Genomic DNA, 58,435 nt, shown 5'->3' with positions numbered 1-58,435 from the left:
AGTGTAATATTTATCATATGCATATGATACAGTGTTGATTGATACATGTATTACCAATAAATGTGGCGCTTGCCTTATTCCCCCTGAAAAGATCCTGTTTGGTACTTTAAGTAGAACATCCTGACAAACTGATGTATTTTTTGATGAGTTTACAAGTTTGGCTAATAACAGTAATAGTGTTGATATAATAGTCAGACTTCTGTAAGGCATTTGACTTGAGACTGGGTGGTATTTGGATTAAAAACTAATGATATAAAATTAACACAAGGAAGAACTCTGTGTGGCTCAAAACCTTGTTTCTCTCACCAGCAGAAGTTGGTCCAATAAAAGTTATTACCTTCCCCACCTTGTCTGTATAAAATGAACATTGCCCACATTAAGTGGATTAAAAACTAACTGCTAGCTCTCAACATGTGACTGTGAATGAGGAAGCACTGAGCAGGTGAGTTTCCAGTGGGGTTGCACCAGATCAGTTCTTGGCCCTATGCTGTTCAACATTTTTATCAATCAGCTGGATGAAAACATCAAATTATTACAGAGAATGTTTGCAGATGACACAATGGGAAATAATGGAGAGGACAGGTCACTGATTCGGAGTAATCTAGATCTCTTGGTAAACTGGGCACAAGCAAACAATGTGTTTTAATACGGCTAAATGTAAATGTATACATGTAGGAACAAAGAATGCAGGCCATGCTTACAAGATGGGGAACTCTATCCTGGGAAGCAGCGACTCTGGCAAAGATATGTGGGTCATGGTTGATCATCAGCTGAACATGAGCTCCCAGTGTGACACTGTGGCCAAAAGAATTAATGTAATCCCGGGATCGTAAACAGAGGAATCTCTCAAATAGGAGCACAAGGTTGTTTGATCGCTATATTTGGCACTGGTGCAATCACTGCCAGAATCCTGTGTCCAGTTCTGATGCCCACAATTCAAAAAGGATGATGATAAACTGGAGAGGGTTCAGAGAAGAGCCACAAGAACGATTAAAGGAGTAGAAAATGTGTCTTGTAGTGATAGCTTCAAGGAGCTCAATATATTTAGCTTAAAGTGAAGAATAAGGGGTGACTTGATTACAGTCTAGAACAGGGGTAGGCAACCTACGGCACGGGTGCCAAAGGCGGCACGCGAGCTGATTTTCAGTGGCACTGACACTGCCCAGGACCTGGCCACCAGTCCGGGGGGCTCTGCATTTTAATTTAATTTTAAATGAAGCTTCTTAAACATTTTAAAAACCTTATTTACTTTACATACAACAATTGTTTGGTTATATATTATAGACTTGTAGAAAGACTGCCTAAAAATGTTAAAATGTATTATTGGCACGTGAAACCTTAAGTTAGAATGAACAAATGAAGACTTGGCACAGCACTGCTGAAAAGCTGCTGACCCTTAGTCTATAACAGATATTTAATCATGGGCTCTTCAGTCTAGCAGAGAAAGGGCTAACATGATCCAGTGGCTGGAAATTGAAGCTAGACAAATTCAGACTGGAAATAAAGTGTAATTCTTAATAGTAAGAGTAAATAACACTGGAACACTTTACCAAGGGTCATGGTGGGTTCTCCATCACTGACAATTTTTAAATCAAGATGGGATTATCTGCTCTAGGAATTACTGTGGGGCAGAGGTCTCTGGCCTGTGCTGTGCAGGAGGTCGGACTAGATGACCACACAGTCCATTCTGTCCTTGGAGTCTATGAATCTATCACTGCCAGGAGGCCTCTTTTGTGATACATACACTGCACTATGTGCACATGACCACAGAAAGAGAGAGAGCTGTCTGCCACCCCCTGCCCGAATGGAACCTGTCCAAGGCCTGTCATCTCCTGGTGACCTGCCTTTACCTTCAAGGCTTTAAGAACATCCTTTCCAGAGAAAGAACAGGAGTACTTGTGGCACCTTAGAGACTAACAAATTTATTTCAGCATAAGCTTTCGTGGGCTACAGCCCATTTCATCGGATGCGTAGAATGGAACACACAGACAGAATATATTTATACATACAGAGAACATTAAAAGGTGGAAGTACACATACCAACCCGCATAGCCCCACAATATGCCAACATTTTTATGGCTGACCTGGAACAACGCTTCCTCAGCTCTCGTCCACTCATGCCCCTTCTCTATCTACGCTATATTGATGACATCTTCATCATCTGGACCCATGGGAAGGAGACTCTGGAAAAATTCCACCACAATTTCAACAGCTTCCACCCCACCATCAACCTCAGCCTGGACCAATCTACACAGGAGGTCCTAGACGCCACGGTACAAATAAGTGATTGTCACATTAACACCACTCTATACCGAAAACCTACCTACCGCTATGCCTACCTTCATGCCTCCAGCTTCCATCCCGGGCACACCACACGATCCATTGTCTACAGCCAAGCACTGAGGTACAACCACATCTGCTCTAACCCCTCAGACAGAGACCAACACCTACAAAATCTCCACCAAGCATTCTCAAAACTACAATACCTGCATGAGGAAATAAGGAAACAGATCAACAGAGCCAGACATGTACCCAGAAGCCTCCTACTGCAAGACAAACCCAAGAAAGAAACCAACAGGACTCCACTGGCCATCACATACAGTCCTCAGCTAAAACCCCTCCAACGCATCATCAGGGATCTACAACCCATCCTGGACAATGATCCCACACTTTCACAGGCCTTGGGTGGCAGGCCAGTCCTCGCCCACAGGCAACCTGCCAACCTGAAACATATTCTCACCAGTAACTGCACACCGCACCATAGTAACTCTAGCTCAGGAACCAATCCATGCAACAAACCTCGATGCCAACTCTGCCCACATATCTACACCAGCGACACCATCACAGGACCTAACCAGATCAGCCACACCATCACCGGTTCATTCACCTGCACCTCCACCAATGTAATATACGCCATCATATGCCAGCAATGCCCCTCTGCTTTGTACATTGGCCAAACTGGACAGTCTCTACGGAAAAGGATAAATGGACACAAATCAGATATTAGGAACGGCAGTATACAAAAACCTGTAGGAGAACACTTCAACCTCCCTGGCCACACTATAGCAGATCTTAAGGTGGCCATCCTGCAGCAAAAAAAAACTTCAGGACCAGACTCCAAAGAAAAATTGCTGAGCTTCAGTTCATCTGCAAATTTGACACCACCACCTCAGGATTGAACAAAGACTGTGAATGGCTTGCCAACTACAAAACCAGTTTCTCCTCCCTTGGTTTTCACACCTCAACTGCTAGAACAGGGCCTCATCCTCCCTGATTGAACTAACCTCGTTATCTCTAGCTTGCTTGTGTGTGTGTATATATATATATATATATATATATACATACATACACACACACCTGCCCCTGGAAATTTCCACTACATGCATCTGACAAAGTGGGTATTCACCCACGAAAGCTCATGCTCCAAAATGTCTGTTAGTCTATAAGGTGCCACAGGATTCTTTGCTGCTTTTACAGATCCAGACTAACACGGCTACCCCTCTGATACTGGTTTCAAGAAGTAATTTTTTCACCCAAAATGCTGTTTTAGGCAAGTTGAAGAGTATCTGTAGCTTAGAGTTCCAGATATTTCTCTGTACAGACTAGACCCCTGTCTTAGCCCTTGCCTTTCCCTCAGCTCAGTTCCTCTGTCTCATCAGGTACTTTCAGCAGCCTTTCTTCTTGGGCAGGAAGGTAATGGAGAAGAGTCCTGTTTGCCTTTCTCCCCAGCCTTAAATAGAATTTACATAGAGCGGGAAGCCTTTGTTTCCAGTGGAAAAGTACCAGCAGTGTCCAAGGTGGTGTTTAGTACTAGGTGACAGGACCACCTGACCTAGTAGTGTCACAGCTACCGCCCAGGACCCATCTCAGGAACGAGAGAGATTAGGATCTTCACAGTCATAACTGTTTCTACCTAATGGCCCATCAAGGCTGATGGCCTGTTATCTTGTGGGTGTCTCCCAAATACACACCCAGTGAAATTGTTACATTGTCAATATTCCTAACTATAGATACAAAAATGATACATGCATACAAATAGGATAATCACATTCAGTAAATCATAACCTTTCCAATGAAACCTCACATGACCCATCTTGCATAACAGGTATATTTTATGCCATATTCATATCGTAGACCTGTTTCTATAAATAAAATGAGGTGTAACATCACTTTGGGTTGGGCACTTCTCCACCACGAGTTACAGTCTGTGACGCTGCCCATACTCCCAGCACGGGGAGGAAACCAGGCCAAGCTATCCATGGTTGCAGCAATTCTGGCTGAGCCAGAGAGTAGCCTGCTGAGCTTGGTCCAGCCTCTACCATCAAGTGGACAAGGAGGCAGGTGCAGTGATGGACTCCTGAATTGACACTGGGCTTCCACTTTGTAGGGACTTGATTTTCAGCTCATTCATGGCACTGATCATCCAGGCATTGGAAAGGGCTGAGAGTGTGTGAGAAGCTGTACCAAAGGAGTGTCAAAAGATCAGCTTTGGCATCCCGTCCTGGACCACAAGAGTGGATGCCTCTCCTGAATACGAGCAGCCCTTTGAGCTGGCACAGTGTGTTGTTCCCTGTCTGAGAATGGGGTGGGGGTAGCCATAGAATTTGTAGCACAATGGAGATGTAATCGTGTGCTTGGAGAGCAGTGACAGATGAAAAGAGACTTAACAGCTGGCAGAACCGTGTGCCAGCACCTACAGACTGGAATTGGTGTATAGTTCTGTGGCAGGGCAGGGGTAAAACCCCTTTAAAGCCCTGCCAAAATGCTGGCTGCAGCCTGCTCTCTGGCTGGTAGACCAGGGGTAGGGATGCAGGTACTCAGCAGGGAGCCCAGCTGAGGGCTGGCTCAGACAAACCTGCTGGGCTAAGTAGTGACAGCTGGGCTGGGGCAGGAGAAGGCTGTAAAAGCCTTGGGCAAACCTGAGTGGAGAGGCTAGCCTGGGAGGAGACAGGAGGGCAGTATCTCTGTCTCCATGCCAAGAAGGAAGCCTCAAGGGCCAGGAGACCCTGGGGAGGGTCTGTGGGGCACTAACTGTTGCGGGATCTGGGCACTGCACGAGCACTGTGAATAAAGACACCTGGGTGATTCAACAAAAGAGGGAGTGAACACTCTGTATTAAACCAGCCTAAACACAGGGTGCAGGCACACAAGTGGGAGAGCCTGCGCCAACCCTGTGTCAAGTTCAAACAGCCACTAGCAATGCAAGGCACTAAATTCATCTCCTCTGTCTTGAATCAGATAAAATACCTGATCTTGGATGCATCATCTCCTTCTGACTCCAGCTGGATCAGCCATCTCATGAATCTGCATCAGGATTAGTCCTTCCCTCAATTTATGGGTAAACAGACAGCAGATAAATCAGTCGGTAGCTCATTGGGTCTGTCAATGGTTTCCCTGGCTTGGGAACAGTTATGACCTTTGCTCTATGCCAGGCTTTTGGGATGGTGCAGTCCTGGGTATAACCAGCTTTTGGTGACGGGCCCCAAATGAGAGACAAACTCACTGTGGAGGTTAACTAGCCCAGGAGCCTTGTCCAGCTGCAGTTGATGTATAACTAGGTCAAACTCTTGGTCAGTGAAAGAAGCCAAGAGGTTTGTGTCTACACTCGAAGCCCGCCATCTCTCATCAACCACCATGTTAACCACATCGCTGAAAGCTTTGTCTTGATTAGGAGCTCTGCCATTGGCTAGTTCAGACTGGGTATTCCCTCTTGTCCAGACTAGAATCTCTGCACAGTCTCTTAATCGTTTCCCAGGTGGTGCAGCTGGAATGTGTGAAATTAAATTTGGACATAGTTTCTATCCTGCACTCTTGCCTGGTTTGATCTAGAAGGTGAAAAAGGTCTCTACTTTTGTCAAAAACCTCCTGTTGCATCTTGATGGATTTAAACGGTTGATATTGTTTGGTTGCAGCAACTGGTTGGGTGTTGGTAGATCAGCTGTCAGGGCTGTTGTCATGGAGGTTTGTGATGCTATGAGAAAGGTACTATTGTGCTGGGTCAAAGCTTGACAATTCACAGGAATCTATTGCTGGTTCTGCAAGGATAGGGTTCTCAAACTGTCTGGGGCTACTGAGGGGACATCCCCACACATTCTTTGTCCCTCACACCAGGCCAAAGACAATTAACAGAAAGGGGTGTTTCTTCTTGGTGTTGTAATGTTGATCACTATGGAAGATTCACCTGTGTTAATGTGGGGTGTCTGGAAAGATCCATGATGCCAGGATTTATAGAAACTCAGGCTTGCTTGCTGCCTAGACCATTATGGACATTAGTGTAGTTATGATTCCTCCTGTCATTCTGGAAGACACAACTTACCCTTTGCTTCCTTGGCTCCTGAAGCCTTTTAATGGCTGCTTTGCCAAGAGAAAGTGGCTTAATTTTCCCTAGAGTAGCTGCAGAAAGAGAGTGGAGTGTGAAGGGAAGGTGCTGCTGCCTCATGACAAGGCTGGATGTTTCCCATGATGGGTCTCATGTGATAATCGCCTTCTGTATTTTCATAACATCTATGAGATTCATAGATTCTAAGGCCAGAAGGGACCATTGTGATCATCTAGTTAGAGTCCCTGCACAGCACAGGCCACAGAACCTCCCCCAATAATTGCAGATCTTTTAGAAAAACATCCCATCTCCATTTGAAAATTGCCAGTTGTGGAGAATCCACCACACCCCTTGCTAAGTTGTTCCAAAGGTTCATTCCTCTCACTGTTAAACATTTATATCTTATTTCCAATCTGAATTATCTAGCTTCCACTTCCCGCCATTGTGTTCTCCCTTCTCTGCTAGGCTGAAGAGACCATGAAGTATTTGTTCCCCCCATTGTTACTTATAGGCTGCAATCAAGTCACCCTTTAACTTTCTCTTTGTTAGGCTAAACCATCAGAACCCCCTTTATCCAGTTCTCTGGAGCAACTGAGCAACCAGCGCACGCAGCTCCAAAAGCAGGAGATCTCGTCTATGGCCACTAGATGGCGCTGCACACTCAAATTTTTCCTATTTTCTGGATTGTCCAATTTTTTGATGATCCGATCTGGCCCAATTAGATCAGATAAATGGGGCTTTGCTACAGACTGAGCTCCTTGAATCTATCATTACAAGACAGATTTTCTAATCCTTGACCATTCCTGCAGCTCTTCGCTAAATCTCTCCAATTTAGCCACATCCTTCTCCAACTGTAGACACCAGAACTGGACACAGGGTTCCAGCTGTGGTCACACCAAGGCCAAATACAGAAGTAAAAACACCTCTGCTCCTGCTCAAGATTCCCCAGGGTCACATTAGCCCTTTTGACCACAGCATGACACTGTGAGCTTCTGTTCAGCTGATTAGCCACCACTACCCCCAAATCTTTTCCACAGTCGCTGCTTCCCCGGCTAGAGTCCCCCCCACACCCAGTAAGTATGGCCGATGTTCTTTGCTCCTAGGAGTACACATTTACAAGTAGTCACATTAAAATGCCTATTGTTTGATTGCACTCAGCTTACCCCGTGGTCCACACCTCTCTGAATCAGTGACCGTCCTCTTCATCATTTATCACTCCCCCAATGTTTGGGTCACCTGCAAACTTTATGTAACCCAGCTTTGCTGTATGGCTGCAGCCTGCTCCCTTTTCTCCTCTGGGGTTTGGGCTCACCTCTAAGCATGCCTGGTGCCTCCACCTAGGGAAACCCACCCCAGTGCAGAGAACACAGAGGGCTTGTCCCTTGGAAAAATATCCAGCATGCAATCGCATCCAGAGGTGTGTCAGCAAGAGCACAACAAACTGAAATAGCTATCCCAAGGCCCAGAGTAAGAGAGCAGTAACTGGGGCTTTATTTGGTGTGGGGAACTCAGGGCAGAGGACAATGGGCAAAGGGATCAGGACAAGGAGAGACAAACTGAACAATACATAAACTCTGCCAAGGGCCAGCTCTAGCCATTTTGCCACCCCAAGCATGGCAGCACGCCGCGGGGGGCGCTCTGCCGCTCGCCGGTCCCGTGGCTCCAGTGGGCCTCCCGCAAGCGTGCCTGCGGATGCTCCACCAGAGCCACGGGACCAGCGGACCCTCTGCAGGCATGCCTGCGGGAGGTCCACCGGAGCCGCCTGCCGCCCTCCCAGCAACTGGCAGAGCACCCCCCGTGGCGTGCTGCCCCAAGCACGTGCTTGGCACCCTGGGGCCTGGAGCCGGCCCTGACTCTGTCCCTCCCAACATTTACAGCCAGTGCCCTCTCCCAGGCCCTGGCTGGGGAAGCAGTGAGCTCGGGCTCGGAGGGATGGTGCAGTGCTGCAATCGGGCTGCTTAAAACAAAAACTAAACAAAACAATGAGGGGTGTTCTTCCAGAGTGTCCGCCCCGACGGTCAGACTGTCCTTGCGGCTCTGGGTTCCAATGGGCAGCTAGGCCATGGCCATAACTTGCTCCACAGCCTCCGGGTGTCTGCTCTCGGCTGTGATGAGAGTGACCAGATGTCCCTATTTTATAGGGATAGTCCTGATTTGGGGGGTTTTTCTTCTATATGCGCCTATTACCCCCAACCTCCATCCCGATTTTTCACACTTGCTGTCTGGTCATCCTAGACAACACTGTTCAAACCCCCATAGGGCTCAAAGTCTTCCCTTGGGATGGGCAGAAGGACTGTCCTGGCTGAGGCACTTGTCTCCTGTTCCACTCCAAACACAGCCCACCCAGAGCGTAAAACCAAACCCTTGTCTCTAAGGTCTGGCATATCATTGGTTCTGGTGGTGTTGCCTTCCAGTTCTAGCACCGCTCTAGGCCTGAAGTACTCTGGGAAATGGAGTCCTGAGCCTCTGCCACCATTACCGCTCCAGTCCCAGGGCTCAGAGCACCCCTGCCAAAGTCATTACAGTTACAGTGCTGATTTTATGGTTTCTTTCAGGTCATTAATGAACATGTTCAGTAGTGCAGGGCCAAGTACTGATCCTGGGGGACCCCACATCTGCTTCATGCTGATTCCCCATTCACAATTCCATTTTGAGACCTCACAGCTAGCCAGCTTTTAGTCCATTGAATGTGGGCCCTGTTAATATAATCTCTTTCGAGTTTTTAAATCAAGTGTCATGTGGTACCAAGTGAAATGCCTTGCAGATGTCCAAGTCTATTACATCAACTATTACCTTTATTAACCAACCTAGTAATCTCACCTAAAAGAGATACCAAATTAGCTTGACAGCATCTATTTTCCATAAACCCACATTGATTGGGATTAATTATTCACCCTCCTTCAATTCTTTATTCATCCAGTCCTGGCTCAGCTGCTCCATTATTGCCCAGGATCAATGTCAGTCTGACAGGCCTATAATTACTGAGGTGATACCATTGACCCTTTTTAAATATTGGCACAACATTAGCTTTCTTCCAGTCCTCTGGAACTTCCATAGTGCTCCAAGACTTCTCAAAAATCAACGTTAACAGTCCAGCGAGCTCCTCAGCCAGCTCTTTTAAAAACCCTTGGATGCAAGTTATCTGGACCTGCCGACTGAAAAATGTCAGGGATGCTGTTTAACATCCTCCTGAGATAATAATGGAATGGAAAGAATGGTATCATATGATGTGACTACACCATCTGTTTGTTCCTCCTAAATACTGAACTGAAATATTTATTGAACACTTCTGCCTTATTGCTAATTCTACCATTTCCATCTAGTAATGGCCTAATATCAGTGTTTGGATTCTTTTTGTTCCTAGTTTATTTAAAAAAAAATTCCTTCTTATTGTCCTTAACTCTGACGGCCATACATTTCTCCGTGTCCCTTTGCTTCCCTTATCAATTTGCTACAATTCCTGTCTTCCGAGTTATATTACTTCCCCTTTCTTCCATTTGTTTTATATACATGTTTTTGCTTTTTATAGCTGCCTGTCCTTCCCCCCCTAAACCAGATTGGTTTTTAACCAATATGGCCTTCTTCCTCAATTGTGGGATTGTGGCTTTTAGGGCACCTAATGAAGTGTTCTTAAACAACTGCCAATTGCTATTCACGTTTTTCTGGTTAAATTCTTCCTCCGGCTGATTTGGCTCAGAAGCTTTGCGAAACTGTTTTTTTTAAAGCACAAAGTATAACTGATCTGAACTTTATTCTGTTTGCACATTATAAATGTGATCAAGTCATAATGTGTAGCTAAGTTACCATTAATTTTTAGTTCTTTGATCAGTCCCTCTTTATCTGTCACAAAGAGATCTAATTAGCATTCTCTCCCCAACCCCACCCCCCAGTTGGATGCAACACTTTTTCAATCAGGAAATTGTCATCATGTTTTGAAATTCCAAGGACATTTTAGTCCTGGCAGCATGAAACCTCCAGCATGTGTCGCTCAGACTGAAGTACTGATCAGGCAGCCTTTCCCCCCTACATATCACAGTTAGCCACTCATCCTGTTCCTAGTGTGATTTTGGGGTCTGTAGCAGACACCCCCCAATGCCCCATTCTGTGCTTTATCTGCTAGACATTGAGCCACAAGCACTTCCTGTTCTTCGCAGTTACCAGTGACTCAGCAAGCAGCAATGCCCCTGCTGACACACAGTTCCCCTTCCCCCTGCAGGAAATCACAACTCACCGGTGCTGCCGCCTCCTGCTGGTTGCCTCAGGAATTAGCTCAATTCCAGCTCTCAGAGCGCCCTCTGCTGGCTGGTGTCTCACCTGCCTCAGGGCCCCATGTCCATCCCAAACCCAGGTGCCCTTTACCTCAGGGTTCTGCCTCCCAGCAGTATCCCCACACTCTGGGTCTCCGCTCCCAGGGGAACCCCCAACCCTCTAAACCCACCTTGCCTCAGTGGCTACTGTCAGGCATCATCTAGGTCCCATTCACTGGGGCAGATGGCAGTCTGTCATAGCCACTCATCACTGGCAAGGGGGTTGGACCTGCTGCCTCTGCCTGTCCCTGAGCTGCCCCTCTGCAGCCCCAGTGCCTGCAATGGCCTTTAACAAGGCCTCATCCTGGGGAGTTGCCCAGCTGGAGCTCCTCATATCCCTAGCCCTTCTCAGCTCCCAGACAGCCAGGTCCTTCTCCCTCTAAGGCTGGAGAGAGACTCTGACCCAGCCCCTCCCTTAGCCCTTCTTATCAGGGCCTGCTGTGGCCTGATTAGGTGTGACCCCAGCTGTGGCCACTTCCCCCATCAGGCTCCCTTTTCTCCCGCTACACTCCCCTTTTGCCCATTCAGTCCTTCCTGAAAAGGAAATAACCACTGACTTTAACAGTCCAGTTGTGTGACTAAACCCACCAGGTGTCAGCAGTACCAACTAGAGTGGACTTATCCCATCAATTAGCAATTCCAACCCCTCTGCTTTGTTTCCCAGGCTCCTAGCACTGGGGACAAGGCAATTCAAGAATATCTTCTCTCCACGTCCTCGGTACCTGGATTCATTTTGTTCTCGGCACCTCGATTTTGTGCTAGCTGAAGGTTCAGATCTTCCCTCTTTTTACCCTCCCCTTTTGCTATCAGTTGAATGCCCTCCTGCCTCCTCTGGCCAGCCTGTCCTCAGAGATACCGGTCCCCTTCTACTGACGTGGAGGCCAGCTACTCTATACAGGCCCATAGAATGGGGACCGATGTTCCCCCAAATCACACCCCTGCATGCTTTCCTAGCCAGTGGCTCATTTCCAGCCTCTTCTGCCTTCTGTCACCCTTTGCTCATGGGACAGGGAGTCTCAGATGGGGAGGGATAGCTCAATGGTTTGAGCATTGGCCTGCAAAACTCAGAGTTGTAAGTTCAATCCTTGAGGGGGCCATTTGGGGAACTGGGGTAAAAATCTGGGGATTGGTCCTGCCTTGAGTAGGGGGTTGACCTAGATGACCTCCTGAGGTCCCTTCCAACCCTGATATTCTCTGACTTCTTGGATATTCCTCTTCAGCACACTTCTGAGTTCCCTGACATCATCTGCCATCTGTGAGATATCCTGGGACACAGGGTCATTAGTGTAGATATGAACTGTCACCAATGGATCCCATCAATTTTGAAAGCCTGTCCAATCTCAGAGCGATGTCTCATATCTTGGCTCCAGGCAGGCAGTGCACCATCCTGTTTTCAGCCTGTCTCTTGCAAGGTTCTTTCAATTCTGAGGACTGAATCCCCAAGAAGGACATTTGCCCATATCAGTCCAAAGGCACCCAGACCCTTACAATTTGGCTGCCCTAGGTAATTGCCTGTGTCTATTAGCCTAGAACAGCAATCTCAGATGGAATGGAAGCTGAGAAGTTTGCAACTGGTGGAGTGATACAACCAGGTGGCTTTGACAACAGGTAAAGGGGTTGGCTCAGGACACTTGTCTCTGAGGCAGTGCAGGAATGTGGGGTCTCGCACATTCATCAAGGTTTAAAGCCAGATTTTAAGGTTTAACTGTATGCTATGCAGGTTACATCCTCTGGAATGGAAGCTGAGCATCAGTTCATCTGCAAATTTGACACCATCAGCTCAGGATTAAACAAAGACTGTGAATGGCTTGCCAACTACAAAATCAGTTTCTCCTCCCTTGGTTTTCACACCTCAACTGATAGAACAGGGCCTCATCCTTCCTGATTGAACTACCTCATTATCTCTAGCTTGCTTCGTGCTTGCATATATATACCTGCCCCTGGAAATTTCCACTACATGCATCCGACGAAGTGGGTGTTCATGGGTATTCATGCTCAGGCTCCAAAACATCTGTTAGTCTATAAGGTGCCACAGGATTCCTTGCTGCCTAAAAAGAAAAGGTGCAATAGAAGAAAGATCAAAGCCAGGTCCCAGGCTGAAAGTCCTGCCTGCAATTGACGGGTGATCAATCACCAAACCCAGAGGCAGCCTGGCCCTGACACAACAAGACCTGTAGACTCTGGATTCAAACTAAAGCCTACAAAAAGGATGGGTGAGATGGGAGACTTTGGAGGGTAACATTCTGCTGCCAACATGAAAGGGCATCAGTGCATGCCCAACAGAGACCCAGCTTCTCCTTGTGCCCGGCTTTCCTGGCCAGTTACCACCACAAGCTACGAACCCAAGCTGCAAACTCAAGCCTTGAACTGAAGCTATTTCAGGACTGGTAACTATGCAGCAGCTGCAGAACATCTGATGGATGTGTGTGAGTGTGTGTGTGTGTGTATAGATATTAGGTATAATGTGTCTGTATAAGAATTAAGATATTAGTTATTGGTCATAAATCAAATTGTTATCATAATAAATGTGGCTTCTTTGTCTTGTCCCCTGAAAAGATCCTGTGTAGTTTTGTCTGTACAACACCATCAAGCAGGCTAGGCAGAGCTAACACTAACTTGTCTGGGATATCACCCAGAAGCAGAGCACAAATTTGAAATACAGATAGTATAGAGCCAATATTAATAACTTCAACTACAAAATGACACATGCATTCAGACAGCATAATCATAACCAGCAACCTATAACCTGGTCTTAGACACCTTATATGACCCCCTTTACATAAGATTTGGTGCCACTACAGGACCTTGGTTGCAACCATGTTCTATACGGTCCCAGATTATATCAATAACGTCACACCATCTCTGGAGATATTTAAGAGTAGGTTAGATAAATGTCTATCAGTGATGGTCTAGACAATATTTGGTCCTGCCATGAGGGCAGGGGATGACTCGATGACCTCTCGAGGTCCCTTCCAGTCCTAGAATCTATGAATCTATAATACCTGCCCCCCGCAGCAGCCCTGGTTAAATCCCACCCCGAAGACCTTTGCTTTGGGAGGGATCGATTGGGGACTGTTTGTTCTGCCTGGGAGCAGGCGCAGCCCCTGCCCTGCACAGCGCCATGATGTCCCTGCTGCTGCTGCTGATTCTGCTGCTCAGCCCGGGGGCAACCGTCCCGGTAAGGTTCCCCAGCTCCCGAGTATCACAACAATTCACTCTGGCTTGAACCCTCGCTCACGCCCAGCCACCCAAGCTGCTGACCCCCAGCCCCCTCCGACTGTGAACCCCAGTTCCTCCCTGCCCCATGCACTCTTAATCCCCAAAGTGTCCCACCAGACCCTGGCTAGTCCTGGCTCACAGTGCCTGGGTCAGGCCTGTGCCCTGGAGAGCTGAGTATAGGGCTAGGAGCCAGGCACTGCTTCTAGACCCAGCGTCACCCCAGGCTCGCTGGGGCCTGGGGCAATTCACGTCAACTCTGTATAGCACACTGAGTGTGTGAGCCCATGGGACCCTCCCCTGCTAAGTGTAAGCCCACGAGACCGGCCCCTCCCCCGCTAAGTGTGAGCCCACATGACCCTCCCCTGCTAAGTGTGAGCCTACGTGACCTGCCCCTCCCCTGCTAAGCATGAGCCCACATGACCCACCCCTCCCCCACTGAATGTGAGCCTATGGTACTTCCCCTCCCCCGTTCATGTGAGCCCATGGGACCCGACCCTCCCCCACTTAAGTGTGAGCCCATGGGACCCTCCCCTCCCTCGCTAAGTGTGAGCCCACGGGACCCTCCCCTCCCCCGCTAAGTGTGAGCCCATGGGACCCTCCCCTCCCCCGCTAAGTGTGAGCCTATGGAACCTCCCCTCCCCCACTAAGTGTGAGCCTATGGAACCTCCCCTTCCCCACTGAGTGTGAGCCCACGGGACCCTCCCCTCCCCCAGTGAGTGTGAGCCTATGGACCCTCCCCTCCCCCACTAAGTGTGAGCCCATGGGACCCTCCCCTCCCCCACTAAGTGTGAGCCCATGGGACCCTCCCCTCCCCCGCTAAGTGTGAGCCTATGGAACCTCCCCTCCCCCACTAAGTGTGAGCCTATGGAACCTCCCCTTCCCCACTGAGTGTGAGCCCACGGGACCCTCCCCTCCCCCAGTGAGTGTGAGCCTATGGACCCTCCCCTCCCCCACTAAGTGTGAGCCCATGGGACCCTCCCCTCCCCCACTAAGTGTGAGCCCATGGGACCCTCCCCTCCCCCGCTAAGTGTGAGCCCACGGGACCCGACCCTCCCCCACTAAGTGTGAGCCCACGGGACCCTCCCCTCCCTCGCTAAGTGTGAGCCTATGGACCCTCCCCTTCCCCACTGAGTGTGAGCCTATGGACCCTCCCCTCCCCCACTAAGTGTGAGCCTATGGAACCTCCCCTCCCCCGCTAAGTGTGAGCCCACGGGACCCTCCCCTCCCCCGCTAAGTGTGAGCCTATGGACCCTCCCCTCCCCCACTGAGTGTGAGCCTATGGACCCTCCCCTCCCCCGCTAAGTGTGAGCCTATGGAACCTCCCCTTCCCCGCTGAGCATGCACATAGGAACCTCCCACAACCCCCTAAACCAAGCCACTCCCCTACACAATGCACCCCCAGCCATGGCAGGAGGCTATTCTCCTGGGTCTGCCCTTCCCAGCACAGATGCACCCCAGAGCCTGCTCCTCGCTCAAGCTGTCCCTGCTGGGCCCCCCCAGGGCTGGCCCTGCATACCGACCCAAGCTTCCTTCCTCATCGGCACCCACACCTGTGAGACTGGGGCCTGGGGCGACCCCTGCGCTATGCAGGGGCCCAACCCAGAGGGACTCTCTGACCTGGCTCCAGCTGGAGAGGGACAGTCCTGGCAGCCGCTGGCCCTGGCTCCTGCTCTCAACTCCTCTCTGGCCAGGGACGGCCCCTGCTTGGCCCCCAGGGGCGAGGGGCTGAACGGCCACAGAGAGCAGCAGTGCCTCATAGCCAGGCATGTGCTAGGTCCTGTCCCCAGGGGCGGCCGTCCCGCAGGGGCCAGCGTGGGGCTCGCTGCACATGCTCACTGGGTTCTGTCCCGCAGGACCGGCATGCCAAGGCCCCGCCGAGGATGAAGGGCGAAGGTGAGTGTCTGTCATGGGCGGCGAGAGCAGCTCCAGCCTAGCGCCAGGGGTCCTGGATGGCAAAGCACGTGCCCGCTGCTGCCTGGGCCTGCCAACACTGGAGGCACTTTGCTTGGGCTAGACGAGCTGTCCTGGGGGGATGGTCACTGGCACTAGCCCAGCTCTCAGCCCTGCTGAGCAGCACATGGCCGCAGAGGCAGCCCCTGGGAGCTCAGGGCAGGGGCTGGGAACTGGTGTCCGCCAGGTGAGATGGGGGCAGGGGGAGACTGTCCATCCCTCCCTCCTGCCAGGGGTGGGGGAGAGAAGGGGCCTGAAGCTCTCCCAAGGACGGACTGTTTCAGGGCAGCTCCCCTTCTGCTTTTGCCTTGCAGTAACAGCAGCCAGTGGGGAGCCCTGCCACTTCCCCTTCCGCTACCAGCGCAAGATGCACCATTCCTGCCTCCGGGACGGCCTGCGTGGCCACCGGGCCTGGTAAGAGCCTTCTGCCCCCTCCTTGTGCCCCAGATGCCACAAAAGGGCCCTCCTTCGGCCCCCGAATGCGGGGAGGGTGGCAGCCCGACAGAGCACCCTTTGGCAGAGGTGAGGGGGCAGGCAGGATGGCTGCCCTCTCCATGCCCATGACCAGCCCCATGCAGGGAGAGCAGAGCCCTCTGGGGACCTGGGATTCACTCCCTTGGGGTAGGGCTTTGTCCCCAGGGCGAGGGCACAGCGCCTGGCGCCACCACAGGCCCCTTGGGCAGCACGTTCCACACAATGCCCAGAGAGCTCCGGTCTAGCCAGGGACCCGAGACTGCCCCCTTGCCTCCCTGGTCTCCGGGGCCTCACCATCGCTCCCCCCTCATTGTCACCTCCCGCGGCAGGTGCGCCACCACCGAGAACTATGACCGGGACCACAAGTGGACTCTCTGTGGGGAGGACAAGAGAGTGACAGGTACAGCGGCCAATGGGAACCCAAGTGACCCCTGCCGGAGGGGGATAAGATTTCCCTGCTCCAGCCCCACATGGGTGGGGGGTCTGCACCCCATGTCCCACTGCCCTTTGCTAACCCATCCAGGGCCGGCCTTAGGGAAAATGGCATCCTGGGTGAACTTGTATTTTGGCACCCTGCCCCCTGTGGGCATGACGCCTCCCACTGTGCCCTGGCCCCCAAGGGCATGGTGCCCCCCATTGCTCCAGCCCCTGTGGGCATGATGCCCTCCCACTGTGCCCCTGGCCCCAATGGGCATGATGTTCCCCTGGCCTCCGGGGGTGCCCCACCCCCCTGGACCTCTAACCCCGTGCCCATGTGGGGAAAGTGACCTGGCTGCACAGATGGAGCTGCTGGCCCTGCTGCTCACTCCCCCTCGAACGCTGCTCCTCTGCCTTGTGCATCCCTAGGGGTCTCTGCAGCCAGCTCACTTTCCCTGTGGGCTGCACAAGGGCAGAGCAGAGAGCAGCAGCTCCTGATGCCTCAGCAGAGCCCAGGTGGGGAAAGAGCTGGATGCCCAGAGCGCTTGGTGTCGCTCCTCCACACCCCCAGCACCCTGGGGGAGCACAGAGGAATATTGGCAAGGGGGCATCACCGCTCGCACACAGACACCCCCACATGTTCCTGAGCACTCCCCCCACGCGGCGCTCCCCTGCCAGCTGAGAGCACTTTCTGTCTTTACACCTCTGCACTGCTGCACAGGGCCCCCGGGGTCACCCAGCCCTAAGGCAGCCCTGGACTCACAACAGGCTCCACCAGCCCCTCCCACTGCTCTGCCTGGACCAGCTCCCTCCCAGGCGCTCGTCCAGGCCTCAGGGCTGGGTCCCGGCAGGGCCTGGCGATCCTGGTGCCGCTGCCCCTTAGCCTAGAGCCTTTGCCCCTGATTCCGCTCTCTGTCTGCAGATCCCTGCAAGCCGAACCCCTGTGAGAACGGGGGTGCCTGCAAGAGCAGCCAGGATGGCTACCGCTGTGTGTGCCCTGCCCGCTTCCATGGCAGGCACTGCCAGAAAGGTGACTGGGCCCAGCACCCACCCCACCCTCTTGGGTCACATAGCCCCAGCAGGGAGCAAATGAGTTGGGACCCTGCTGCCTGCCCACTGCCCTGAGCCCCTGCCCCTGGACTGCCAGCCACTGGCTGTGTCAGACGGGATGGCAGTCACCTTCAAGGGAGGCCTGCTCCAGAACTACCTCTCCAGAGGCAGCTGCTTGCAGCAGGACCCAGCTGGGGGGCAGAGCCCCCCACAGATCAGAGCCACGCACAGCCCCACCAGTGAGCCCAGCTGGCTTCATGATGTCGATCCCACCTCACCCCACCCGGCCGCACCAGCAGCCGCCCCTGGGAACAGGCACTGGGTTGGCAGGAGGCAGGGACTTGACTGGCCTGAGCTGGGGCACGGGCCGATGCCGAGGTGGGACCGGGCTGTGTCTGGGCTGGGGGAAGGGAGGCCCAGCACATTCCCTATTGGCCCCACTCGGCTTTTGCAGAGAGCTGTTTCGAAGAGCGGCTGCTGGTGTATTTCCTTGAGGGAGAGAAGTGGCTGAGGTACCGGTCCCCTAGCCTGGAGGAGTGCCACTGTGCCGGTGGGAAGGCTATCTGCCGGCCAGCCCATGGCAAGGGTGAGAGCTGGGGGCAGAGAGCACTATTCCACAGGGGGAGGGTCCACCCCAAAGAAGGCTGGGGCTACCCTGCAGAGGGCAGGGTGTGGGCAGACAGAGGAGCTGAACAGGGGTGCGGGGGAGGACAAGGGCAGGCAGGGCAGCGGGAGGTGCTGGATTGGGCAGTGGTGATGTGCTGCCTGCTCTGGGGCAGCTGAGCTGGGCACCGTTAGCCAGACTGGCCCCAAACATCTGGTCAGTGCCAGCCCCCAACAGCAGCTGGCCCCACGGAGGCAGCCCTGACACCTGTCTCTGCCCTGCAGCTTGCCCCACAAACCCCTGTCTGAACGGAGGACACTGCATGGAAGTGAAGTGGGAGCCGGTCTGCAGCTGCCGGAATGGCTACGCTGGGCCGTTCTGTGACATAGGTACTGCCACCCAGAGCCTGTGCCGGGGCAGGGATGTGGGGCTGGGCCTGGAGCAGTACTGCACGGGCCGGATCGAGATCCCTGGGCCCCTGGAGGGACTGGGCCTGGTCAAGGTCACAGAGCGGAGATCAGAGCTCTGGGCATCCAGCCTCCCAGAGCCCACGGGGGAGCCAGGCTGCCCAGAAGGGGGGAAAGTGGGGCAATTTGCCCCGGGCCCCACAGGGGCCCCCACAAGAATATAGTATTCTATAGTATTGCAACTTTTTTTTATGGAAGGGGCCCATTGTCACAGTGTGTGGGGGAGACAAGGCCCTGCACCCCTGGCTTCCTGCGATTCACCGTGACACTCAGCCAGTCAGTAAAGCAGCAGGTTTATTTAGACGACAGGAACACAGTCCAAGACAGGTCTTGCAGGTACAGACAACAGGACCCCCCACCAGTTAGGTCCATCTTGGGGTCCCAGGAGCACCACAGCCCCAGTCGGGGGTCAGAGCCCTGTCTGGGCTCCCCTCCATTACACCAGCCAGCCCCTGACCCTCTAACTCCCTCCAGCGTCTCTCACCCAGCCTCTCCCTGGCTCCTCCCCCAGCCTTTGTCCAGTGTCCCGGGCAGAGGTGTCACCTGGCCTCCAACCCCGGTCCTGGGTTCTTGCGTTCCATGCTCAGGTATCCTCCCTCAATGCCAGTCTCCCTTCCCCAGTGCAGACAGTCCCAGCCAAACTACCCTGCAACCTTCCCAGGCTAACACTCCCCACTCAGCATTCAAAGACCACATCAAGAACAGTCCCAGTTCCTCACACCCCTGAAATTGCTTTGCCCCAGGCCCCTTGGATCCTCGGGGTGGCCCTGGCCCAGAGAGGGCTGGAGGTGCCCACATGCTCTGAGAGTGGCCCAAGGGCTGGGAGCTGAGGGATTGCGGGGAGGAAGCCATGGAGAGACACTCAGTGACTGGCTCTTTACTCACCAGACCGGAGGCAGGCCTGTTACGCTGACAGTGGGCTCCTGTACAGGGGCATGGCCCACACCACCCTCTCTGGGGCACAGTGCCTGCCCTGGGACTCTCACCTGCTGTCCCACGAGTTCTCCAGCCGCTCCTTGCAAGACGCACTCAGCCTGGGCCTGGGCAGGCACGCCTTCTGCAGGTGAGCGACGGGCACCAGCCCAGAGAGGGGAGCTGGCAGGCAGGAGATGCGAGATGCCAGGGCAAGGGCTGGGTGAGATGGGCCAGGGTGCTAAGAGCTGGGGCTCAGGCTCCTGGGTGCTGTGCTGGAGCCCGTTGACAGAGTGGGAGGTTCTCCATTGCAGGAACCCCGATAACGACAGCCGGCCCTGGTGCTATACGCTGAGGGAGGAGCAGCTCAGCTGGGAGTTCTGCAGCGTCCCCCCCTGCGAGCGGCACACAGCGGGTAGGCTCCAAGGATCTCTCAGAGGGCAGGGGGGCAGCGGAGCCTCACGTGACCGGCTCTCTCCCCACAGATGCTGTGGACACAGGGGAAGCAGGGACCCAGCCGGAGGCCAAGCCCACGACCACGAGCCCCAGCAACAGCTCTGCTCAGGGCTGTGGGCAGCGGTACAAGAAGAGCTTGTCCCTGAGGAGCCGGGTTGTTGGTGGCCTGCTGGCGCTGCCCGGCTCCCATCCCTACCTGGCAGCCCTGTCCCTGGGGGAGCACTTCTGCGGGGGGACCCTCATCGCCTCCTGCTGGGTGCTGACAGCTGCGCACTGTCTGCAGCACAGGCAAGTCACTGAGCACGGGCAGGCGGGGCAGGGTACACCGGGGAGGGAGCAGGGCTGTGGTGGGCGGCCAGCAGTATTTCCCTCGCTGACGACTGGTCACGTCCTGCAGGCCGAACATCTCCCACATCTCTGTCGGGCTGGGGCAGACCCACTATAACAGGAGTGCACAGGGCTCCGCCGAGCTCCGTGTGCAGGACTACGTGCTCCATGAGAACTACTCCCAGGCCACCAAGAGCCACGACATCGGTGAGCACCCATCCCCTACCCAGAGCCACAACACCGGGGAAAGCCCATCCCCTGCAGCACCCATCCCCCCCACCCAGAGCCACAACACTGGGGAGAGCCCATCCCCCACAGTACCCATCCCCCCACCCAGAGCCAAGACACTGGGGAGAGCCCATCCCCCACAATGCCCATCCCCCCACCCAAAGACACGACACTGGAGAGATCCCATCCCCCACAGCGCCCATCCCCCCACCCAGAGCCACGACACTGGAGAGATCCCATCCCCCACAGCGCCCATCCCCCCACCCAGAGCCACGACACTGGAGAGATCCCATCCCCCACAGCGCCCATCCCCCCACCCAGAGCCACGACACTGGAGAGATCCCATCCCCCACAGCGCCCATCCCCCCACCCAGAGCCACGACACTGGAGAGATCCCATCCCCCACAGCGCCCATCCCCCCACCAAGAGCCACGACACTGGAGAGATCCCATCCCCCACAGCGCCCATCCCCCCACCCAGAGCCACGACACTGGAGAGATCCCATCCCCCACAGCGCCCATCCCCCCACCCAGAGCCACGACACTGGGGAAAGCCCATCCCCTGCAGCACCCATCCCCCCCACCCAGAGCCACGACACTGGGGAGAGCCCATCCCCCACAGCACCCATCTCCCCCACCCAGAGCCACGACATCATGAGTGCCCATCTCCCCCGCAGCATCCATCACCCCACTCAGAGCCATGACAATGGGGAGATCTCATCCCCCACAGCGCCCATCCCCCCACCCAGAGCCATGACACCGGGGAGAGCCCATCCCCCGCAGCACCCATTCCCCCACCCAGAGTCACTACATCGTGAGCGCCCATCTCCCCCAGTCCCATTGCTCCAATCCTGCCCCCCCCCCCCGGTTGCCTGTAGTGAGGATGGGCCCAGACACTCACTCACCAGCTGTTTCCCTGGTGTCCCAGCATTGGTGCGTTTAAAGGCAAAGGCTGCAGGCCGCTGTGCTGAGTTCTCCCACTCCATCTCACCCGCCTGCCTGCCCCGCACCTTGGAGCCTCTCAACGCCAGCAGGCCCTGCGAGATCGCTGGCTGGGGGCACCTGTATGAGGGTGAGTGGGGGCCAGCCATGCTGGGCCAGATTAACCTTTTGTGGCCTGGCGCCAGACATATTTGTGGGCCCCCCTGGGGGCAATGGAGCATGGTAGGGGGGTTGGTCCCTGGAGCGAGAGGCTGGTCAGGGGCAATGGGGCATGACATGGTGGGGGCAGCCCTGCCCAGCCCAGCCCAGGGCAAGGTGTACACAAACCAGCAGTTGCCAGACGCACACTGGCCTGCCTAGCCCTGTGCTGCCAGCGTCCCCCTTCCCCTCGGGGGTGGGCCCAGGCTGTGCCACACAGCCCCCGTCTCCCTATGCCCAGCATCCCCCGGAAGTGCTATGCCCAGCAGGCACCCCACAGACCCTCCATCACAAATGTGCAGTGGCCTGCACACCACCACCCTGCCCAGCACGCTCCCCACACAGCCCCACTACTACTGCCCAATGCACTTCCCCACAGCCCACCAACACTACACAGCACCCCACTCAGAACGCCCACTGCCCAGCATCCCAACACACAGACCTCCCCCACTGCCCCCAAGAGATCCCTCCCCCACTGCCCAGCATCCCGACACACAGCCCTCCCCCACCCCCACAAGGGACTCCACAGTTCCTTGCACCCAAAACACACAAACTTCCCCTACTGCATCACAGCCCAGCACCCTCCACAAACCCCTGGAGACCTACTCCCTCACACCCTGCCCCCCGGCCACGTTCACCAGCCCTGCTGGGAGGTGACGGCGTTTGCCAGGCCGAGCTGACAGCGCGGCCAGGGCCAGTCCAGTGCCAGGGCAGGGAATTGCTCCGGCCCCTTGGGAATGGCATGATTAGCCAGGCCAGGGTCTGCCCCTGCCCCAGCCTGGCTCCCTCACGGCCTGGAGGTAGGGTGACCGTACGCCCCCTTTTAGCCGGGACAGTTCCTGACTTTTTTGACAAAAACAGGCATTTGTCCTGTTTGCTCTTGTCAGCTGATCAGAGCAAACGAACAAATGCCCAGTTTACCAAAAAAGTTGGGTGCACCCCCCTAGCAGGGCATGGAGGAATGTGTGTGCGGGGATGGCGATGTGAGGTGTCAGGCAGTGAGGCTGGGAGATCAGCCCCAGACCTGGGCAGAATGGAGCTGGGGGGTTTGGGGGCTAGCCCTTGGCTGCAGCACGGGGAGCTGCGGGGGAGGGGTCAGTCCCAGCCTCTGGCCACGGCTTGCAGAGCTCAGGGAGGAGAAGAGGGGTCAGGCCCCGGCGGCGTAGAGCTGGAACAGGGGGTCAGTAGCACCAGCCAGCGGCACGGGGCTCCAGCTCTCTCAGCCTCAGCTGTGGACAGGGGGCAGAGAGGAGCCGGTGGGTGGGGCTGGGGGGCAGAGAGGAGCCCTTAGCTGGCCTGTGACCCAACAGGGGTGAGCAGGGAGCAGAGAGGAGCTGGTGGGCAGGGCCAGGGGGCAGAGAGGAGCTGGGGGGCAGTGCCAGGGGCAGAGAGGAGCTGGGGGGCAGGGCCAGGGGCAGAGAGGAGCTGGTGGGCAGGGCCAGGGGCAGAGAGGAGCTGGGGGGCAGGGCCGGGGGGCAGAGAGGAGCTGGGGGGCAGGGCCAGGGGCAGAGAGGAGCCCTTAGCCAGCCTGTGACCCAACAGGGGTGAGCAGGGAGCAGAGAGGAGCTGGTGGGCAGGGCCAGGGGGCAGAGAGGAGCTGGGGGGCAGTGCCAGGGGCAGAGAGGAGCTGGGGGGCAGGGCCGGGGGGCAGAGAGGAGCTGGGGGGCAGTGCCGGGGGGCAGAGAGGAGCTGGTGGGCAGGGCCAGGGGCAGAGAGGAGCTGGGGGGCAGGGCCAGGGGGCAGAGAGGAGCCCTTAGCTGACCTGTGACCCAACGGGGGTGAGCAGGGAGCAGAGAGGAGCTGGGGGGCAGGGCCAGGGGCAGAGAGGAGCTGGGGGGCAGGGCCGGGGGGCAGAGAGGAGCTGTGGGGCAGGGCCAGGGGCAGAGAGGAGCCCTTAGCCAGCCTGTGACCCAACAGGGGTGAGCAGGGAGCAGAGAGGAGCTGGGGGGCAGGGCCGGGGGGCAGAGAGGAGCTGGGGGGCAGGGCCGGGGGGCAGAGAGGAGCTGGGGGGCAGGGCCAGGGGCAGAGAGGAGCCCTTAGCCAGCCTGTGACCCAACAGGGGTGAGCAGGGAGCAGAGAGGAGCTGGGGGGCAGGGCCGGGGGGCAGAGAGGAGCTGGGGGGCAGGGCCAGGGGGCAGAGACAAGCCGGGGGGCAGGGCCAGGGGGCAGAGAGGAGCCCTTAGCCAGCCTGTGACCCAACAGGGGTGAGCAGGGGGCAGAGAGGAGCTGGGGGGCAGGGCCAGGGGGCAGAGAGGAGCCCTTAACCAGCCTGTGACCCAACAGGGGTGAGCAGGGGGCAGTGACCAGGGGCAGAGAAGAGCTGGGGTGCCTGGGAGCACAGCACAAGCAGAGCGGGCTGGGCTTGGCTGGGGCCCCTTTGGGTCCTGGGCCCTGCCCCACCCACTGTGGGGGGAAAAGTGTGGGGCTTTCCCATGCTCCGCCCACACACCAAGCTCCACCCACATGGCCCCACCCACTCAGAGCAGACGCTCCCTACGGGCCATTCTGGCCCACTGGCTGCACGGAGCCGCTCTCTCCATCAGGCTGCCTGACACGGTCACATCTTCCCCGAGGGCCGGCGCTTCCTCACTGCTTACACGGACACTGCGTTTGCTCCCCGCAAGCCCAAGGCCTCCTAACCACTGCCAGCCCAAGAGGGGCGCCGGGCGCATCCCTGGCACCAGCCGGGGTGTCCCTGTGCTGGGTGTCTGTGCCTGGGCTGCGTGACACAGCAGGGTCCCTTGCTCACACTAGTCCCCTCTCTTCTCCCGGGCAGGGGCTGAGCAACTCTCTGAGTCCCTGCAGGAAGCTGTGCTCCCCATTATCCCTCACGAGCAGTGCCGTTCCCCCGAGCTGCATGGGGCCAGGATCACCACAGACATGCTGTGTGCCGGCTACCTGGAGGGGGGCACCGATGCCTGCCAGGTGAGACAGCTGGGCAAGAGGTGCCAGGGGTGGGTCAGCTCCAACCTGGCTGCTCTTCCGGAAGGGACAGCCTCTCCAGCAGCCCCTTTGTGAGCTGAAACCCCGCTTTGCCACGCTACCCTGGGCACCCCCATGAGCCAGACCACCCTCTGCACCTGATTCACACAGGCGAGCCTTGATCTCCAGCTCCCTGCCAGAGGCTGGTGTTAGCTCATCCCTGGGGAATCCGCCCCAAAGGGGAGAGCCGGGGGCTGATTTCTCAAGGGCACTGATGTGTCCTCCCTCTCCCTGCTGTTCCCACCCAGTGCCAGTGGGGGCTCCCGTCGGCCCTGCCCACCCCCAATGCCATCGGGGCTCCCGTCTGCCCTGCCCACCCCAGTGCCATCAAGGGCTCCTGTCCACCACACCCACCCCCAGTGCCAGTGGGGGCTCCCATCCACCCTGTTCACCCCCAGTGCCATCGGGGGCTCCCGCCTGCCCTGCCCACCCCCAATGCCATCAGGGCTCCCATCTGCTGCGCCCACCCCAGTGCCATCAAGGGCTCCTGTCCACCGCACCCACCCCCAGTGCCAGTGGGGGCTCCCGTCTGCCCTGCCCACCCCCAATGCCATCGGGGCTCCCATCTGCCGCGCCCACCCCAGTGCCATCAAGGGCTCCTGTCCACCGCACCCACCCCCAGTGCCAGTGGGGGCTCCCGTCCACCCCGTTCACCCCCAGTGCCATCGGGGGCTCCTGTCTGCCACGCCCACCCCCAGTGCAATTAGCCCCCTTCGACTGCACTACAGGATTCCCCTATGCCATGGTGCCCAAGGGGAGGGGCCAGCCCCAGGCCTGCCTCCTCTGACCGGTCCCCTCATGCTACAGGGAGACTCTGGTGGGCCGTTGGTGTGTGAGGAGCAGGGCCAGGCCACGCTGCGTGGGATTGTCAGCTGGGGCGTGGGATGCGGAGTGCAGGACAAGCCCGGCGTCTACACCAACGTGGCCCGCTATCTTGCCTGGATACAGGGCCACACGGGCTAGTGAGGCTCAGAGCAGGAACTGCCCCTCATGCCCACCCAATAAACCCCCCACCTGGGGCCTGTCACACCTTCGCTTTGCCTCTGCGTCTTTGGGGGAGCATCCCATCAGCTGCCCAGGTGCCCAGCCCGGGCCCTGGAGCAGCTCATGCTGGGAGCTGGAGCTCAGGGAGGGCCTGAGCAGCCTAATGGAGCCACCCCAGCCCTTTCAGAGCAGCAGGGGCTGCGGGACCAAGGGATGCTTGGTCTTCACACTGAGGGGGGGGAGGGGGCTGCTGGGCCCATCGGGGCAGGATGCTCTCAGGAAGCAGAAGGGGGAGGAGCTGGGCATGCGGGTGCAACGTTCCTCAAGCTCCAGCCAGGATTGAGACTCGGCCAGGGCCGCCCAGAGGATTCAGGGGGCCTGGGGCAAAGCGGGGGAGCTGCGGCGCTTGTACTCATCCAGCAGCGATCCGGGTCTTCGGCAGCACTGAAGGTCCACCCACCGCTGAAATGCCGTCCGAAGAGCCGGACCACTGCTGGGCCAGGGCTCGCAGGGCCTGGGACAAATTGCACCACTCCCCCTCCCCCCGGCGGCCCTTGACTTGGCCCCTCCACACTCGTCCAGCCTGGGAGGTCTCTGGCCCAGCCCTGTGCCCTTAGGGTGGCTCTGTGCCCCACCCAGCACCACCCCCTGGCTGCTGTGGAGCTGGCTGGCTGCACCTCGACAGGCGGGCAGCGTGGGGGGACACTGGAGGCTGTGGAGGAAGCTGATCCTGCTCCCTGTGGGATGAGGGAGTGTTCTCTGGTGCCAAGCCCAGCCTGCTGCACCACAGAACCTGGGAGCCAGAGTGGCTGGGAGCTTGGAGCTGGGCCTGGTTCCAGGGGCTTCACACTGTCAGGCACCAGCACCAGGGGAAGGTTTGATGCTCGGGGATTTTCTATTTTGAGCCAGGACGCTGAAGAAACTGGATGGCAACTGACCCCTACATTTCTGAGCTGAGCACAGCCCAGCCCACAACTGGCCTGGCCTGGCCCTGATCGCAGCCCAGCCCCCAACTAGCCCGGCCTAGCCCCAGGTGCAGCCCAGCCCCCTACCAGCCCGGTCCAGCCCAGATCACAGCCCAGCCTCCAACCTGCCTGGCCCGGATCTCAGCCCAGCCCCCAACCTGCCCCTCCCAGATCACAGACCAGCCCCCAACTAGCCTGAGCCAGCCCCCAGCTGGCCCAGCTTCAATCCCAGCCTTGGGTTCAGCCCTGGCCTGCACAGTGTAGCCTTAGTGCAGACCCAGTCCTAGCCCAGTTCTGACCCAGGGGGTGGTAGTAGGGGTAGGATATGGGGCTTGGCGTGTGGGAGATGGGGGCAGGGAAGTCATATGGAACAATCTCCTAAGCAAACCTTGCACTGATGTCACCTGCTGCCCCCAGTGGGCACAGCCCTGGGCGTCACTACCCCAGCTCACTCAGGCACCGCTCCCCTGGCCTGGCTGGGCTGACCACTCCCTGCACCCCAGCCCTGCTGCCTCGGCCACTGGCACTTGCTCAGAGACTTTCCCTTTGGGATGTTTACAGGAGACAAGTTTCAGCTATTGCCAGAATGCCCGTCCCCGGGGAGACAGGGCCTCCCTGAGAGGGCACCTGGGGGCATGGTTATCTGGCCCCCCACACACTTTGGGGAAGCAGAACTCCCCAGGAAGCTACTCTGTTGAGCTGTGGGAAACAGCCCAGGCGGGCAAGCCATGAAGCCAGAGTGGCTGGCCCTAGCCACTTGGGGGCTGGGGAAAGGGTCACCTGGGCTTCTGCTGCTCAGAGACAGGGGTGTCCCAGCCCCATGCTGCTATCTAGGGTCTCAGGAGAGCCCCATGTGCTTTGTTGTTCCACAGGCCCCAGCAGTGGCGCTGTCACCCCAGCTCAGCTCCCTCTCTGGAGGCACTTGTGGTGTAGGCCCCATCCCAGGTCCTGTTCTCTGTCCAGGGCCCAACAATTGCTGGGTGGGACTGGCTGAGCTGGATGCAATGCCAAACATGGGGCCATGTATCTGCAAGCCGCTGCCCCTGGCCCCCCAGGCCTGAGGGATTTTTCCTGCAGCCCCCCCTTCTGCCCCATTATGCCCCAGCTGCTCTTGTGTCCCCCCATCTCAGCCCCCTTCTCTCAGCCTCCCCTCGCAGCTCTGAACTCTGCAGAGGCTGCAGCACAGCAAGCTGGGCCCTGGGGTTCCTGTATTTCGGATTCCTAGAAAAGGGACACTGCCTCAGGGATGGGGGGAGCTGCGGTGGGGTGACTTGCTGGAGGTGGGGCCAGTGTCACTCCCTGTCATGGTGGCAGGGAGGCTGGTGCAAGCCCAGGTTGCAGCACCAGCTGCCAGCACAGTAGCGGTCCAGGCTGATGGCAGACAGGTGCAGGATGGAGGAGGTGCAGAAGAGCATGTCCAGTGCCAGGTAGAGGCTGTACCAGCGGCTGCCAAAGCCCCAGGAGCCCAGCAGCTCATTGGCCCAGGAGAAGGGGATGATGAGAGTGGCCACAAGGATGTTGGCTGAAGCCAGAGACACCAGGAAGAGGTTCTGCGGGGCCTTGAGGGCCCGGCTGGTGAAGACAGCCACCACCACCAGCACGTTGCTCAGCAGCATGGCCAGGATGATGGAGAGCACAGCCAGCAGGATGAGCGCCAAGGCCAAGGGGGAGTGTAAGGCCACCCCTGGCTGCACTCTGCTGCCATTTCCAGATGTGTTGAGGGGAACAGCGGGGGAGCTGGCCTTCTCCATCCCAGCTACGTTCCCAGACCAGGCCGGACCCTCCATGCAGGGAGCTGCCCGTGGGAGGGGGCAACACCACCCATGCCCACCTGGCAGGCCCCAGCATCCTCACCTGCCAACAGCCCTGTGTATGCCAGAGGAGCAGGGCCAGCCCAGCGCTGCCTGCCTTGCCTAGCCTGGGTGCCCAGATGGCAGAGAGCCATGGTCAGACGTCTCCAGTGCCCCAGGGGGAGGGGATGGTCCCAGCACGCAGCAGAGCTGGTAGGGGTCTCACCCAGGTGCTGGAAATGTCTGTCCTCCCAGGGGCTGCTGCCCCCTTCCTTCCTGTCCTCTTCCACGGAGGGAACCAGTGTGCAGCGGGCCGGGCGTGTGGAGCCCGGCAGCACTGCTCCAGCACTGAGCAGCCTGGGTCCTGCCCCAGGACGGGAGGGAGGGGCTGACATGACTGGCTGGAGCCCATGCAGCTGCAGGCAATGGGGAGGAAATTTGCTGCCAACATTTAAAGGGTCCGGGAGTTCCTGCCATGCCCCCTGCCACCAGGGCACTGGGCACCTCCAGCCCCAAGGGGGGGCATACTTGGGGGGAGGGGCAGAGCAAGAGGATGACACTGGGGCCTAGGCATAGTGGATGGGGTGGGGAACAATACTCAAAGAAAGGACTGGGGGGGCTACTGAGGGGGGATGATACTGAGGGGAACGCAGTGGGGGACTAATACCTGAGGTGTGTGGGAGGGGCCCAGGGAATGATACCGGGGAGGAGGGGCCCAGTGGGGGCATGATACTGGAGGATTGCAGTGGGGGGACAATACCCGAGGGGAAGGGGTACAATGGGGGGCCGATACTGGGGGTGCAGCACAGCTGGAAAGGGCCCCAAGGTGGGATTCTGCCTGGCTGACCTCTCCATCCCCACACATTGGAGGAGGGTTGCCCAAATGTGGGGCTGGGGGCAGCTGGCCTGGGCTAGGATGAGCACACACTACCAGACCCTGTGGGGGAGGTGGGCGGGGGGCACTGGAAGCTGAGGGGGGTGTCACAGAGTGTGGGTGAGTCAGGGCCCTGCACCCTGCCATTCACCCTGACTCTCAGCCAGCCAGTCACAGGAACACAGTGCCAAGCGGAGCGTGTAGGTACAACCAGGACCCCTCAATCAAGTCCTTCTGGGGGGTTCAGGGAGCTTAGACCCCAGCTTGGGGTTCCCTGCATTGCACCCCCCAGCCCAAGACAGAAAACCAAAAACTCCTCCAGCAGCTTTCTCCCCCTCCCCCCAGCTCCTCCTCTCCTTTGTCCAGTCTCCCAGCAGAAGGTGTCACTTCTCTCCACCCCCACTCAGGGCTCAGGGTACAGCTCAGGTAGCTTCCTACAAGGGAAGTGCCCCATCTCCAATCTAACCCCCCTGCGACATTCCCAGGGCAAATCCGCCCCACTTCCTGCTCCGTCACAGGGGGCACGGGGAGCTGGGTGGAGGGCACCGGGGGGTCGGCGGGGGCACAGGAAGCTGGGGGGGCACCAGGAGCTGAGCAGAGGGCACCGGGAGGTGGGCGGGGGGCACTGGGAGCTGGGTGGGGGTGCGGGGAGCAGCCCTTTCCGTGACACTGCTGTGAGGGGAGGGCTCGAACTGTTTCCAGGGCACCTCTCTGCCCGGCAGGGACTGCTAAGGACCCTGGTCAAGCTGAGGGCCCGGTGTGCGCAGGGCAGGGTGGACAGGGCTCTGTGGGGTAGCCAGGCATGAGGGTGACAGTGAGTGGGCGGGTGGGCACAAAGGGTTGAAAAGCAGAGGAGAAAGCCCCGCCCCCCAGTGGACAAGGGGGGAGCACCCCTGGCACCCGGCCCTGCACTGATCGCCCCGGCAGGGAGCGAATAGCGAGGCAAAAACACTGCCAGGCAGCGCCTTTATTTACCCACGTTTCCCTCCAGACAGGACAGACAGACATCGCCATTGCAACACATGCACCATGGGCGCCAAGACTGGGCGCTGCTAAGCTACAGGACAGCCCGGGCTCTAGCTCCGGTTAGGTACCACGTCCTGCCACCAGCACGCGGGCAGCTCCTGCCCCTCAGGTCTGCTCCGGCTGGGCAGCGCAAGGTGCCATGTCCTAGGGATGCAGACGAAACAGGCTCAGGCTGACACAGCCACCTCCACAGGGCAGGCACCCCGGCCACTGCCCACTGCTGGGCCACCCTCATCCCAGGCCACGCAGGCCCTGCCCTGCCTGCCTCAGCTCCCGCCTGGGCACTGCCCTGCCACCCTCAGTCCCCGCCCATGGCACTGCCCTGACAGCCTCAGCCCAAGCCCCTCTAGAAGCTCCTGGGCCCTTTCCAGGCTCGGGGTCCTTGAGGGTGCATCCAGACCCACATGAGGTTTGCCAGGCACATGGCCCAGGAGCAGCGCCTGAGCTGGGCCCGCATGGTTCCTGGCCAGGGCAGTCTCCTCAGAACTAATAGGCAGCAAAGGAGATGGCAGGTACCTGGGAGCCACTGGTGTCCTCCTGGCTGGGGAGAGACTTCTGGGGTGTGCGGAACGCCTGGGAAGAGAGCACAGAGCACACAGCCCCACTAGCGCCAGCCTCCTGGCAGGGAGAACCAGCCCGACCCAATGTGGGTCCTCAGAGCCTTCCCCATGGAGAACCAGCCCAACCCAGTGTGGGTCCTCAGAGCCCCCCCTCGGAGAACCAGCCCGACCCAGTGTGGGTCCTCAGAGCCTCCCCCATGGAGAACCAGCCTGACCCAGTGTGGCTCCTCAGAGCCTGCCCTCCATGGAGAATCAGCCCAACCTGGTGTGCATCCTCAGAGCCTTCCCCTCCCCAGAGAACCAGCCCGACCCAGTGTGGGTCCTCAGAGCACCCCCCATGGAGAATCAGCCCGACCTAGTGTGGGTCCTCAGAGCCTCCCCCCACCCCTCAGAGAACCAGCCAGACCCGGTGTGGGACCTCAGAGCCCGCCCCCATGGAGAACCAGCCTGACCTAGTGTGGGTCCTCAGAACCCCCCTATGGAGAACCAGCCCAACCCAGTGTGGGTCCTCAGAGCCCCTCTACCTCCCAGAGAACCAACCTGACGTGGTGTGGATCCTCAGAGCCCCCTCCCCCACGAAGAACCAGCCTGACCCGATGTGGGTCCTCAGAGCCTCCCTCCCCTGGAGAACCAGCCCAACCCAGTGTGGGTCCTCAGAGTCTCCCCCCCATGGAGAACCAGTCTGACCCACTGTGGGTCCTCAGAACCGCCCTATGGAGAACCAGCCCAACCCAGTGTGGGTCCTCAGAGCCCCCCCAATGGAGAACCAGCCCGACACAGTGTGGGTCCTCAGAGCCCCCCCATGGAGAACCAGCCCGACCCGGTGTAAGTCCTCAGAACCCCCCTATGAAGAACAAGCCTGACCCGGTGTGGGTCCTCAGAGCCCCCCTGTGGAGAACCAGCCCGACTCGGTGTAGGTCCTCAGAGCCTGCCCCCCCCAGGAGAACTAGCCCAACCCAGTGTGGGTCCTCACTCAGAGTCCCCCACGACTCACTCAGAGCCACCACCCCCAGAGAACAAACCCTGCCTGGGCAGGGGGTCCCTGCTCAGAACCCCTCCCACCACTGAGCATCCCATCAGGGCTGGTTACCTTCTTGGCGGCCTGGATCTCCTCTGTGGACTTGGAACGGCCTTTTCTGCCCTGCTGCTGGGGGGAGCTGGGCGGCTGCTGGGGACACAGGAAGGGCCCGTGTCTTTCAGAGGGGAACACTCACCCCACAGGACCCTCAGCCGGCTCTGGCTGGCCTGGCCCAAGTGTCGCTGCACAGGGAGGTCTGGCCACATGGCAGAATCGGCAGCTGGCTCCAGGTGCAGGTGGCTCGGGTGGGCACCAGCTGTCAGGGCCCTTTTCAGCCAGCGCTGCTGCTCCTGCAGTCACACTGGGCTGGGCACCTTGTACAGAGGATTGCGGAGCACTCAGCAGCCAGCTCATAACGCGCCCGCAGCAACTGGCAGCACTAGGGGCAAGCAGTGTGCGCCACAGGGCACTGGCATCAGCGCTGAGCTCAGGGGGCCCGGCTCCCTTCCGCAGGAGCACTCTGTGATGTTACACCCCATATTCTTCATAGAAATATTGTTCTGATCTGAGTATGGTATAACTAAGATGTGTTTTATACTAGATGGGTCGTGTGAGGTATCACTGAAACGTTGTTATTTACTGTCTACGTTCATCCAGTGTGTGAATGTATCATTTCTGTATCGGAAATTAGGAATATTCTCCCTGGTGGCTCCTCCATCTTCCCAGGAGTTCCTTCCCGGCAAATAAACCTTGTCTCATGGCTGCTCTGACACCTTGGACACTGCTGGCACTTCTCCACTGGAAACAAAGGCTTCCCGCCTTGTGTACATTCTGTGTAAGGCTGGGAAGCAAGGCAATCTGGGCTCTCCATTGCCTCCTCGCCTGAGAAGAGAGACTGCGGAAAGTTCCTGCAGAAACCAAGGGACTAAGCTCGGGGAAGGCAGGGGCTGAGACCAGGAGTCTAGCCTGTGAAGAGACATAACTGGAACTCTGAGCTGCAGAAACGCTCCAACCTGCCCAAACAACCCTTGGGTGAGAAGTTACTGTGTGTAACCTGTCTCGGCAGCGTATTGCGCTTAGTTTGTGTGGTTTGTTTTATTTGCTCAGTAAACTGCTTTGTTCAGTTTGCTATCCCTTATCATCACTTAACATTTACCTTTCCTAGTTAATAAACTTATTTCTTGTTCATTTCAAAACCCAGTTTGTGCCATTCATATCAGGGGAGGCAAAAAGCGTGGGGGAGATTTTGATGAGCTTGCGTTGTGCAGATCTCCCTGTACAGCACAAGACAATATTATTCTGGGTTTACACCCCAAAGGAAGTGTGCATGTGAGTGCTGGATAAAACCCTGAGCTGAATCTTCCCACACAGAGTTGATTTCAGTCTGTGTCTGCAGCTGGCTGTGGCCTTACCAGTGTGTGTGCTGGAGAAGGCTTGAGTGCCTGGCACAGCAAGGACAGGGTGAGGAAACCCGGGCTGGTGGAACAGGTGAATGCAGTGGGACCCCAGCACATCAAGTGGCATCCCGGACACAGGGTCCAACCTGTTCCCCCCCCGCCCCCCCACGCTACAGCTGGGTTGCGCTGATGCCAGAACCCCATGCTCCTTTCCCCACATAAGCCCAGCCTGGGTCCAGGGCCTGACGGGTGCTGCAGTGACGGGCTTAGCACCTCTGCCAGGCTGAAGGCTCCCCCCAGCCTGTGGTATCTTTGTGCCGGGCTCCATGGCTCCCTGCACCCCAGCTGCACTGAGGACTCACTCTGGTGCAGCAGAAGGTGCTGTCCCGGGGTCCTGCAGGAGACAGGCCTGTCATGGGACTGCTGGCTCTGCCTGCTCCCAGCTGTCTGCCCGTGTGGCCTTGTGGGCAAGCGACTGGGTTGGGCTCAGTTCCCAGCTCCACCATAGATTGCGTGATCTTGGGCCAGTCCCTGGACGTGTCTGGGCTCAGCTCCTGCCCTGTGACAGTGAGATGATAACCAGCTCATGTGTCTCAACTGCAGGGCGATGCTGCCAGGGCAGAGCCTGCCTCCCTGCATCCAGGCACCGCCACAATCCAAGCAGCAGGACAGCCCAGCCGCTGAAGGGTTCCAGTGAATGCATCTGGCCTGGAGGCCAGCAGCACAGGGGGAGCCCAGCTATGGGGCTGGACAGAACTGCTCAGACCACAGGGTGGAGACAGGCTGTTTCTGATTAGCAAGTGTGCCCCCCTGCCTCGGGGGGGCCAGGAACTCCCAGCCAGCCCTGCCCCCCGCTGCACCCCCCTGGCAGGATGGCCTGGCACTCCCAGCGCAGAGCAATCCAGCAAGCAGTGCAGCTGGGAGTAACCCTGCAGTGTCCCTTGCCCACTTCCTTGGTCCTACCCAACCCCCATGTCCACTGGCTTCCAGCTGAGGCTGTGTGCTGCCAGTAAGCCTGTCCCAGGGACAGCTGCAGCGTGGTACCATGGGGGCCATCATCATGGGGATAAGGAGAGCTTGCCAGCGCACTCTGCCTGGTACCTGGGCAGAGCCAGCATGTCTGATGGCATCTAGGCCTGGGCAGGCACAGCAGGATAGGGCGATCCCAGACCCCACTGTGGCGGAACCAGACCCCATCAGGCCCCCTGCAGCCTGCACAGCTAGTGGGATACCCAGGGTGAGTTAATCCCTCCCTCCTCCATTTCCCCAGCCTTTGGCACTAGGGTATGGCATGCCCGGAGCACTGCTGCACTACCCTCACTGGCTTGTGGACCTGCCCCACAAGTGCCCTGGGGAGGTGGGCAGATCGGATGCCCCCCAGGATCTCAGGAATGTCACTATCTAGATTGGCAGCAGCACCCCCCAAACAAAGTGCCCCCCTTCCTGCCAGCTCCACGGGGAGAACCGAGCTGCCCCAGGACCTGCCCAGCCCAGGCAGGTCCCAGGCTGAGGGGCTCTTGCACAGAGCGAGAGGGAGGCAGCCTCGGGACCAGGGCGTGAGAAAAAAGGGTCCTCACCCGTGTCCGAGCCATGGCCTCCTCCCCACTTACTCACCCCCTGCTGGGTGCCTGTTCCAAGCTGCTCCAGGTTGGCAGGGCAGCCCTGTCCCTCCTGCCTGTAGACCCCACCAGCCAGCAGAGCCGGCCTCTCAAACGCTCTGCTGCAGCCCAGTGCCCGCTGTGCGAGGTGGGGCACGCTGGGGGGGGGCTAAGCCCAGAGCAGCAGCATTGCTCAGTGAATACAGGACCCACCCAGACTCTCTCTCCTGCTTCTCGGGGGCAGAGCAAAGGGTCAATATGCAGCCCCTGCCCCAGGACTGAGGCTGCAGCTGCGTCTGGGCTGGAACACAGCGGCTACTGGGCAGCACATGGGACAGTGCTCAGCCGCTTGGGCCGGAAGTGAAGTAGAAATCTACAGGGAGAATAGACGGTAGAATAAGCCCCGACTTCCTGCAAACTCTTCCCCACTCCGGCCAGCCACCACAGCACCCCCTAGCGCTGCCCTGGGACAGACCCTGCCCTGCTCCCTGGGGCACAGCACCCCCTAGCGCTGCCCTGGGACAGACCTGCCCCGCTCCCTGCGGCACAGCACCCCCTAGCGCCGCCCTGGGACAGACCCTGCCCTGCTCCCTGGGGCACAGCACCCCCTAGTGCCACCCTGGGGCCTTGGGATAGACCCCACCCCGCTCCTTGCAGCACAGCACCCCCTAGCGCTGCCCTGGGACAGACCCTGCCCTGCTCCCTGGGGCACAGCGCCCCCTAGCGCCGCCCTGGGGAACAGGGACAGACCCCGCCCCATTATCCATGTCCCCCCCCAGTGCTGCCCTGGGGAACAGGGACAGACCCCGCCCCGTTATCCATGTCCCCCCCAGCGCTGCCCTGGGGCCCTGGGACAGACCCTGCCCTGCTCCCTGCGGCACAGCGCCCCCTAGCGCCGCCCTGGGGAACAGGGACAGACCCCGCCCCATTATCCATGTCCCTCCCCAGCGCTGCCCTGGGGAACAGGGACAGACCCCGCCCTGTGTCCCCCCCAGCGCTGCCCTAGGGCCCTGGGACAGACCTGCCCCGCTCCCTGCGGCACAGCGCCCCCTAGTGCCACCCTGGGGCCTTGGGACAGACCTCACCCCGCTCCCTGCAGCACAGCACCCCCTAGTGCCACCCTGGGGCACTGGGACAGACCTGCCCCGCTCCCTGCGGCACAGCACCCCCTAGCACTGCCCTGGGACAGACCCTGCCCTGCTCCCTGGGGCACAGCACTCCTTAGCGCCGCCCTGGGGAACAGGGACAGACCCCGCCCCGTTATCCATGTCCCCCCCTAGTGCTGCCCTGGGGAACAGGGACAGACCCCGCCCTGTGTCCCTCCCAGCGCTGCCCTAGGGCCCTGGGACAGACCTGCCCCGCTCCCTGCGGCACAGCGCCCCCTAGCGCTGCCCTGGGACAGACCCCACCCCACTCCCTGCATCATAGCACCCCCTAGTGCCACCCTGGGGCCTTGGGGCAGACCTCACCCCGCTCCCTGCAGCACAGCACCCCCTAGCACTGCCCTGGGACAGACCCTGCCCTGCTCCCTGTGGCACAGCACCCCTTAGCACCGCCCTGGGGAACAGGGACAGACCCCGCCCCGTTATCCATGTCCCCCCCTAGCGCTGCCCTAGGGCCCTGGGACAGACCCGCCCCGCTCCCTGTGGCACAACCCCCCCAGCACTGCCCTGGGACAGACCCCACCCCACTCCCTGTGTCATAGCACCCCCTAGTGCCACCCTGGGGCCTTGGGACAGACCTCACCCCGCTCCCTGCAGCACAGCACCCCCTAGTGCCACCCTGGGACAGACCCTGCCCCGCTCCCAGCGTCATAGCACCCCCTAGTGCCACCTTGGGGCCTTGGGATAGACCCCACCCCGCTCCTTGCAGCACAGCACCCCCTAGTGCCACCCTGGGGCACTGGGACAGACCCCAATCCGCTCCCTGTGGCACAGCGCCCCCTAGCGCTGCCCTGGGACAGACCCCGCCCTGCTCCCTGAGGCACAGCGCCCCCTAGCGCCGCCCTGGGGAACAGGGACAGACCCCACCCCACTCCCTGTGGCACAGCGCCCCCTAGCGCCGTCCTGGGGCACTGGGATAGACCCCACCCCACTCCCTGTGGCACAGCGCCCCCTAGCGCTACCCTGGGTCACTGGAGAGGCGCTGATGAGGGAAACGTGCCCCTCGTGTAACCCCCAACAGCCCAGCTCTTTGCAGTATCACCTGCCGTGTTCTCTGCTGCCCCTTGCCCCTCTGCATGGCCAGTCACACCTCCACCCCTGCCTACGGACAGGCTGTAATCCCTGGGCTCTGCAGCAGTCTGCAGGCAGCTGCTTGCCTCTTCCACTCCCCATTCACACACAGGCTGATGAGGTGCTGTCACACGCAGATGAAGGCAGCCAATGTGGAGCAGCCACCTCCTCAGCCGTCCTTAGCATGCAAAGCAGCACCACAGCCAGCAAGCTGGCATGGCCTGGGGGACTCTGGGCTCCCCTCGCAGCCCCATATCTGCCCCCAGCCCCCCACTGGGCACAGGGTCCAGCTCCCAGGAGATGCAGCCCCTCCAGCCAGACTGGGCATGGGGACTCCTGTACCCTGGGGCTAGCGCATGGGCTCTCACTTGCTGGGAGCAGCCAGGCCCTGCTGCAGCCCTGTAGCAGCTGAGGGTTTGGGGTTTGCACGCCCGCACTTCTGGAGCTAAACGGGGGCAGCTGTCTGGCAGAGACCCCAGTGAGGTGCATCTAAGGGCCACCCCAGGGAGCTGCTCCTGCCCTAACCCTCCCCATCCTCCTCATCCTGATGCGCCACCAGCAACCTCCCCCTCCCCATTGGCAGGTTACTCCAGGGAGCCTCCTCCTGCAGGCAGCTGCCAACTCTCCACGGCCCACTCTGCACAGACATAGGCTGGCTCCCATCCCCCGTTGTCCCCATGGCGAGGACTGGTGACAGAAGCAGAGGCGCTGGGCCACGCAGGTTGTTAATCAGGCATATCTTACATCCCAAAGTGCTTTACACATAACTTGACATACAAACTATATACAGGCTCACTTCACTTGCCACTGAGATGCAGCCATCTCTAGGGTGGAACGAGGCAGCTGTTTAACAACTCACAGCAACACTACACAACAGTTTAGGACAGGAAGTGGAGAATACTGTAGTTTCCTGAAACTGCCGGGGCAGTTTAAGGATGCAGGATTTGGCCAGGGCACTGGAGCTGACCTGAAATCAGGGCCAGACATCCTCAACGCTGGCTCTGAAGAAAGTGCAGCATGGGCCTCAGTTCAGTTCAGAGTGGACAGGTGGCTGCGCCAGTGCGGGATCCAGGGGGCAAGGGGCACCAGCCCTCTTTGGTGTGGGGCTGGCATCGCAGGGGCCATGCTGCCGCTCAGAGTTCTCACTGGGGCCAGCATCCTGCTCTGGCAGCTGCAGGAAGTCGGGCAGGACCAGGACCTCTTTAGAGAGCAGCCCACGCTGGTCGTTGGCCCTGCAGCTCTGGGCCCGGTTCAGCAGCTCCACCAGCCCTGGGGGAACGAGGGTAGAGTGGGGTCATTGGGCAGAGACAGACTTCTGCAGAAAACCCTCAGACCCCTCACCCACGCAGAACCCCCATCCTGGGCTCAGACTCCCCTCTCCCACCCCAGAGCCTCCATCCCACACTCAGACTCCCCCTCCCCTGCCCTTAAACACCCCATCCCACCCCCAGGACCCTCTCCCCCCAGAAGGCCATCCCGCACTCAGACTCCCCCTCCCCTGCCCCTACAGTCCCCATCCCGCACCCAAACTCCCCCTACCCAGCCCCTACAGTCCCCATCCCACACTCAGACTCCCCCCCGTCCCTAGAGTCCCCATCCTGCACCCAGACTCCCCCTCTCCTGCCCCTACAGTCCCCATCCCGCACCGACTCCCCCTCCCCTGCCCCTACAGTCCCCATCCCACACCCAGACTCCCCCTCTCCTGCCCCTACAGTCCCCATCCCGCACTCAGACTCCCCCCGTCCCTAGAGTCCCCATCCTGCACCCAGACTCCCCCTCCCCTGCCCCTACAGTCCCCATCCAGCACCGACTCCCCCTCCCCTGCCCCTACAGTCCCCATCCCACACCCAGACTCCCCCTCTCCTGCCCCTACAGTCCCCATCCCGCACTCAGACTCCCCCTCCCCTACCCCTACAGTCCTCATCCCGCACGCACTCAGACTCCCCCTCCCCTGCCCCTACAGTCCCCATCCCGCACTCAGACTCCCCCTCCCCTGCCCCTACAGTCCCCATCCCGCACTCAGACTCCCCCTCCCCTGCCCCTACAGTCCCCATCTCGCACTGACTCCCCCTCCCCTGCCCCTACAGTCCCCATCCCACACCCAGACTCCCCCTCTCCTGCCCCTACAGTCCCCATCCCGCACTCAGACTCCCCCTCCCCTACCCCTACAGTCCTCATCCCGCACGCACTCAGACTCCCCCTCCCCTGCCCCTACAGTCCCCATCCCGCACTCAGACTCCCCCTCCCCTGCCCCTACAGTCCCCATCCCGCACTCAGACTCCCCCTCTCCTGCCCTTTCAGTCCCCATCCTGCACCCAGACTCCCCCTCCCCTGCCCCTACAGTCCCCATCCCGCACTCAGACTCCCCCTCTCCTGCCCTTTCAGTCCCCATCCTGCACCCAGACTCCCCCTCCCCTGCCCCTACAGTCCCCATCCTGCACTCAGACTCCCCCTCCCCTGCCCCTACAGTCCTCATCCCGCACTCAGACTCCCCCTCTCCTGCCCTTTCAGTCCCCATCCCGCACCCAGACTCCCCCTCCCCTTTCCCTACAGTCCCCATCTCGCACTCAGACTCCCCCTCTCCTGCCCTTTCAGTCCCCATCCTGCACCCAGACTCCCCCTCCCCTGCCCCTACAGTCCCCATCCTGCACTCAGACTCCCCCTCCCCTGCCCCTACAGTCCCCATCCCGCACCCAGACTCCCCCTCCCCTGCCCCTACAGTCCCCATCCCGCACTCAGACTCCCCCTCCCTGCTCCGACAGTCCCCATCTCGCACTCAGACTCCCCCTCCCCTGCCCCTACAGTCCCCATCCCGCACTCAGACTCCCCCTCCCCTACCCCTACAGTTCCCATCCCGCACTCAGACTCCCCCTCCCCTGCCCCTACAGTCCCCATCCCGCACTCAGACTCCCTGTCCCCTGCCCCTAGAATCCCCATCCCGCACCCAGACTCCCCCTCCCAGTCCCCATTTGCCTCTACACTTCCCCACCCCCCATGTTTCCTTCTGACGCCCTCTGCCCCCAGCATGCCAGATAGGTCTCCTGTGCCCCTGTGCCCCACACATGGGGCTGGTTTAAGCACATGCCAGATGCCAGGGCCACCCACCTTCCAGGTCATACGTGCACCGGTTCATGCCCCGCGGGGCTGCTGGCCTGGACCTGGTGAAGGAGGGGGGCACCTCTGACAGCATGTCTGCTTCCACCTCTGTTCCTGTGGGGGCACCCTCCTAGGAGTGGGGGCAAGAGCTTGTGAGGAGCAGGAAGAGTGAGCCGGCAACCCCAGCCCAGCCCGGCAGGGAGACCTGCCTCCCCTTCAGGGCAGAGATGCCCCAAAGCTGGCCTGGCTCAGACCAGCTGTACCCACTGTGCCTCAACCCTGCTCCATGCTGCAAGGCTCCCTCAATGCGCCCCCAAAGCCAGCCCAGCCCAGAGCTGCACACTGCTCTGGCCACAGGGCTCACCGCCCCCTGCCCCCAACTGAGCCAGGGAGCTGCACTCCCGGGGACTCGCAGCTCAGCCCAGCCCCAGCGACAGCCCTGGCCTACCCTAGTGCTGCCCCCCTTCGCTGGGGCATCACCTCAGCCCCCCTGCCTGGGCCCCTCTTGGTGCCCAGGACTCACCTTGCACCGAAGGGGGGAAGCAGCCACAACAGTGTCACTAGCGCCAGTCACTTTCTCTTCTGCAACACAAGCACCGCAGCGAGTCAGGCCCAGAGGCTCCTGCCATGGGACAGGGCGGGGCAGACCACCTGCCATTGCAAGAGCCTGGGCCCACCAGGGAAGGACTCAGTGCCATAATAACTGTGGAACTCACTGCTGTGGGATTTCGTGGTGGCCAACAGCCAAGGCACATAGCACCTTACAGGTGCAGAGTCTGGGGCCGACTGGGGAGGAGGAAGAACCCGGCGGGGGTCCACAGGGCCTTGGGCTGGACACAGATTTTGTGCTGGCCTGGGCAGGAGGCGGGACCACGGGGGTGCTCCAGCCTGGCCGCTCCGCCCTGCAGACCGTACCTGTCGCAGCTTCCAGGATGAGCTTCTGCGCAGCCACGGTGCTGACCAGCTTCTCCAGGTCCAGGGCTCCCGGCTCCCCCTGCTGCAGCAGAACAGAGTTGGGGGGTTCCACGGGATGGTGCATCGTGGGGAGCAAGAGCAGGCTCTGGCCACGGTGTCAGGGGCAATGAGGACACAGGCCACACACTGGCTGGAGGTCCCCCGGGGTAGGAGCTGTGCCCACGGGTGGGCAGCCTGGTCCCCGGGGTAGGAGCTCTGCCCACGGGCGGGCAGCCCGGTCCCCGGGGTAGGAGCTCTGCCATGGGCGGGCAGCCCGGTCCCCGGGGAAGGAGCTCTGCCCACAGGCGGGCAGCCCGGTCCCTGGGGTAGGAGCTCTGCCCACAGGTGGGCAGCCCGGTCCCCGGGGTAGGAGCTCTGCCCACAGGCGGGCAGGCCGGTCCCCGGGGTAGCTCTGCCCACGGGCGGGCAGCCCGGTCCCCGGGATAGGAGCTCTGCCCACGGGCGGGCAGCCCGGTCCCCGGGGTAGGAGCTCTGCCCATGGCCGGGCAGCCCGGTCCCTGGGATAGGAGCTCTGCCCAGAGGCAGACAGCCCAGTCCCCAGGTTAGGAGCTCTGCCCACGGGTGGGCAACCCGGTCCCCGGGGTAGGAGCTCTGCCCATAGGCAGACAGCCTGGTCCTCGGGGTAGGAGCTCTGCCCACAGGTGGGCAGCCCGGTCCCCGGGGTAGCTCTGCCCACGGGCGGGCAGCCCGGTCCCCGGGATAGGAGCTCTGCCCACGGGCGGGCAGCCCGGTCCCCGAGGTAGGAGCTCTGCCCACGGCCGGGCAGCCCGGTCCCTGGGATAGGAGCTCTGCCCAGAGGCAGACAGCCCAGTCCCCAGGGTAGGAGCTCTGCCCACGGGTGGGCAGCCCGGTCCCCGGGGTAGGAGCTCTGCCCATAGGCAGACAGCCTGGTCCTCGGGGTAGGAGCTCTGCCCACAGGTGGGCAGCCCGGTCCCCGGGGTAGCTCTGCCCACGGGCGGGCAGCCCGGTCCCCGGGATAGGAGCTCTGCCCACGGGCGGGCAGCCCGGTCCCCGGGGTAGGAGCTCTGCCCACGGCCGGGCAGCCCGGTCCCTGGGATAGGAGCTCTGCCCAGAGGCAGACAGCCCAGTCCCCAGGGTAGGAGCTCTGCCCACGGGTGGGCAGCCCGGTCCCCGGGGTAGGAGCTCTGCCCATAGGCAGACAGCCTGGTCCTCAGGGTAGGAGCTCTGCCCACAGGCGGGCAGCCCGGTCCCCGGGGTAGGAGCTCTGCCCACAGGTGGGCAGCCCGGTCCTCGGGGTAGGAGCTCTGCCCACGGGCGGGCAGTCAGCTTCTGGGAAAAGCCATATAGCCAGCCCCAGCCCCAGGCTTCATGGGTGGGGCACTGCCTGCAGGACAAGCCACAGTCTGGCCTCTCCTACCTGAGTAGGACTGAGTTCTGCATGAGGGCAAAGGACTCCCTAAGATCTGCCCCTGCAGCCCCAGGCAGGTGCTTATGCCCAGCATTGAAAGACAGCAGCTTCCTTTCTGCAGTTCCTAGGACTCTGCCAGAGGGGGGAAGGCAGCCCCCTGCCCAGGCTGCGGGCCAGCTCTCACCCGCCGCAGCAGTGCCTGCTCCACATCCACGCCGTACTTCCCCAGCACAGGCTGCAGCGCCTCCCGCAGGCACTTGGTCGACTTTGCAGTGATTCGCACTGTTTTACTGAGGGGGGAAATTTCCAACCTAGGAAAACAGAGATGAAGGAAACACATGGGGCAGGATGGGCCATGCAGGGTAAGATGTGGCAAGACCTGGTGGGACGAGACAGCAGCTGGAACGATGGGGCAGGGCTGAGCCTAGCAAGGCGGGGTGGGGCAGGCAGGAACTGGGGCTGTGTGGGGCAGAGCCGAGCAGGGTGGGGCAGGGCAGAGTGAGCCGGGTGGGGCTGTACTGGGCACTCATGCGCTCAGGCTGCCAGATGTCTGCTCCAGGTGTGTTCATTCTGGGCGAAGCCGGCTTCGCTGGCCAGTCAGGGAGAGTGCTGCCAGCACCCTGCGGAGTCCAGGCCAGCATGTGCAGGGGCGAGACAGAGCCATGCTCCCATCTGCTCTTCTGAGGGCCCAACCCAGCTGGCTTGCGGCCTGAGCCCCGTTGCACTTAGCACCAGAGCCACTGTCTCATTCCCACGGGCATGGTGCTGCTGCCATAGGGAGCCGGGGAGTGGAGCACAGAGAAGGTTTGGGAGAGGCAGGGACATTGCAGAGCCAGTGCTGCAGGCGCTGGCCCCACGCTCGCAGGGTGCAGCAGCATCTGTCTCTCCGGCAGCTCCCACTCACTCGAAACTGACTCTGTTCTCCAGCTTCACCTCCTGGTCCATCAGAACCACACTGTCCTGGTCCAGCACCAGAGCCTTCTGGGAAGAGCCAACCAAGAGGAGACACATCAGAACCAGGAACACAGCTTCACCCGAGACACAGCCCATCCCACGGCCCGGGCACAGCCCCCAAAACCCTCTCATGGAATTCCTGTCTGCAGGCAGGTGCCTCAGGCAGGCAGCACCTGTCAGGGCGTGGCCCTGGGGTCCCTCGGGCGAGGTGGCTCCAGGGCTGGCTTCTGATGGAGCCCCCAGGCCATCCCTGGCCTGCCCAGCTCTCTCCTCCCCACCCCAGGACTGTCCCTACCTGTTCATTGCCAACCAGGTAGACCTTGATGTCCAGGAGGCTGAAGCCGCGCTTCTCACAGAGGCCTGCCAGCATGTCGCGGATGGAGACGCCAGCACGCACAGAGGCCAGTGAGGCCGTGCCGTCTGGCAGGTACACACAGCAGTACTTGCTGGGCCTGGCCTGTGGGTCGGGCTCTGTGCCTCCCAGGCTCTTCCTGTGGCTCTGCAGGGGAAGAGGCAGTGTCACCCGGCGGGCAGCATGGCTACGCAGCAGGCCCCGCAGTAGGGCACTTACCTCTGCCCGGGAGCTGCTGGCCATGCTGCTGCTGCTGCAGGACGACGAGAGGAAGCCCAGGTCCAGGCTCGCAGAGGAATTCAGGGAGCCCTGGGACTCATGCCACAGGGACGAGCTCCCATTGCCATCTTCCACCTCTAGGACAGACAGACAGAGGGATGTCAGGACAAGAGGCCAGCTCTGGGGCTCCGGGGCCCTTTGGGAAGGGATGGCCGCAGGCCTGCAGAGCTAGTGAGATGGCAGCCAGGTAAAGCCTGGTGTGGGACTTACCTGTCCACGAGGGCTCTCTCCGCACCCCTCGCCTGAGGGACCTGTGGGGGCTCCTGCCAGCACAGCTGCCAGCCACCTCCACCCCCAGTGGCAGGGACTTGCCCAGCTTCAGCTTCGCCTTCTAGGGGACAAGAGCGGCAGATCTCGGCTCAGGGAGCTTCTGGGGCTGCCCCCCCGAGAAAGAGAATCCCCCTAAGGAGAGGGCATTGCCACCCCACTTGTCAGCACCCCCCTCCCTTTGGCTCCTGAGCAGAGCTGGGTGGTGAATGGTGGAGCCCTTCCCTGCTGGCATGCTGGAGGAGCAGCCAGGTGTCATGACCCCAGGTGCTGGCTCACATTGCCGCTCAAGTTTGGCCCATTTGGGCTGCATGGTGCCCACGACTGCAGTCCTTCCAGCAGCCCTGCCCCTGGACCACACCCCCTGCGCTGGGGACCGGGACCTGGTACCTTGCCAAGCTCGGGTGGGGGGCTGCTGTTCTGGGAGTGAGCCCGCAGGTCGGGGAGTGGCTGTCCCTCATTCTCAGCCCTCATACACGCCTGGAACAGCGGGGACTTCACAAAGCGCGCGTAGCTGTCGAACTTCATCAGGTTCAAGATCTGAGCCAGGAGAGGGACCCACTTACTGCCATGCCTGACCTGTGACCAGAGGCTGGCATGGCCCCCGGCACAGACCTGACTAGCGCCTCCCCCCGCCCAGAGCCTGGCACGGCGCCCGGACACAGACCTGGCTAGCGTCTCCCCCTGCCCAGAGCCTGGCACGGCCCCAGACACAGACCTGGCTAGCGTCTCCCCCTGCCCAGAGCCTGGCATGGCCCCAGACACAGACCTGGCTAGCGTCTCCCCCCGCCCAGAGCCTGGCACGGCTCCCAGACACAGACCTAGCTAGCGTCTCCCCCTGCCCAGAGCCTGGCACAGCCCCCGGACACAGACCTGGCTAGTGCCTCCCCTCGCCCAGAGCCTGGCACGGCCCCAGACACAGACCTGGCTAGCGCCTCCCCTCGCCCAGAGCCTGGCACGGCCCCCGGACACAGACCTGGCTAGCGCCTCCCCCCGCCCAGAGCCTGGCACGGCCCCAGACACAGACCTGGCTAGCGCCTCCCCTCGCCCAGAGCCTGGCACGGCCCCCGGACACAGACCTGGCTAGCGCCTCCCCCCGCCCAGAGCCTGGCACGGCCCCAGACACAGACCTGGCTAGCGTCTCCCCCTGCCCAGAGCCTAGCATGGCCCCAGACACAGACCTGGCTAGCGTCTCCCCCCGCCCAGAGCCTGGCACGGCCCCAGACACAGACCTGGCTAGTGCCTCCCCTCGCCCAGAGCCTGGCACGGCCCCCGGACACAGACCTGGCTAGTGTCTCCCCCTGCCCAGAGCCTGGCACGGCCCCCGGACACAGACCTGGCTAGTGCCTCCCCCCGCCCAGAGCCTGGCACGGCCCCCGGACACAGACCTGGCTAGCGCCTCCCCTCGCCCAGAGCCTGGCACGGCCCCCAGACACAGACCTGGCTAGCGCCTCCCCCCGCCCAGAGCCTAACACGGCCCTGTGATGGAGTAGGGGCTGTCTGTGTGGGGGATGGGAGAGCCGGGGAGGACTTTAGGTGAGGGACAGGTACCTAGGCCTGTAACCTGAGCCAGGTACAGGGGGAGGGGTGTCAGCACCTTTTGCCTGGGAAGCCAGACAAAGGAGGGACAAAGGGAGGGGCCAGCTGGAGGGCAGTTAGTTTTTAGTTTCAGTTTTGGGCTGGGTGGTTGGAATTCAGGGAATCCTAAGCTGGGATCCAAACACCCTGAACCCCCCAGAAGGACTGGATTGAGGGCTCCTGGTTGTGCCTCCAAGCTCTGCTGTAACTTGCGTTCCTGTTGTCCAATAAACCTTCTGTTTTACTGGCTGGTTGAGAGTCACTGTGAGTCCCAGGAAGAGGGGTGCAGGGCCGGACTCCCCCACCCTCCGTGACAACTGGTGCAGGGGTGGGATCTACTGCACCCCGTAGACGGCGCTTCCTGCAGTAAGTGACTGGGGAGCAGTAAAACGAAGGGGGATTGTCAGGGACCAGGTGGGCTGAAGAGACGGAGAGCGAGGGTTTCAGGAGGTGATTAACCCCTGGGAGTGTGTGACCAGAGCAAAGGACTTTGCAGTAACAGGGTCCCCTGGGGGGATTGCAGGAGCAGTCCCAGGGGTGGAGGAGTCTGCAGCTCGACCCTGGCAGAGAGGGGGTGACCTGGAAAAAGGGCTGGTGCACGAGGGGTCTCCGTGGAACCGGTGGGAAGCTGAGAGCACAGGCCGGAGAGTGGCCAGCAGGAAGATGCATGCTAAGCACCTTAAGTGCGACCTGGTGGAGCTGTGCAAGCAGAGGGGGCTGCGCATTGGGAGGTCCACCAAAGAACAGCTAATTGCCCAGCTGGAGGAGAGAGATCGCTTGGGTGAACCGAGCTCGGTCCCTGAGGGAAGCCACCCAGCAGATGCAGCGTGGGCCCCGGGGCCTGACATGGCTGGGAGGAGATAGACTGCTGCCGAGGACACCCTGAGACCCTGCCCACCTATAGTTAGGGGAGGGGTTGAGGGAAGCCCAGTGAATACTGAGGGCTCCCTGACCCTGGCGGCCAGCAGGGGATTGTCCTGGCGGAGCTCCACGTCCCTGGAACGGATGCGGATGGAATATGACAGGGAGCTGAGAAGAGAAGAGCTCGAGTTAAGGAGGCAACAACTGAAGGAGCAGGAGAACCAGCATAAACATGAGGAGAACCAGCGCCAGCGTGAGTTGGAGGAGAAGGAGAACCAGCATAAACATGAGCTGGAGCTGCCCCGACTGAGAAGCAGTGGGACCCCGGCTGCGGTGAGTGAGGGGGGACCCAAGCCTACAAAGAGCTTTGATAAGCACTTCCTGGCTTGGGGTAAGGAGGAGAAGGACATAGATACCTTCCTGACGGCCTTTGAGAGTGCCTGCAAGCTGCACAGGGTTGACCCTGCAGACAGGATCGCAGTTCTCACCCCCTTACTGGACTCCACAGCCGTGGAGGTGTACATCCGAATGAAAGAGGCGGAGGCAGGGGACTACAAACTGTTCAAACTGGCCCTGCTCCGCGAGTTTGGGTTGACTCCTGAGATGTACCGGAAAAAGTTCCAGAGTCAGCATAAAACCCGTGAGGTCACATACCTACAACTGATCAACCAGGCGCCCGCAAGTGGACAGCTGGGGCCCAAACTAAAGAGGATCTGCTTGACCTATTCATACTGGAGCACCTGTACGAGCAGTGCCTGTCCGACCTGAGGCTGTGGCTGATGGACCAGAAGCTGGAGAACCCGTAGCACGCAGGCCAGCTGGCCAACCAATTTGTGGACAGCCGGGCAGGGGATAACAGGGAGGAGTCTCGAAGGAGCAAGCCTGCCTCAATGCAGAGAGAGAGCCACCATGGGACCTCCCAGCGGCGGCCTATGGAGAACCCCTACCAAAGGGGAACATCCAGCATCATGTCCATCCGACCCACTCGAGGGGACCCACGAGACATGGGCTGCTATCACTGTGGCCGAGGCCACATATGGGGCCAGTGCCCCAAGCTCAGGGACAGACCGAGCAGATCCAACCCGCAGAGGGTTGACTGGGTAAAGACCCAGTCGGAGGAGGGGCAACGTTCCCAGGAAAGGGGGGCTGGCAGCGTACAACCTGTGAAGGAGGGAGGAGGTCCCCAGGTCAGCTTCTCTGGGGGGCTGGATGCTCCAGGCTCTGGGTTTTTGGTTTACAGGGTGGGCGCAGGGCTGCCCCTCCAAAAAGAGTGCCTTGTTTCCCTGGAGGTAGATGGGAGGAAGGTCACTGGGTACTGGGAGATGGGAGCAGAGGTGACGCTGGCCTGGCACAAGGTGGTGGCCTCAGATCGGATGGTGCCCGACACCTACCTGACCCTGATTGCCGTGGGCGGGACCCCATTCAAGGTGCCCGTGGCGAGGGTACACTTGAAGTGGGGGGCCAAGGAGAGTCGCAAGGACGTGGGGGTACACCCACATTTGCCCACGGAGGTGTTAATGGGAGGGGACCTCAAGGACTGGCCAAGTAACGCCCGGGGTGCCCGGGTTGTGACTCGTAGTCAGAGTCAGCGAGAGGCACTGCGCCCTGACAACGGAGAAGGTACTCTGCCCAAGGCACAGGACCCTAACCTGGTGGGGAGGGAATGCCCAGGGACACGGCTCAGAGAGGCTGCGGCCTCAGACCCAGCTAGCGAGAGAAACCAGGTCCCCATCCCTGTCCCAGCTGCTGAGTTCCAGACTGAGTTGCAGAAAGATCCCTCCTTGCGGAAGCCCAGGGACCGGGCTGACCTTAGTACGGTACAGACCATGAGGAGAGGTTGCAAGGAGAGGTTCCTGTGGGAGAAGGGGTTCCTGTACCGAGAATAGGCTCCCCCAGAGTGTGACGAACTGGGAATGTTCTTAATGTTTTCTCTGAATACTGTATTGGTGCCTCAGTGTCCCCATGGCAGTTCTTAAGTATCTGGCAGAGCAAAGGGCCAGTGCACCTAAATGCCTGGCACTCTGTCTCCTAGCAACTGATGGCCTGGGCCCCTCCTCTCTAAAGGTGCCAACTGAAGGTGTTGGAGACAAAGAAATCAGGTGACCTCCTGGCCCAGGAAAGGGGCTGAGCAGAGAGAAGGGGCTGGGGAGGGGCTGTTAGTCTGGAGCTGGCTGGGGTCAAGGGTGGAAGGCAGACGTGGGGGTCTGGCTCACTGCCCCCCAGAATGGACCCAGCCGAGGGGTCCGGTTCGCTGTATCTACAAGCTCTGTTTTAGACCCTGTTCCTGTCATCAAATAAACCTCTGTTTTACTGGCTGGCTGAGAGTCACGTCTGACTGCAAAGTGGGGGTGCAGGACCCTCTGGCTTCCCCAGGACCCCGCTGGGGTGGACTCACTGTGGGAAGCGCACGGAGGGGCAGAGGATGCTGAATGCTCCAAGGAGAGACCCAGGAGGTGAAGACGTGTGAGCTTCTTGCCCTGAACAAGTCTGCTTGAAGGGAGAGGAGGCTCCCCAAAGTCCTGACTGGCTTGGTGGGGAGCAGTTAGAGAGCATCGCCCGGTAACTCCGTGACATAGAGGAAGTAGAGTCATGGGGGATCAGGAGGCAGCTGGTGGTTCCCCAGAAGTTTCGCCATAAGCTACTGTACCTGGCCCATGACATCCCTCTCGCAGGACACCAGGGAATCCGGTGCACCAGGCAGAGGCTGCTACAGAACTATTACTGGCCTGGGGTCTTTACCCAGGTCCGACAGTACTGCCATCCCTGTGACCCCTGCCACAGGGTGGGGAAGGCCCGGGACAAGGGGAAAGCGGCTTTGAGGCCTTTACCCATCATAGAAGAACCTTTCCAGAAGGTGGCCATGGACATAGTGGGATCTCTCAGCAAGACGACCCAGTCGGGGAAAAAATACATTCTGGTGGTGGTAGATTTCGCCACTTGCTACCCCGAGGCAGTGGCCTTGTCCTCTATCAAAGTGGACATCGTGGCAGATGCGCTGCTGACAATTTTCAGCCGGATGGGGTTCCCCAAGGAAGTCTTAACGGACCAGGGGTCCAACTTCATGTCGGCTCTGCTCCGATGCTTGTGGGAGAAATGTGGGGTCCAGCACAACTGGGCCTCAGCGTATCACTCCAGTCCAGCGGGCTGGTGGAAAGGTTCAATGGGACGCTGAAGATGATGCTAAAAACATTTATGAACCAGCATCCGCAGGACTGGGACAAGTACTTACCTCACTTGCTGTTCGCGTACAGGGAGGTACCCCAGGAACCTACTGGGTTTTCGCCTTTCGAACTGTTGTATGGAAGGTGGGTAAGGGGGCCCCTAGACCTGCTGAGAGACAAATGGGAGGGGAAGGCCACTCCCGATGGAGAGTCAGTGGTGGAGTATGTCCTGACCTTCCGGGAAAGACTTGCCGAGCTCATGGGCCTGACCAGGGAGAATCTGGCCCGAGCCCAGAGGAGGCAGAACGTCTGGTATGACCGCACAGCATGGGCCCACCGGGGATCAGGTGATGGTTCTCATCCCTGTGAGGGAAAACAAACTCCAGACTGCCTGGGAAGGGCCCTTCAAGGTTGTCAAGCAACTAAATGAGGTAAACTATGTGGTGGATCTGTCTAACCGGGCTCATCACTGCCGGGTGTACCATGTGAATATGATGAAGACTGTATATGCTATGTGCTGTTCAATACCAAAGTACTAGCATCCCCCTATACTCTGTATGCTACCCCCGATGATCAATAACTGACTTTTCAAACTCTCTGTATCGTTTATTTTTAAACATTTTCTAATAAACTTTTAAATCTGTTCTTATCAGTTTAATTTTTTCTGATGGACATCTCCCGCAAACCACTGTCCTGAAGATGGAATCTCCTGCAGCTATTTTTGAAGAAATTGATGCTGCCCTACAGATCTATGCTTCTGCTGAAGCTGATTTGCATAAAGATGATGCTGATTTGCATATGCACTGCACTGCTGAAACCTTGGAAGAAATTTCTCTTTCTTCTTCTCTTTCAGATACATCGTTGTCAAGTGCTGCTGTTCCTGTGTTCTCCACATCCCAGAAAGCCCAATGGAAGCCTGGCCCAAAGACCCAGACCACCAGCAAGGATGATAACGTCAGAAGCTGACAGGGGGAATGTGGTGTTAGCCGTGTGTGGACATTGGGAAGGGCAGGGAGATGACCCTTTAGTGGATCTATTCTCTGGGACAAAAGCTGGTTCCCCTCTGGAGGCAATGCCCCTCTCTAATCAGCTGACCCTGGTCCAGCACGCTGAGATCAGAGAGGTGCTGCATCTGTACCAACAGCTGTTTTCCAACCAGCCTGGACGCACTAATTTGACTGTCCATCGGATGGAGACCGGGTCACATCCCCCTATAAGATGCTCCCCTTTTCGGGTCACTGGGAAAACTGCCCAGGACCTAGAAAGAGAGGTCAGGGACATGCTGGCTTTGGGGGTGATCCCTCTGTCTTCCAGCCCTTGGGCCTCGCCAGTGGTGCTGATCCCCAAAAGGGATGGGTCAATCCGGTTCTGTGTGGACTATCGAAAGCTCAATGCCATCACCGTATCTGATGCCTACCACATGCCCAGGCCTGACGAGCTCCTAGACAAGCTGGGAGGTGCTTGGTACCTCACCACCATGGATCTTACCAAAGGCTACTGGCAAGTGCTGCTGGACGCAGATGGCAGGCTGAAATCGGCCTTTATCACCCCTTTGGGGCTCTACGAGTTCCTGATCCTGCCCTTCGGCCACCTTCCAGCGCCTGGTGGATCAGCTACTGAGGGGGATGGAGAGTTTTGCCGTGGCGTATATTGAGGACATCTGCGTCTTCAGCCAGACCTGGGAGAACCACGTGTCCCAGGTTAAACAAGTGCTGGACCGACTCCGAAAGGCTGGGTTAACAGTAAAGGCTGAGAAGTGCAAGGTGGGGATGGCTGAAGTATCTTACCTGGCCCATCGGGTGGGGAGTGGCTGCCTAAAGCTGGAACCAGCCAAGGTGGAGGTGATCAGAGACTGGCCTGCTCCCCAAACCAAAAAGCAGGTCCAGGCCTTTATTGGGATGGCGGGGTACTATCGAAGGTTCGTGCCCCACTTTAGCACCATAGCTGCCCCCATCACTGAGCTGTGCATGAAAGGGAAGCCAGACAAGGTGATCTGGACTGAGCAGTGCCAGCAGGCTCTCTGGGCACTGAAGGAGGCTCTGGTTAGTGGCCCAGTTCTGGCAAACCCAGATTTTGACAAGCCCTTTATGGTGTTCACCAATGCCTCAGACACAGGACTGGGGGCGGTGTTAATGCAGGAGGATGAAAAGGGGGAGAGTCACCCCATCGTGTACCTGAGCGAGAAGTTGCTACCCCGGGAGCAGAACTATGCGGCTATGGAGAAGGAATGCCTGGCCATGGTGTGGGCCCTTAAGAAACTGGAGCCATATGTGTTTGGGCGACACTTCACTGTGTACACCGACCACTCTCCCCTGACCTGGCTGCACCAGATGAAAGGAGCCAACGCCAAGCTCCTGAGGTGGAGCCTGCTCCTGCAGGGCTATGACATGGACATGGTCAATGTGAAGGGAAATGCCAAGCTGATAGCGGACACGTTGTCCCAGAGAGGGAGCCCTGAACTTCGCCAGGTCACTGGGCAGAGTGACCCCGCTCAGTTCAGTCTCCAAGGGGGGGAGAGATGTGATGGAGTAAGGACTGTCTGTGTGGGGGATGGGAGAGCCAGGGAGGACTTTAGGTGAGGGACAGGACCTGGGCCTGTAACCTGAGCCAGGTAGGGGGGAGGAGTGTCAGCACCTTTTGTCTGGGAAGCCAGACAAAGGAGGGACAAAGGGAGGGGCCGGCTGGAGGGGGTTAGTTTCAGTTTCGGTTTGGGGCTGGGTGGTTGGAATTCAGGGAATCCTAAGCTGGGATCCAAACACCCTGAACCCCCAGAAGGACTTGACTGAGGGCTCCTGGTTGTGCCTACAAACTCTGCTGTAACCTGCATTCCTGCTGTCCAATAAACCTTCTGTTTTACTGGCTGGCTGAGAGTCACTGTGAGTCCCAGGGAGAAGGGTGCAGGACCGGACTCCCCTACCCTCCGTGACAGGCCCCTAGAGACAGACCTGACTCTCAGAAGCAGAGGGACAAGTCCCAGAATCAGGAGCTCTGGATTCCCACGTCCTACTTCCAGCTGAGAGTTAGGGGAGGGAATATGTCCCCAGCTTGTCCATCGTGAGCCGTGGGGGATGGCTCCATGGCCCTTTTCGCCTGGCTGGGGGGCTGGGCAGGGACAATGCTCACCTGGAGCTGTTGGACTCGGAACATGTCTGGAGTGGGCGTGGCCAGCATTTCCTCTCCGATCCAGGCCTGCCGGTCTATGTTAACAGGGCTGACCGCGTGGCTGGACAGGAACTCGTCATAGATCTGCCGGGCCTCCTGGACCAGCTGCGGAGACAGAGTTATCACAGGGGAGGCTGAGCCCCCTTGCCAGTGTGCGTGGGAACACATGCAGAGCATGGTCACCAGCCAGTCTCCAAGTGCGAGCACCACCTTGCGCCAACCCCTTGGGAACCCAGGAACAGCCAGGCTGGGCGAGTCCCGTGGGCCCTCCAGCCCAGTAGCCCTTGCCTCAGCACCCAGCACCAGATGCTCCAAGGAGAGTATAGGAGCCCTGCTCCTGACCCCTAACAGCCAGAGACTGGCCGAAGCCCCAAGGCAGGAGGTTTTAGCCCTTCCAAATGCCATCTGCACTGTTATAGCTCTGCATACCCCGTTATCCATTCACAAGGCCAGCTCCTCTCAGGCTCTCACTAGTTCTTGGCCGCACTGACATTCTGTGGCAATGAGTTCCACTGGCTATGTACACTGGGGCGGAGGATTAATTACCTACTTCCCCTTGTTCTTGTGTACCAGACAGACGGTCCCAAGGTTCCATCTCTAGACCATGCCCCATTTCCTCGTCTTGCTAAGGGAACAATCCCCGTCTGCTCTGTCTCTCCAGCCCTTGATCACTGGCAATGTCCTTCTCTTAGAGCCCGTCAGTTCTGCATGGCCCCTGGGGCGACCGGTACCGCACACAATGGCCAAGGGCGCTCCATGCTATTCTCCATCCCCTCACCCGTTAGCTATTGGCTGCAGCTCCCCTCTGAGCACGGTCTCCACTGAGCCTCAATTGACACCCTGGTCCCTTCAGATGCCCTGGCATGTGCTTCCCTGTGGGGGGCAGCCCAGGTCTGGGCCTCAGTGTTTGCCTGGCTAGCTATGCTCCCACTGTCAGGAGCGGGGGCCAAGCTGCTAGCCCCCCCTGGGCCCAGTACCTGCTGCGTGTTCCTGGCTGGGATCTGCTGGAATCGCTCACACGCCTGCCAGAAGTAAACGTTCTCAGCGCTAAACTCCTTCTTCAAGAACTCCTGGGGAGCAGGAGAGGAGGATGGTGGCATCAGCCTCACCAGCGCCACTACCCTGCCCAGAGTACCAGCCCAACCCCCACCCAGGGGGCCAGCCCAACCCCTGCCCAGGGGGCAGCCCAGCCCCCGCCCAGGGTACCAACCCAGCCCAGCCCACGCCCGGGGAGCCAGCCCAACTCCCGCCCAGGGTCCAGACCAGCCCCCGCCCAGGGGGCCAGCCCGATCCCCGCCCAGAGGGCAGCCCAGCCCCCACCCAGGGTACCAGCCCACCCCGGCCCACGCCCGGGGAGCCAGCCCAACCCCCACCCAGGGAGCCAGCCCATCCCTTGCCCAGGGACCAGCTCAGCCTCCACCCAGGGAACCAGCCTAGCCCCCGCCCAGGGGCCAGCCCAACCCCCACCCAGGCGGCAGCCCAGCCCCCACCCGGGGAGCCAGCCCAACTCCTGCCCAGGGACCAGACCAGCCCCCGCCCAGGGGGCCAGCCCAACCCCCGCCCAGGCGTCAGCCCATCCTCCACCAGGGTTACCAGCCCAACCCCTACCCTCTGCCCCCCACTGCCTGGAGTCCCTGCACAGTGAGCAGCTGGAGAATGGGGGGAACTGAGGGCTGAGGGCAGTGAGTGGGGTGGGCTGGGCCCAGCAGGTTCTGAGACACCCTGGCACTCACGGTGAAGTAGGTGACGGCCACCCGGTCCTGCAGCAGTGTCTCGAAGGACTTGGTCCAGCTGGCCACAGGCAGCTGTGCAGTGTAGCCTGTGCTCTGGGCACCAGGCAGGCTGTGCACACTGTGGCTATTGCCTCGGGCCACGGAGCTGTTTAACTCTGAGATGCAGACAGAGACGTCAGGCCCTGCCCCACTCCCTGGAGCCAGTCCTGCTCCCCGCCCAGCTGGAGGGGATGGTGTGGGAGGTGCTGTCAAAGCAGGGCAGGCCCGGGAGCCCTGAAGCTAGGCACTCCAGAGCAGAGCCACCAGACCTAGGGCCCACGGGCCACACAGGACCCCTCTGACACGCAGGGCGAGGGACTCTTCCAAACGTGACCTGAGCAGGAGTACGGCAGCTGCAGAGAGCCTGGGACAGCTTGGAGAGGGGTGCACAACCTGAAGTGGGCCTGGGCCCTTAAGCTCAGGAACAGGCGAGTCTCCCTGTCAGGAGAGGGGCACCAGCCTTTGCCAACAGCCCAGGGGTCCAGAGGGAGCCAAGCTGGCACCAGGCAGAGGGCCGGGCATCAGCCAGGCTAGTGCCTCTGCATCCAGCCCTGTCCTGGTGTGAATGGGGAAGGATAGGAGGGAACTCTGGCCCCCACAGGGAGTCCCATGGCCCCGGGTGCTGTTGAGGCCAGGCAGGGGCTCTGTACCATCCAGCTGAGCAGCCCTAAGGGCTCCTGGTCCCATCCCACTAGGGCTGGGCATTGAGCCAAGCTGGTTACCGCTCTTGGGCTCCTCCTAACGCCACCCGCGCATCTCCCAGGCAGCGTCTGACTCACCTCCATCTGACACAGCCAGGCCCTGCAAGGAAAGGAGAAGGAGAGATCAGCCAGGGTCCTGGGACCTGCACCCTGCAGCTATTGGGAGCAGGGAGGCCAGCCCAGGTAGCCCCTGGTGCGAGGGATGAGTCAGCCAAGGAGAGTGCAAGGACATCAGTTGCCAGGTGTCTCCTCGCCAGGGTGCTTGGTCTGTGCAGTAGCCAGGAGCCATTTGCTGCTTGCATGGAGCCGGGCTCCTGCAGGGCTGGAGCGGGAGTCAGCTGGCAGGCTGGGCACTCTCTGACCTGCCCTCCTCACTCAGCACAGCGAGGTGATTGAGAAAGGGCTGATGCTATCAGCTGTGACACTGCAGCTGCCTGGGGGGAAGTGTAGCAGCCTCCAGGACACAGGAAGGGGAGGGAGGGCAGGAAAACGGAGAGGAAGCCACAGCCTCTAGCACACTAACAATTGCAGGCCATTTTCCAGGTCTGGGGCTGGGGGAGACCCCAGACCCCTTAGTGCGGGTGTTTCTGTGAAGCAGCACCCAGCCACGTAGCTAGGCAGACCTCCCCTCGCCAAAGAACTCCCAGCTGGGAGCTCATGGCACAGAGCAGGGCGCTGGCAGTGCAGTGTGCTCTCTCCTGGCTAACGTCTGAGGATGCCGCCCCCAACAGGCCAGGCCCAGTCACAGCCCTGCCAGCCCTGGGGCACCCCAGGCATCCCTCCCTAAGCAGGGCTTACGTCCCAGCAGTGACAGAGAACTGCTCCCCTCCTGGGTGCTGAGGAGCAGGGACACGCAGGGCTTTGCCCAGTGTGCGGGGCTGCCTCTGATGGGGTGTCAGCTGCCCTCATGCTGGAAGGTCGGACTCTCCAGGAGGCAGAGCCAGCCAGCATCTCCAGAAATCAGGGAACCAGCATCAGGGCCCAGGCCTGAAAATGCTCCCCCAGCTCTGCCATTGTCCACCTGACAAACCCACCCCCCTGAGCTCCCCACCCAGCTCTGCCACTGCCCCCCTGCTACTCTCATCCTGGGCTCCTCACCCAGCTCTGCCACTGCCCCCCTGCTACCCCTCCTGGGCTCCCCATCCAGCTCTGCCACTGCCCCCCTGCTACCCCCACCTCAGGCACCCCACCCAGCTCTGCCACTGTCCACTTGCCAACCCCACCCTGGGCTCCCCACCCAGCTCTGCCACTGCTCCACTGCTACCCCCACCCCGGGCTCCCCACCCAGTTCTGCCACTGCCCCCTTGCTACCCCTACCCCGGGCTCCCCACCCAGCTCTGCCACTGCCTCCCTGCCACCCCTCCTGGGCTCCCCACCCCAGACTCTGCTGGTGCACTGTGATCCCAACCCAGCCACCCCATCCCCTATTATTCCATGCCCCCCCTGCTGTGCTAATGCCCCTCACTCCCAAGCCACAGAGTCCTCCCACCCCTCCATAATTTTAGCCCTGGGTTCCGCACACACCCGGCGTTGCCAGGGCACAGCCCCGGCCTGCATGGCCTAGTCCCTACCCAACGTGCCGAACTGTGCAACAGGCTTATCGGCACCCGGCTCAGACTGACAATGCTGCATCCGCCTGGAGCAGGAGGCTCTGAGCCGCTGATGTCTCTGGAAGGCCCCCAGCATCTAGCACAGACCCCACAGGTCTCAGCAGCACCCACAGCTGATCCACGGGCAGGCCTAGGCGCTGACTGTCTCAGTGCCCTCTGAAGGCAGGCAGAGCGATGTGTGGGAGGGAGGATGGGCTGCACCGAGCCATCTTGAGGGCAGGGGAGCCTGAGACAGCTTCTCCCCAAGGGGCAGGGTCCCTCCCTCTGAAGCAGAGCGACGCAGGGTGGGGGCAGAACCCTGGGGCTGGGGCCTCCTAGTGACGCAGCACCAGCAGCCTCCACCCAGGAGTAGATCCGCCGGTAGAGGGGGTGCAGCCCCCGTGTCACTGGGGGAGCCTTGCTGGCTGGGCAAGCCAAAAACCACAAGGGCTGGGTGTGGCTTGGTCGCACCTCCAGAGCAGGCGAACGCTGCTCCCGCCCACGCGCCCCAAGCAGGCCAGGCACTCACCATATGGCCGCTTTGAACGCCCAGGTGCTTTGCTTTCCCAGGCATGCCTCAGCGGGGGGCTGTGCAGGCAGGGAGCATGGGGCTCGGCGGGCAGGCCCCGCGCAGGCCAGCAGGCTGCGGGCGTCCCCGGCAAGAGGAGCGGCACGGCACACACTGCCAGGCTCACAGGGCTGCTCACTACCTCTTTTTGCTACCGCAGGAAGTGTCACTATGGAAACCAAACCGCAGCTAGAACGGGGGTTTGCAGAGGAGCCTCCCTCCCTGCAGCAAAGCCCCCCACCACAGCAAGGCCAGCTCCCCCACCCTAGGGCCCTGGGCTTCAGGCCCCGGGGCCCAGCTCTGAACCCCAGCACCGCCACTCCCGCAGCAGACAGGGCCTGGGCACTCAGAGGTGGTGGCTGGCCCTGGCCGATGCCCCTGCACTCGAGGAAAGGAGAGCCACGAACGCAGGACAAAGCCACGGTGCTCACAGGAACATCCTGCTGATGGGCAT

At 59.8% G+C, this 58,435-nt stretch overlaps 3 protein-coding genes across 7 annotated transcripts; 1 reads left to right on the top strand and 2 right to left on the bottom strand.

Annotated features, from left to right (window-relative positions):
- The first annotated feature begins 13,750 nt into the window (after positions 1-13,750).
- F12 (coagulation factor XII) lies at positions 13,751-25,814 on the top strand. The gene is made up of 14 exons (XM_030572404.1): positions 13,751-13,804; positions 15,699-15,738; positions 16,110-16,209; positions 16,599-16,669; positions 17,609-17,716; positions 18,191-18,322; positions 18,625-18,729; positions 19,696-19,870; positions 20,034-20,134; positions 20,205-20,463; positions 20,573-20,709; positions 21,658-21,801; positions 24,646-24,794; positions 25,659-25,814. Exons 1-14 carry the CDS (start codon positions 13,751-13,753, stop codon positions 25,812-25,814), a joined length of 1,731 nt encoding a protein of 576 aa, XP_030428264.1.
- A 2,278-nt stretch (positions 25,815-28,092) lies between these two features.
- Positions 28,093-28,551, bottom strand: LOC115656103 (alpha-2Db adrenergic receptor-like). Its single transcript, XM_030572403.1, has one exon. The coding sequence runs from the start codon at positions 28,549-28,551 to the stop codon at positions 28,093-28,095; it is 459 nt and encodes a 152-aa protein (XP_030428263.1).
- A 9,454-nt stretch (positions 28,552-38,005) lies between these two features.
- On the bottom strand, positions 38,006-58,085 carry RGS14 (regulator of G protein signaling 14). Of its 5 annotated transcripts, none has more exons than XM_030571715.1 (15): positions 57,943-58,085; positions 55,903-55,924; positions 55,085-55,239; positions 54,329-54,421; positions 53,313-53,456; positions 44,980-45,129; positions 44,533-44,653; positions 44,263-44,399; positions 43,987-44,190; positions 43,642-43,718; positions 42,922-43,048; positions 41,309-41,390; positions 40,917-40,975; positions 40,403-40,523; positions 38,006-38,566 (listed from the first exon to the last, which is right to left on the bottom strand). In XM_030571715.1, exons 1-15 carry the CDS (start codon positions 57,985-57,987, stop codon positions 38,322-38,324), a joined length of 1,782 nt encoding a protein of 593 aa, XP_030427575.1. In that variant the 5' UTR covers positions 57,988-58,085; the 3' UTR covers positions 38,006-38,321. The 5 variants fall into 5 exon arrangements, with proteins under 5 accessions (XP_030427575.1, XP_030427576.1, XP_030427579.1 ...); XM_030571716.1 differs by having other exon boundaries at positions 41,309-41,387; XM_030571719.1 differs by lacking the exon at positions 57,943-58,085 and adding an exon at positions 57,396-57,709.
- Between the last annotated feature and the right edge of the window lie 350 nt (positions 58,086-58,435).

Source organism: Gopherus evgoodei, chromosome 8 (genome assembly GCF_007399415.2).
Source record: "Gopherus evgoodei ecotype Sinaloan lineage chromosome 8, rGopEvg1_v1.p, whole genome shotgun sequence".
Taxonomy (NCBI): Eukaryota; Metazoa; Chordata; order Testudines; family Testudinidae; genus Gopherus; species Gopherus evgoodei.
The sequence above is the reverse complement of the archived record's forward strand: the minus strand, read 5'-3'. Positions and strand labels throughout refer to the sequence as shown.

Coding starts and splice junctions, on each gene's coding strand:
- F12 (XM_030572404.1), top strand. CDS start 13,751: ATGTCCCTGCTGCTGCTGCTGATTCTGCTGCTCAGCCCGGGGGCAACC. Junction 15,739..16,109: donor GCCGAGGATGAAGGGCGAAG/GTGAGTGTCTGT, acceptor TTTGCCTTGCAG/TAACAGCAGCCAGTGGGGAG. Junction 20,710..21,657: donor CACCAAGAGCCACGACATCG/GTGAGCACCCAT, acceptor CTGGTGTCCCAG/CATTGGTGCGTTTAAAGGCA.
- LOC115656103 (XM_030572403.1), bottom strand. CDS start 28,551: ATGGAGAAGGCCAGCTCCCCCGCTGTTCCCCTCAACACATCTGGAAAT.
- RGS14 (XM_030571715.1), bottom strand. CDS start 57,987: ATGCCTGGGAAAGCAAAGCACCTGGGCGTTCAAAGCGGCCATATG. Junction 55,925..57,942: donor GCGTTCAAAGCGGCCATATG/GTGAGTGCCTGG, acceptor CTTTCCTTGCAG/GGCCTGGCTGTGTCAGATGG. Junction 44,191..44,262: donor CCAGCAGCTCCCGGGCAGAG/GTAAGTGCCCTA, acceptor CTTCCCCTGCAG/AGCCACAGGAAGAGCCTGGG.